Source organism: Colius striatus, chromosome 1, assembly GCF_028858725.1.
Source record: "Colius striatus isolate bColStr4 chromosome 1, bColStr4.1.hap1, whole genome shotgun sequence".
In the NCBI taxonomy this organism is placed as follows: domain Eukaryota; kingdom Metazoa; phylum Chordata; class Aves; order Coliiformes; family Coliidae; genus Colius; species Colius striatus.
The window spans coordinates 118258879-118330967 of record NC_084759.1 but is presented as its reverse complement, the minus strand read 5'-3'; the positions used below and the strand labels follow the sequence as shown (position 1 = coordinate 118330967).

At 39.7% G+C, this 72089-nt stretch overlaps 1 protein-coding gene across 2 annotated transcripts; it reads left to right on the top strand.

The window, feature by feature from the left end:
- Nucleotides 1-21588: 21588 nt before the first annotated feature.
- LOC104558573 (cell surface glycoprotein CD200 receptor 1-A-like) lies at nucleotides 21589-51340 on the top strand. 2 transcript variants are annotated; one of them, XR_009819456.1, is made up of 9 exons: nucleotides 21589-21874; nucleotides 32880-33188; nucleotides 33754-34005; nucleotides 34279-34375; nucleotides 35241-35292; nucleotides 36557-37397; nucleotides 43805-44000; nucleotides 44636-44758; nucleotides 51278-51340. XR_009819456.1 is itself a non-coding variant. In XM_062004910.1 (6 exons), the coding sequence occupies exons 1-6, from the start codon at nucleotides 21787-21789 to the stop codon at nucleotides 36677-36679; spliced, it is 921 nt and encodes a 306-aa protein (XP_061860894.1). In that variant the 5' UTR covers nucleotides 21589-21786; the 3' UTR covers nucleotides 36680-38369. The 2 variants fall into 2 exon arrangements, 1 of the variants encoding a protein (XP_061860894.1); XM_062004910.1 differs by lacking the exons at nucleotides 43805-44000; nucleotides 44636-44758; nucleotides 51278-51340 and having other exon boundaries at nucleotides 36557-38369.
- The last annotated feature ends 20749 nt before the right edge of the window (nucleotides 51341-72089 follow it).

Below are 72089 nucleotides of genomic sequence, written 5' to 3'. Positions count from 1 at the left end.
TTTCAACAGATCTAAAGAAATAATCTAGCATGTGGCTATGATGAAAGTTAGTGGAAGACAACTTCTTGTTCCCTAGGAGACTGGAGAAGACAGGCACCTTTTTATTCATAAATAGACCTTCAAGATTTCTGGACCAAAGCTTTTCTAACAAATCACCGTTCCACTGAGGTGAACACCTTCTCTTGTTCATAGCAGCAGAAAGTTTGTCTAAAGTGTCTGAGTTTCTGAGATGGATTGAGCTGAAAAAAGTTGTATATCCCATAAATCTACAGCTTGCTGTATATACCACCAGAAAACACCTTGTTACACTCATGCAACTAAAGACTGACTACAGAAATAATTGCTGTGCAAGGGTGTTTATACAGTTAGTTGTATTTCCTTATCATTTCAGTCCTACAAAGCAGAGTTGACATGCATGTAAATCATAGGTATGAGAAAGGACTTAATTTCAAATACTATTATTGCTTTATATGTGTGGTGCCCACCAAAGCCGCTCTATCACTCCCCCTACTAAAGCTGGACAGGGGAGAGAGAATAAAACGAAAGGCCCATGGGGTGAGATAATGACAGGGAGAGGTTGTTCACCAATTACCATCTCAGACAAAACAGACTTGACTTGGGGAAAATTAATTTAATTTATTACTAACCAAATCGTAGCAGGATAATGAGAAACAAAAAATAAATCTTAAAACATCTTCCCCCCAACTCTCCCTTCTTCCTGGCTTAACCTTACTCCTGATTTCTCTACCCTGAGCAGCACACAGGGATGGGAAATGGGGTTTGTGGTCAGTCATATTTTTGTTGCTTCTCTTTTCTCCTTAGGGGAAGGACTCTTCACACTCTTCCCCTGTTTCAGTATGAGGCCTCTCCTACAGGAGAGTATCTTCCATGAACTTCTCCAACATGAGTCCTTCCCATGGGCTACAGTTCTTCAGGAATTGCTCCAGTGTGGGTCTCTTCCATGGGGTACAATCCTTCAGGAACAGACTGATCCAGTGTGGGTCCTCCACAGGGTCACAAGTCCTGACAGCAAACCTACTTGAACATCAGCTCCTCTCTCCATGGGTCCATGGGTCATGCCAGGAGCCTGCTCTAGCATGGGCTTCCCATGGGGTCACAGCCTCCTTTGAGCATCCATCTGCTCCAGCGTTCTGCAGTCCTCCATAGTCTACAGGTGGATTTCTGCTCCCCTGTGGCTTCCATGCTGCAGAGGCAAGGCCTGCCTCACTGTGAGCGGCACCATGGGCTGCAGGGGAACCTCTGCTTCAGCACCTGGAGCACCTCCTCCCTCTCCTTCTTCTCTGACCTTGGTATCTGCAAAGTTGTTTCTCAGATATTCTGTCTCCTCTCTCTGGCTGCAAGTGTGCAGTAACTCCCTCCCCTTCTCAAATACATTATCATAGAGGTGTTATCACTGTAGCTGATGGTCTCGGCCTTGTCCAGCAGTGGGTCCATCTTGGATTCAGCTGGCACTGGCTCTATCAACATATATTATCAAATATGTTATTCACAGAGGCATTATGCCTCAATCACTAATTGGCCAGGGCTTGGTTAGCTGCAGGTCCATCTTAGAATAGATTGGCATTAGCCCTATCAGCTACAGGGAAGCTTCTAGCAGCTCCTCTGTAGCTCCCCCTGCTACCAAAACCTGTCCCAGGCAAAACCACTACAACATAGAGGAAGCTTCTAGCAGCTTCTCACAGAACTCATCCTGCCACACAAATCCAATACCATAAGCAATTGGTATTATTGAAAGCTGTAAGACACCTAGGCAGAGGAAACTACACCGACCCAGCTCACATCCATACTTACACTGTGAATGTTTTGACAGTAAAGCAATGGAAGGTACTCAACTGATTTCTGTCAGTTGAGCTTAGCACACACTGTGACACACCTCACCAACAAGCGTACTCATATTTCCCTCAACTTTGAGTCCAAGCAACATGCTACAGCCAGGTGCCACTGCTGGCTTGGGTCAAAATTTCACAAGTGCCACAGGAAAGTTGCAGTGGTCAGTCATTCCCTCCTAGTGCCTGTCTGGCTTAGATTGAAGCAATTACCTTATTGCACAGTTGCAGGCATCCAGATAGAGCACGAGATAAAAGAAAGAGACAGCAGAGGTTTACCTAGACAGAGGTTTTGTTTCTCCCAGGAACGTCAAGGCTTAGCATCACACGCTGGACACCACAATCCACCAGGCAAACTGGAGTTTTTCCACATTTGCAGATAACCCATTCTTGAACTCCGTTAAAGGACGAAAGAGTACAGAAGCCAGATCAGGAGAAAAGAATGAGTTCCAGCACAGCATCTGTGCCAAGCAAGTGAAAACCAGCCCTATAGAGTTATCACCAGTACCTCTAATAAAACTATTTCCTCTGCAGTTTCTTTTCTCCTACAGACCCAGTTTGTCTCAGCTGCAGACTATTTCAGCAGATGCCCAGCCATGCCTGCACAAAATAATGAAGCTCCCTGTTAATCCTTTCTGGATAGTCTTTCCCTGTGGTCCATGTACACTGTCACAATGTGACTAATTACAGAGGGTGAAATAATGCATATATACTATGCAATTTTTAGGCCTTTCCTTACTTCTTCTGACTGCTTCATTTTTAAGACTTTTAGTAATGTACATTTAACCTATGATTTTCTTTGCCTTTTTTTCCCTATCATCTTCTTGATATAATGCATTTACACAAATGGTACGAAGTGAGCAAGTAGTAGGTGGAGCTTCTTGTGAGAAAATCAGACATTAGTTCTAACTTTCCATTACCAACACAAAGTGAGATCAGTAAGTTTCAAGTCTTCCTCTGCCACATATGCTTTCTTGCAAGACAGCAAATCTGTGACCACAGGTTCTTTATTTTTTACTCAGTGTGTCTGTCCATTACAGGACTATGAATAATCTGCCCACATTTTCTCAGCATATGAGCTGCCCAGCGACTTCTGTTCTACCTATCTCAAGCTAGCAATACCTTGCTGGGTAAGCACCTCCTAATCTCCAGTATGTTTAATCACACAATAGCACTTCTAGTATGCATGTGATTGTAGTTAAAAAACTACATGCAATTACTTACTCAACACCAAACAGGAAGTCTGAAAACTGGAACAAGATTGATCTTAGGTTATGCAACTGTGAGGCACCTTAATCCATAGACTCTTTTCTTTCATGCAGTATGACTAATGGAAGTCGTAGTGACTTCAGGACCTTCTACCAAGTGGAACTTGTCACTTGGGAAAGGCATTAGATAAAAAGGAGAGAAAAAAGCACTTTAATCTAGAAAGAAACCCCTGAACGATGAGTAGGACAAAAAGCCTTTTACTCTAACCAAACTATACTGTGTTTTTTTTCATAAGTAGGCTTTATGCAAATACTGTGCAGAAGCAGGGGTGAGTGCTTGTAGGTGAGACTGTTACAGCCAGCTCTTAAGAGTGTGTGATAGTTCCTGTTGAAAAAGTGTTTTCTACAGTTTATAGTATTGCCAAATGTTATGAGTTTGGGATGGAATCACAGAATCACAGAATCTTAAGGGTTGGAATTATCTGCAAAAGATCATAGAATTATACGGTCTGCCTCAACCTGATGTTTGACTTTTCTTTCCTTTATATTTTAGCTTAGATCAATAATTCAATAATGTTTTACTTACACCAGAAGGCATATACAATCTCTCATCTGAAAACCTGTAGCAGTGACATATCTTCGATCAGGCGGTTAACGTTGGCAGTGTTTGCCTTTCTTTTAGTGATATGCTGTGCTGAGTCTCATAAAGACCTGGCCAAAATTAATCAAGACCTGGACAAAACTTTGTGAAAGTACAATTCATATACACACTGCACTATTCACCAAATCTTTCTTCCCAAAGGAACATGCATGAGCTCCAGTGAATGAAAACACAGGTATAGTCCAGCATTGCTCTAAGACTTTATACACAGAAATGTGAGTGTAGACCCAGATCCTGAGAGTCTTTACAAGAGCAGTTATGGGATTTTGAAACAGAAGAATTTCTAAAGACAGGAAGATATCTGTTAAATTCAAGTGCAAACCAATTTAAAGCCTGTAAGTAGGAACAAAATAAAACCAAAGGGCTAGGCCTGCTGTTTCAGGAAAGGGAAATGGAATGCAACTGTCACAGCTCTTTGTTTATCAGGACAGAGAAGAACACTTGTTGCATTTCCTAAGACAGAGGGATTTGGGATTGATAGATTTGCCATGCAGAAAAACACAATGAGCCTGTAGGATTCAGAGGGAAAGTCCAGCAGAAGAGATACTGGGCTCTTCTCTTATGAGCAGGAGAATGACCACATAGATAATCAGAAACAGCACGGGGCAGAGGCTGAGACAAACCTGTTACGGTCTGATTCTGAAGTTTTTGATCTTCCCTGTCCCCTCAACATTCCTCATGCTCTTTACCTCACAACCACTCTCTTGTCAGCAGTATAGTTGGAGAACAGGGGCGTGAGCCAGATTTCCACCTGATACAGTCAGTATTTTAACTGCTAGTTAAAAGAGGTTTATGCACAGCCATATCCATGTTTTATGAAGTATTTTGAAGAAAAGTTAAACATACTAAAAAGTACCACCTTGGCATACAGGCTTATGTATGTGCCTGTGTGGGCATTACAGTTTCTAAGCACTCTAAATCATACATAGAGTGGTATGCAAGTCAGCCATCAAAGCAAAGAAAATGTTTTCCTTTTACACTGAGAAGCAGCACAATAAGCACTTCACAGGACTAAATTGGGGTTGCTATTAGTTCTTTGTGGTAAGACATCTATTCGACTGAAACCCACAAAGAATTCAGTAAAGCTACACTGGCCTGAATATACATTTTAAGTTAATATGAAGATGAAGTTCATATAGTGAAAGTGGTCCTGCTGCAGCTGAAAGTTGCTTGGTTATTATAAATCCTTTTTTAGAGCAGCGGCACAACCACTCATGAGTTTGCATGCAGTCACACAGAGAATGCACGCCTGGCATTGCCCAGGTACAAGAGAAGCCATTCCCTGGTCAAAAGAGAAGTTTATACTTCAAGACCTTCTTAGGCCTCTCCAAGAAGTTACTGGCCAAAAGTACTCTGGGCAAAGGATATATTATAGCTTTCGTGGACATTCTTCAGTGGTGTGACTCATTAGACTGTGGGATTTGTCAGGATTTCTGATACTAACAGAGAAATACTTTATTAGCAACATCCTCTAAGTACCTGCTGTACTCTGTTTCTGCCAGTCACCCTGTTTTATCTTTTATACTTGTTTTATTCACAAGTTACAGTTTTCTCAAATTGGTTAGATGCCATCTAGACAAACTATAGGAGAAATAAATAGCCAACTTTTCCCCAAAGATCCAGAAATTGCTTTCAGTTTCCACTACCAAAAATGTCTCATCAACATGCTTCAGAACTGAACACAAGCAGTTTTAACTAGGAATTAGCAAAGATCTGACTATAGACTCCAATCCATTATTACTACTCTAATTCATTATAACATGCCAGTTTGCCCCAGAGGATTACACATCATCTTAATGTGCAGGATGTCCAGAGAGACAAACTTTCTGCTGATCAGCGCCTTTCTAGGTCAGAAGTTGTTTAATCTGGTATGTAGGCAAGCCACCCTCTACCACTGAGCCAAGCAGATGATTTCATTACTATTTCAGAGGCAGAGAGCAAAGGACAGAAGCATAAGATATCCTGTGGGGCCTGGGAATAATTGCCAGGTCGCAGAAGGGCCAGTAGCAACTTGAAAAAAAAAAAATACAGGCTTCTATATAGCACAACTTGTCACTTAGGCAAGGATCCAATGGACAAATAGGCCTGATACATGCTTGAAGCTCCCCCAGATTATACATTTTTCTTCTGATTATGCTAATTTTTCCAGAGATAGACAGTGTGCAGTAGAACAGATATATGAAACAGGATTGGTACCTCAAGTTCTAAAGAATATGCCATCTCTGAGAAGAAGAACATGCCATTCTTCTGAGAAGAATATGCCATCTCTGTCTCATTCCTCATTTTCTCTCCAACTACACGGGAGGCCTCTTTGTACATAAGCTCAGAACTCTACTCCTGCTAACACCTGAGAACCTCTTCACTGGAAAAAGTGACAAACATAAAAAGACATACATTGTCATCACTTTGCATAAAGGTTGGGGAAGGACTGTATAATTTTTGCATTTTCAGTGCTAAAGGAAGAATATGATTTTTCCACTAGCTCAAAATAAGAAAACTCTCTCTGATAAGAAATACAGACAAGAAGAGACTCTCGTCTGTTCTGTGGGGTTTATCAGTCACAAATCAGCCCTGTGAGGAAAGGCAAGGCAAAGGCGGCACAGGAAGCCCATCTCTGCAAAAAGGCAGAGAGTGGAAGCTTTCCAGATTCAAGGACACAATCTGCCATAATAATTGGGAGTCACAGCACAGAAGTGAAGAGAAATGGGTTTCAGTTGCTGGTCACTAGGGCCTTTGCTGCTGCATCTAGAGTTACAGAGAGCACAGTCACTCTTGAGGACTGTCATGTACATACAGCAACAGGGGAGAGACTAGTTGCTGTGAGTCCTGCAGCTGTGTAGTAGCCACAAAATGGGTTGCTTCTTGTAGGATTGTAAAATAGGCTGTGTGTTACTGATAGCTACCACTGAGCAGGAGAGCCCGGGTCCAGAGGGCTATGCTTAAACTGAATATAGTGATAGGGCTTCATATAGGCTTTGTCAGCATCCAGACTTTTATTCACAACCAAAATTGTTCCTTGCTTTGGTTTGTTCTTTCCTTGGGTCAATCTAGAGAGCCCTACTTATCTCTGTGCAAAAGGAATTAAAATCTTCAAGTTCTGGTCTGATCAACAGGGCAAAAGGATTATATCAGTGATGGAGGACTGTTCCATGCAAATCTTCAGGATATGATTGCAAGTGTTCAAAATGCAGCTAGTTTAACTATGCAAAAATATGTTGTGTTTGCCTAATCTTCCCTTATTGCTATCTGTCTTTTCATCAGTAGACTGGTTGGCCCTTGTTTATTTTTACTGTATGTGGTATTTCCACTCATGCATATGAACTCTTTCCTATTAAGTAATTTGCTTAATATCTATACATCAGGAGATTATCTTACATTGCATCAGATAGAGTTTATTCATGTTGTGTGTTGCGTGACAGTGTCATCAAAACATGAGACAGAGCAAGCACAAACAACCCTCTAAAGCAGCGAGGCTCAGCATTTGCAGGGAGCTAGCCCGTTCCACCAGGAATAATAATTAATTATGGAACTCCTTCCTATATGCACCATGTCACAGTAAAAACAGTGCCTGTGTTCTGTAGAACTAGACCATTCATATACCCTGCATTGGAGAGGCAAGAACAAACTCAATCTTGTAGTTGAAAACACCGAGTTAAACCACAGATATCCAGTACATCAGAGGCAATGTTCCTCACAGCACATTCAATTGTTCTTGTTTCAGGTTTATTCCATGGGGTTCAGGAAGCAATTTTTATGTTGCTTAAATTCTTTAATCTTTAGATTTAATGAGAAAATCTGATTAAATTGGTTTTTTCTCACTTTTTTTATTCTCAAATGTACAGAAGAATGAACTTATCTCTCTTAGGTAAAGACAAATCTTCACTGTCGTCAAAATGCAGGTGAATGTTATGATGGATAAAAAAAATTGAAACCAACTTTTTGAAATAAATATTTAAAAGAAATCTGCATATAATGATGACCAATCATTACGCCGTACCTATTCAAACAAATACAGTAGGTAAAAATCATCCAGTAGTACATGCTTTCTCCTAAAACTTTGCAGATAGTAGACCTTCAAAAATACTTCAATTCCACACACAAATCCCTCTCCTTTGAACAAATAACATCTTTCAGTTTGGGTTGAATAAACTATTTCATCCCACCCTAAGATGTGTTTCTGAAAGAGCGACATCATCTAGTTTGACCACAAGGTGGAGATGAAAGGGCAACTAGAGTGATTTTTTTAAAAACCAACTGAAATCACCCACAAGGCAGATGCACATTTCCTTCAGCTGCCTAGTCTTATGTATTGGACAATGAGAAAAAGAATCACTATCAGACACCATATTTTGAAACAGCTGGGGAAGAGATTAAGAAACATTTTGGTTCACTGTGAATGCTAGCAAAATCCATGGGACAGAAGGGAGAAAAAGGGGCAGTTTTCTCCTCTAAAAGAAATATAACATCTATCTTTTAGATCCTAGAAGAGCTGAAAAGTAGGGTGGAGGGTAAGTAGGTACAATGGGAGAGCCATGCAATGTAGGTGTGTTTCTTCTAAAGAAATATTTGATCTTTCAGTATTTCTGGTGTAACAGGACCTTATGACAGATTTACCAGCAGAGAAACCCTACCAGGGAGAAACGGCAGATGGTAACTTTGCATAGTTCTTTTCGCAGACGGTATGAATGGCTGACTCTTATACGGTAGAAAGTCCATGCTGAACATGGATAGTAATGCAAGAAAGCCCAGTTACTTCACTTGTGTGAAGGATAGTATTTTTAGGGCAGTCACATGACTTGAGATCACTATTTTTACTCGTCAAGCTAGTACCTGTGAAAAGATTTGGCATATCTGAGGGCTGCAGAGCCTGGGCTGAACTCCACATTGCAAAGTGTTCTCCGTTGCCTTTTCTGTTTGTTCTTATCCTTCTGGACTTAGATTTAGATCTTTGATTCTTGCAGAAATCAGATATTAACACATGCCAAAAAAACTCTGTTATTTCAAGGCATTGACTGTATATGCCATTTCATATACAGTCATGCTATCTTCTAGATGGTGTTCCTGAAACAAGAGTTGGCAGAGAAAAGTTGGAAACTTCATCTAATGTTAATGACATAAACATTACAGGTATCCCAACCTATCTTGAAAGCAAGCAGAATATTTAATCAGAGAAGATTTAATCTGTAGTTGTACCTGATTTAGGCAGTTATTTGGATTGTAATGAACTATTAGCAAAGTGATTCTGGGAGAAGAAAAGCTGCTGTACTCCTACTGCACACTCGCTGACAACAGTGCCAAACTCATTAGGAAGTAGCTGTTGTTATTTATAGCTTATCAGGGTAAACAGTTGCTCTTTACAGAGCTCAAGTTGTAAGTTGTCATCATAATCAAAGCATATAAGGTTCAGAAGTCACCCTGAAAATGGGAAACTTAGAATGCTCTGCTCAATAGCATCCTTTTGTCTCATCAAAACTCAAGCTGCAGTATTTCCTGGATTTTAGTGCTGGTTCATTCTACTTTCAGCATTTTTATCCCAAGGAATGGCTACAGCAGTTTCTAAAGAAAGAATAGTGCAGTGCGAGGCAACACATTGTTGCTAGTCCCTAATTTATGTTTTTTGAGCTACTGGCACACTGTCTCTTTCTTATTCTTGTTAAGTCAAGTTTGCTAAGCACTGGAGAGAGTCCAATTTTAAATGTCATGACTTGTATTCAACAATATCTAGTTTAGAAATTCTGACCTAATTAAAATCTAAAAAGCCAAATGTATTGTAACTACCTTAATTTTAGCATCATGTTCTTTTCTTCACCTGAAATGTTTTCAGTATTGCCAAATTCACAAATCATGTGATATTTAGAGTCCTTCTGCCTCAGCTGGAGTCACAAAGCTTTGAGATCTCATAGTTTAGCCATTGTTGTTACAGAGCAAAAACATCCAAGCAAATACGTTTCTTTTGATTTCTGGCCAGCAGGTTGGGCAATGCTTTTTTTCAGTCTTCAGAGCTGGTAAGGTTCTGTTTTCCATATACATTGCTAATAACCGTAGGCTAGGATTTCCCTGTGCCAAACAGACCTTCTTTGTTCTGGTGTAGCACGCAAGGCTGTTTCAAGTCATACACTAACATGAGAAAAAAGGAACTGTTTCAGTTGGCAAGTCTGCTTACATGGAAGAAACCCAGTTTCCAATATGTACATAGCCATCATAACATAAGCACTGTATGTGTATAACATATGTAGCCTTAGGAGTTGAGCTTCTCTGTGAAAAAAGCAGTTTTTACAAGTCACGTAAAAAGTAAGGGTGACAGAATGAGCCAGTAGCAGAACTGGAAGAGAGATCTTTATCTTTGGCCTATCCTGAACTTCCTAGATCAAGTCTCCTGCCTTCCTCAGAAAGTGGCAAAAACAACACCATGAAATCAGAAAATTCTATCATTAAAAACATTGAGACTATCAGGGAAAAAAAATCAAGGCTTAATGAATAAACTGACCTTTCTGGAGTTATACTAGTGATCCTTTTGGATTCTTCACGTTAATAAAACCGATTATAACTAAAGTCTTTTATGCCTAACACAACTCTAATGGACTAGACTCAGCTAACAACCAAATTCCCACTCAGCTGCTCACTTACTAACCACACCCTCAGCAGCAGAGAAGGAGAACATTGGAAGAACAGGAATGAGAAACCTGATGGGTCAAGATGAAAACAATTATCAATTACCCTTATGGGCAAAACAGCCTTGACTTGGGGAAAATTAATTTACTGCAGATTAAGACAAGCATTTAGTGATTTGAGTAATAGGAAATAATGAGAAATACATTAAAACAATTTCCCCTTTCCTTTCCAATCTCAACTTCATTCCCAGCTCCACTACCATTCCCAGAGGCACAGGTCGGTTGCAGGGTTACAGTCAGTACAAAGCATCCCTCTGCTGCTTCTTCCGCCTCACACCTTACCTCTTCCTCCATACACCTCCTCTGCAGGTTCCTTGTGGGCTGCAGTGAAGTATTTGCTCTGCCACCATGCAACACTTTTCCTCCTCCTCCTTTTCTGATCTTGGTGTTCTGTCTGCTGTTTCTCAGTCTTTTTGTTTCCTGTGTGGTGTTTTCTGCCTTCACTTAAATGTATTTTTACAGAGGCAACATCAGCTTTGTTGATGGACTCAGTTGTGTCTACCGTGGGTCCACTATCCAACTCCTGAATCTTGCCATATGCACTCAGTACATAAATCTAGGGGAAAATACCATTGTGGACAACTCCTCAAATGCTAAATATTTTCAGTGCAGAAATTATCTGGATAATATAGAATATTTTCAAATCTCCCAAGTTAATGGCTAACAGCTTATAATAATTTCAGTCTGATCTGAGTCACAACATAGATCTTTTGCTAGAAAATCCCTTTTTCATGGAAAAACATTTTCTTTGGAACATAAGATACATGCTACTGGAATGGAGACAGTGAATCCTGTCCCCCATTTCAGGTTCTTGGCACTGCTGAAGCTTTTATCAGCACCCTTTGGAATGAGACACACAGAAATGAGATAAGGCAAGGCATGGTACAAGATCCAGTGATCATATCCTCAACCAGATTTTTCATGGCCTTGAGGAAATTTTTAGTTTTGCATTATTTTTCAATTTAGTCACCTTTCCCCAGTATAGTTACCTTTGTTTTGCTGGAAAAATCAAGAGTAGGTCAGGGTAAATGCCTAAAGGTGATAACTTGCAACTTCCCTTAATCATCTACAGATTAGGTTCATCACTGCTACACAATTCACTAAGATGTCTAAGATTGATCCTGGGAGAAGTGAATAGACATAAACAAAGAGTACTTCAAATGGCATGTATATCCTGTTCTTCATGGAAGTAGAGCTACAACTAGTACTCAGTTTCTTTGGTGAGATAATCCAGGCTCCAGTGGAGCACTGTTTTCTAAGCAAGCAATTAGTCTTTACCTGAAAGAAATGAGGCATGGGAATCATAATTTCCTACAGTAGTTTGTTCCAACACTTAGTCATGCTCACTTAAAAATATGTGACTGATTTATAGTTTGAATTTGACTGGATGTAGTTTAGTGGGTGTTGCACATTTTTAAACGTGTGAAAAAGTCCTTTACCACCTGTACCTTTCCCCTGTGAACACATTTGCATGTGGTGATCAGATCATTTTTAATTTTCCATATTTCCATTTACTTGTTTATTTATGTGCTATTATAGCTATCTAACTAAAGGGTTAGAGCTTCCCAAAAGAGATTCCTTGATATGGTTGAGGAAACTAATGTGTGCAAATCAAGATAACCTGTTCATTCATTTCACAGGCAGTGCTTCAAACCTCGAGGCAAAATTTCACTGAAACTAATGAATTTGTCTCCAGTTAGCACAAAAAGTTTGACCTTTTCAAGACAAGATATATCAGTGAACGCTCTTGGTAATTTTGATGGTGGTGAACCTAAAAAGAAAAGCTTTCCCATTTCTAGTCCTGTTGCTCAACCAGATTCAACTGTGGTAAGCTGAACTTCACAGAGAAGACAGGCTATGCTGATGAACCAGAGGAACAGACAAAAGTTTCGTCTCTAATGTCCAAAAGTAAGATGCTGAAAATAATGATTTTAAATTGTCAACTTGAGGTTGTGCAAGATGCAGGTGCAGGAAAAAACCATGAACCTAGCATGGGTTTTTAATCAATACTGTGACTTTCCTGCACATAAATGGCCCATGGCTAACTGAAATAATCTGTAGACAGTAACAAGAGCAAAGCATACATCCACACACTCACACAAGGCTCATTGCCTCATGCCTCGACCACACTTTGGAAAGACTGTCGCTTTTTTAAGTAACAGGAAGAATTCAGGCCTGGCAACACTTTCAGTTCTGTATCTTTCTCCAAGTGTTGTGGAGAATATGTTCTGCACAGAAATCCCTCCTAAACTGCAGTCTATCGTTTCAGAGGGACCTTAAAAAGCTGGTCCTATATTAGCAAATCTCACCATAATTTCAGACTTGAATCATATGCTTCTCTTGTGTAGGTGCTGAGGGAGCTGGTGGAAGTCATTGCTAAATCACTCTCCATCATCTTCAGTAAGTCATGGAGAAGAGGAGAGGTGCCTGAGGACTGAAGGAGAGCAAATGTCACTCCAGTCTTCAAAAAGGGCAAGAAGGAGGAGCCAGGTAACTACAGATGGGGCAGCCTCACCTCGATCCCTGGAAAGATGATGGAATAGCTTATCCTAGGTGCTGTCTCCAGGCATTTAAAAGACAAGAGGGTTGTTAGGGAGCAGTCAACATGGCTTTACCAAGGGGAAGTCATGTTTGACCAACCTGATAGCCTTTTATGAAGATGTGACCAGATGGATAGATGGTGGCAGGGCAGTGGATGTGGTTTATCTTGATTTCAGTAAAGCATTTAACACCATCTCCCACAGCATCCTGGCAGAAAAACTGAGAAAGTGTAGGCTGGATGATCAGGTAGTGAGGTGGATTGTTAACTGGTTGAAGGAAAGAAGGCAGAGAGTGGTGATCAATGGGGCAGGGGCTAGTTGGAGGCCTGTATCTAGTGGAGTCCCTCAAGGGTCAGTTCTGGGACCAGTACTGATCTAATATATTCATTAAGGACCTTGATGAGGGAATAGAGGGCATTGTCAGCAGGTTTGCTGATGATACTAAACTAGGAGGAGTGGCTGACACACGAGACCTGGACATGCTGGAGAGTTGAGGCGGGGAGAAATCTAATGAAGTTCAACAAGGGCAAGTGTAGAGTCTTGCATCTGGGAAAGAACAACCCCATGTATCAGTACAGGCTGGGGAATGAACTGTTAGAGAGCAGTGTAGGGGAAAGGGACCTGGGGTCTTGGTGGACAGCAGGATGATCATAAGACAGAAATGTACCCTCATGGCCAAGAAGGCCAGTGGCATCCTGGTGTGTATTAGAAGGACTGTGGGCAGTAGGTTGAGAGAGGTTCTCCTCCCCCTCTACTCTGCCCTTGTGAGACCACATCTGGAGTATTGTGCCCAGTTCTGGGACCCTCAGTTCAAGAAGGACAGGGAGCTGCTGGAGAGAGTTCAGCACAGGGCCACAAAGATGATGGAGTGGAGCATCTCCCTTATGATGAAAGGCTGAGGAAGCTGGGGGTGCTCAGCTTGGAGAAGAGGAAACTGAGGAGTAATCTCATTAATGTTTACAAATACGTAAAGGGTGGGTGTCAGGAGGATGGAGCCAGGCTGTTTTCAGTGATGTCCAATGATAGGACAAGGAGCAATGGGTACAAGCTGGAACATAAGAGGTTCCAAAGAAACACAAAGAAAAATTTCTTCACTGTGAGGGTGATGGAGCACTGGAACAGGCTGCCCAGATGGGTTGTAGAGTCTCTTTCTCTGGAGACATTCAAAAGCCACTTGGATGAGTTCCTGTGTGACCTACTCTAGGAGGTCCTGCTCTGGCAGCGGGGTTGGACTAGATGATCTTTCTAGGTCCCTTCCAACCTTTAAGATTCTGTGATTCTGTGATTCTTCCATTTTTATTCGGGTAATGCTAAATGTAGTCTGAATAGAAAGGGAGAGAAACCAGAGTTTTTAGAAGAAAGGCAGACAGATTAGGATTCAATCTTGGATATATTATTAGTAGTACTAGTATTATTACTAGAAAGTTGTTTCTTTTTCCCTTCATCGCCACAATGCAAGAACAGCAAGATTCCTCACCTCATACCAGCTTCAAGGCGAAGAAAGAAAATAATTGTTCATTTTCTGCATAAATGGGCTGTGTACACCCTTAGCACTAGACATTCCTGAAATGAGAAACCAAGCAAGACCTCATAAAACATTAGATAATCATGAATTGGGGAAACACTAGAAATTAGAACAATGCAGGCACAGGACTGAAACAGCTATTAAGCTTTATGTACTGTCATTTAAACCATTACCTATGTCCTGAAGATTAGAAACTGTTTTGCACCTTTCTGTGGATGATCTGATGTTGGACTTGAATTTCTTCACTAGAAACACCCATTCTATAACAATTCTCTTATCTCAGCCTTATTGCTGTTTACTACACCAAATAAGACAGAAATAACTGTCCAAATCCCAAGTCAGGCAGAAGAACCTCCTTCTGCTTCCATGTGTAACACCTGTTGCAAAAAAATGAAATAAATGCCTCTACTCATTGTAAATGTCTCCATACATATGCGTCTTTCCACTAATCTCCATTGATTTATGTCAGGGAAGGACTTCCCACAGATTTCTCATGTTTCCTTACTCCAGCTACTTGAAATAATAGATCTATCACATACAGCCTTAGTATTCTCTGCAGCCAGAGTGGGGATAATAGACACAGTACATAGTGCAAGGTAGTATAGAAATTAGTCCTAACCTATCTGAGCTAGTGAATTTCCAGGCCACATCATTAGAAACAGTGCAAATGGTGTTCAGATGCAGAAACTTCTCCTTCATACCCTTAACTCACCCACTCTCAACTGGGAGATTGCTAGGAAACATCTCCATTGGGAAAAACAACATCCTCAGGCTTTGTTGCCAAGTGAAGATATCCTGTTCATTCCTCAAGGCAAGGATTTCAGTGTTTTAAGGAACCGGAGAAGTGAAACATTTTCATCCTATTGCTCAAGCAGAGCCATAACATTTACTTATTGCTGTGCAACCTTCTGACCAAAGAAAAGAAGAGTTGACTTCAATGCTTTGGACCTCCAGCACAGAGAAGAGCTAGGATTCATCTGGAGGCTCCTGCTCCTTTCTTCTCACCAAACATTCGTTATAGTTCATCCGGTCCTCTGAGTCACTTCCTCCCCACTTTTCAGTCATCTGCTCTCAGGGCACTTCTCCAAGTAAGCCCAGTCTTTGCCCAATCTGGAGCAGGGTTCAAGGGAAGCCTTCCTGGGAGGTAGGCTAGGACATTACCATAGTATAACCACAAGGTGAAGCTCCTAGGCATACAGGCTTGTGCATGAGTTTGGGACAGGTGAACATCATGCATTTTAGTGATCTTAATGCTGATTTCAGGAGAGACACAACGCTTCATAACATCAGGAACAGTGTGCCTTCTGCTATATCAGTGGTGCTGGAACTAGCTCCAAGTACACTGATCACAGAATCACAGAATCTTAAGGACTGGAAGGGATCTCGCTGATAATGACATTGCATTGCAGTCAGCGGAATCATTCATGACTGTTGGGTAGCAGTTACTTGCATAAACAAGTTTCTGTGCCCTGGATAGATGCAATGCTGTCCTGACATGACTGTACTGCTTCTGTTTTTGAAGCTAGTTCAAAGCCATCTCAAGGAGCTCTGCGCTCTTGGCAACTGCACAGCATGGACATGGCCCACAGAAGCTATCAAGTCAGGAATCCAAGGAGTGATGGAAAGCTGAATTTCAGACTAGGCTGCAGGAAGGTGTTTGGTACATTTAGCCCCTGCACCCAGGATCGCTAGAAATAGTTTGAAACATGAGTGATGTTTTGTTTACCTACACGTGTATATGAAGGATGCACAACAGCTCTGAATGCAAAGTCAAGTCCTCCAATTTCAGTCTTGCTATTAAATGCAAGCTTCTCTGAAGGGAGAAGGACTCTTGGAATGTGAGCTTCTCCTTAGCCTTACCTACCCTTCAGTAGGAGTTTTGTAAAAGAAACCATATTCTCATCAGGACTTTCAGGTGTGTGGGTGTTTCCAGGAATAAACAACACCCAACCACAGAACAACCAGGAAGCGGCTTTATAAGCATACTGTGTCACTTTACTGCCTCAAAGTTTATCAATTTTAGCTACCACATTACCACATGATTACTTGCCATGCAGTGGGGTCAATGTTCTAGAAATGACCACTGCATGTTTCCCTTCATGGCATGCTAGAGTAAGAGCTGAAATTACAGATTCAGCAATCGCAACCATTCAGACAATCATATTTTGGGCAGAGCTGTCAATCATATTGCAGGTAGACTGCATGAACTCTCTTTGAGTTAAAAACTGGAATAGTCAGAGGAACAGCCAGCCAGAATAAAGTGTGTCAGAAAGGTAGATGTAGGAGAAGTTTTGCATCCACCCACACCAGAAGTTATGATGTCACAAGCAGTGATGCTATCCAATACTTCTGCTTTCTCTTTCACATACCCCTATAAGAAAAATGAATGTGTTTGGTTACAGAATATACAGATAAATAACACAAAATTACTTTTTCACTGTAAATGTAACAAGTTCCAGGCTTTAAGATAGGTCAACAAAAGACAGGAAATTCACACTGCTATCTCTGAAAAAATTAAAGTGGTTTTAATGCCTTACACATCAGACAAGGCTGTTGCATAATGTCATCCTGCCTTAATTTCAGTTTCTTGCTAAATTGCCAGACAAAACTATTGTATTTCAGTGGTGGGATGACCTCTTAGTGAGTAAAAAAGAATTGTCAGTACATAGAGAATCATAATGCTTTTCCAGAACTATTCATATCTTCAGAGATAATTGGATTCACTCATTTATGTGCAACCCGTTGAGCTAACTGTATGGTCCCAAGATTTGGGAACCTCAGCTGATGAAGGAAGAGACAGCAGGGAAAATTCTCACACAGAGAAAGTCATGGTAGCCCTATGAAAAGTCAACGGAACAAGGCCAGCTGAAAAATTTATACCAGCTTAGGTTCCATCACTCTGATATTCATGTCACCATTGGAAATAAGGTTCCTGGAAGGAATTTGATTTCTCTCTGCACATTGATAATGAAAATCCACCTTTACAGCTCATACACTTCTTGTTGAATGACTTATTGGCATGGAATCTGCTGTTAGTAAGGACTTTAAGGCTAAGTAAAACCACTTCAAACGGAGCACATCACAGACTCTGTCAAATAATGTCTGCTGACATTATGATAATTAACATAAAATGGGTCTGCAATAACCCACACTAAAAACCACAGGCAGAGACCAGATGTGTGCTGCCAGAACACAGAAAGTTCAGTCTCAAGGAAGGCTGTGATGGCTCGGCACAACACCTTAAACAAACAATGCCTAAGTTTTCTCTGCTGCTGTGTGGAAACATGTACTTACTGAAAATTCATTTTTAATTGCACTTTGTTGGCAATGTCTTCATCCTCAGCTGTCTCAGACTTTGGCTTCAGCTCTCATAACCAGTTTACCCCTCTCCTTCTCCTCCTTTCCATCAAATGCACACTACATTTCTGACTGATGCAGCCACAAACCCTGATAACTTTCCCTCCTCTATGTGCATTATTTCTCAGTCTAGATAATCCTCTGTCCCACTCTGTCCTTTCTCGGACTCAGTTCCTCTGTCATGGGATCCTGTCTTTCAATGTGTAACTGAGAGGAATGGCTCCACTGAATAAGAAATAAAGTATTTGTCACTTCTTGTGGTAAATTTGTGTTTTCAGTCATGTCCTGACACAGAATTTTCATATCTCACTTCCCAAGTTCTGTTGTCTGTAGCAGAATTTTCACGAGGTAGAAGAAGGACTGTTGCAGCACTTCCTAGATTCAGTCCTCTTCAGATTTCTAGCTCACATTTCTCATTCATATCTCTACGGATATGAGCAAGATGGCAATTATGTCTCCACCAGCTAACAAGAAACAAACGTGACCTTTCCTAGGCCTTGTGGGATTCTGGAGAACACAGATTCCAGGTTATAGTCATCTTGTGAGTCCTCTCTACAGACTAACCTAAAAGAAGTGTTTTGAGTCAGGCCTTGAGCAACAACATGCCTTTGAGCAGATCAAACAGGAGAAAACTCATTTGTTAGCTCTTGGGCCTGTTCTGACAGGAGCCCAGAATTTTCTCTACACTGTAGATGGGGAGCATGGTCTCACCTGGAGCATCTGGAAGAAAACTTCAGGAGGTTGATGACTAACCCAAGGTTGACCACTAGTGTTTTGGAGACAGGGTATTGAGGACCAGAAACTCCCAATATGCCAACTGAAAAAGAGATGCTAGCAGCACAGGAGGAACTTCAAGCTGCTTCAGAATCTATTGGTACAGAAACATTTCTTTTGGCACTGTGATTGCTTGTACTACACTGGATGTTCGAAGGAAACATCTCTTCACATCTCACAACATGGAGTGAGTGGGTAGCGTTGACATTGCATTGAGCTTGCAAGTGGAAAGAGGAAACCCAGCCTGAGGAAATCCTCAGAAGAAGGATTCCTCAGAAGAATCCTGGAAGAGATCATGGACTGGCCAGATGGAAGAAATTTTTGAGTGTCACCTGAGCAGGTGGCTCATGCTCAAGAGGCACAACCATATACTGAGTTATCAGAAGATGAAAGGCATTTTGCTCTGTTTACTGATGGATTCTATTGTGTTGTAGGAAACCTTCAGAAGTGGAAAGCTTCTGTGTGAAGTCCCACATGGCAAGTCATTGAAACCACTGAAGGAGAAGGTGAGTCAAGTGCAGAAGTGAAAGCCATCCATCTAGTCTTAAACATTGCTGAAGAAGAAAAACAGTCAGCACTCTATACCAATTTAGGGATTGTGGCTAATGTCTTATAAGGGCGGCTACAGCAATAGAAGATCAAAGGTCATCACAGAGGTAAACCCACTTAAACTCATCTGGGCTGCTGCATTGTGGCAAGACATCACTGTCTGAGTGGAAAACATCACCCTAATGTCATGTAGATGCTCAGTTGCCTAAAAGCTGTGCCACTGAAAAACAGGTAGACAAGGCTGTTGAAGTATTTCAGGTGGACCTGGAATGTCAGCATAAGGGTGAGCTGTTTGTAGCTCAACAGGCCAATGACATCTAGGGAGAGACGCAATGTACAGGTGGACTTGTGATTGAGAGGCAGACCTGACCATGGAGGCCATCACGCAGGTCATTTGTGAATGTGAAACATGTGCTACAATCAAGCAAATCACTTGAGTAGAGTCTCCCTGGAATAGAGGGAGATAGGTGGGGCTTCAATATGGTGAGGCCTGGCAAATTAACTATATTGGATAACTGCCATCAACACGCCAAGGCAAGCACTACGTACTCACTGCGGTGGAGGCAACAATCGGTTTGCCAGAAACATACCCTGCCAACCATGCTATCACCCAGAAGACTATCTGGTTTTTTTTGCCTTTGATGGTAATTGTTTAGTGATTTTCCTGTCCTTATCTTGATCCAAAAACCTTTCATTGTATTTTTCTCTCCCTGTCCATTTGAAAAGTGGGAGTGATAGAGCAGCCTGGGGGGCACATGGTGGCCAGAAAAGGTCAATCCACCACACTTTCTCGTATGAGCCCCTCAACTGTTCCTAGAAACCTAGGCTTCAAACAGAAAGTTGTTCCCAAAACATCTTAATAACTTCTTAAATACTACTTGCCTTGCAGATATAATATCTGGATGGCAGAGACCTTTCATTATGACAGCTTAAAGTATGACTTTTCTTATTTAGACAGTGGTTCGCTACGTTTCAAAAGCTCCTCTATCTCACTGCATCTTTTCAGTTTTTCATACATTCATATAGCAATCATCTATCCAATATGACACAACTGCATATTTACACCACCTTAATTTCCTTTTTTTATCAAATTCGAGCACTATTTCTTTTACATTTGAGGCCTCATTCTGCTTACATGTTGCCTCTTTCTCCCTCGAGCCTTGTGTCTTAATCTCTACTTAGACAAACGCTTCTTTTTCCTCTACCACATGCCATTGTCTAAAATATAGCCACATCTATTCACAAACATTACAAATTCCTAGATCAGCAGTAACTACTCAGAAAATAAACCAGAGTTTATTGTGAATAGCACATCAAAAACCTCAGAAGGGTGTGGAGAAATGTCAAAATGTTAAATGAATTTTAAAAAATCAAGTGAGGAAAAATATACAGAATGCCCTCTCTCTTACACAAAACTGTAGCTAGTAAGATGATCCTGGGACAAAAATAATCCAGTTTATCTGTCTTACCTGATTTTCTCTGTATGATCATTATCAGTCTTTTTAAACTTATCTACATAGGACTTTGATTCACACTCCTCTGTTCTAGTGAACATCAAAACAGACCATTTTTGAACACCATTCTCATAAAATAAAACTACCATAACATCACACTACAGTTATCAGGTACAGCTTGCCAATGTTCAAACATGGTGTGCAGCCTTAGCTCCTCAGCAGTTCAGTTTCTGTCAGCTTTGATCTGTTTTCTGTCTCTACCCCTTATGTCTGTGTGCTCAGGGGTAGGTATTCTCACTTGTAGCTTTCAATAGCTGAGGCCTTTTCTCTTCTGCTGGCCTACCAAATTGTGCTGGAGAAGTGCCGTGGCTTTAAAAAGGAAAAGAAACCTTGAATCTGAAATTATTAGATCAGTGAGGAAGTGGGGAAACAGGTACAGTATTATTTTTAAAAGCCACACACAACAGTATTCTGGAAAAAAACAATCAGTGAAAGATGTGGGCCACCTTCAATTTCTGTATTATTTTTGTTGACAAGTACGTAAACTAAACTTTTTTTCCTCACCAAAATGCAGTTTTTCCTCATGTCTTCTGGAAAGTCTTGTTGTTCATGGTGAGAACTATACTGCCAGTAGCTAAGTAGATACTGATCAGGGGAAATCGGTAAAAATGCCACTTACAGAGAAGACTTGAGATTGCTTATTTTTTTTGAGGGACACATGAGGATAAATTTTCTAGGAGGTGGTAACAATGAAGTGACAACGAAATAACAGTAGTAGTAATAGTAACAAATATGAAAAATAAGTCTAGCTTCCTGAGACTAAGATTTCCTTTTTGGTATTAAACTCAGCTTTGAATAATCTCCTCTGCTTTTACCCTCTCTGAGCTCTGCAGGGTTTATCTTCACTCATCTGCCTTCTGAGGAGAGCCAATGAACGGAAGGCAAAGTTGTTCAATCTGTTTCCTCAGCATTCGCCTAGACTCTCAGCACAGGAAGCCTAGTGCTCTGAAAAGTCAGAAGGAGGAACCTCTCCAGCTTTGAGGAGCTAGTCGATCAGGAACACGCAGAGCTAGAGGAAAGGAGTGGGAGAGAAAACACTGACATTGGCTGCTGAGGACGAACTGGCAGGCAATAAATACTCCCCAATGATCACAGCTGACTTGGTGGCAGGATGGATGAAGTGACGGAGCCGACTGAGCTATGAAAGCAGGAGCCGACATGAGGATTGCTGGGAAGACTCTGTGTGTTTTTGTGATGCTCATGATCACCAAGCTCATAAGAACAGCAGGTGAGTTTAGCTGGGACAAACCAGCCATCGGGAAGGAAGAAAGGGAAATGTGCACGTTTTCTGTCCATAAAAGCTATTCATCTTGCTGTGCCTTTCCTTAATTGCTAAAAATTAGGGAGCACAACTAAACTATGATTCCCCAATATCCACCCCTGTTCTTCTTCTCTTAGTGGTCACAAGCCTGCCAGGCATTATCCCTGTGACTTTCATGTAGGCAGTTATTTAGTGATCCTTAACTGGGAATATATCATTTGTTACCATTAGCTTTTTTATTCAGAACTCTAAATCTACATCATCTGAGAAACAGATCCATTTGACATGGTAAAAATATGTGAAGTATTTGCAAACTTGAAGCTTTTGGACATGTGGTTAGTGCTAAAGAGAGGCTGCAAATACTCTGAAATGGGGCAGGGATTTTTTTTGTGTCTTTCTGATAAGTGTTGGAAGGTCACTGATGCACTGACAGTAGCACGTAGTTTCTGGCATTTTGTCCTGAGACTAATGGGCATTGCTGGTATCAAGAGTGGGAAAGGCTTTTGTGCCAAATACAGTGCAGTCCTAAGCCTTTCTAACCCAGTCTTTTAGTGCCGTTAACTTAGTTTTAATGTAGTTTAGCTACAGCAGCTAATGTCTCCCACATACTGTTCATTCATATTTCTAGAGTTTCTTCCCTTCCAGATACCATGCAGCAGTCCAGGGACTTTGTAATGGAACAAGGGATTTGAGCAGTCATTCCAGAAACCTAAACTATGTATAGAGGGAGAAAACATATGTAACATATATGTGTCCATTCCTATTATGGACAGGTAGAACTGAACTGCATGGACATGAATTATTCCATTCCACTTGGCCAGAAAATAAAATTGATTCCTTGGTGATATACATTTTGTATGTATGTTTTTGTATGCAAATTATCAAAATGGATGCAGTTGTTGGCAGCAAGGGAACATCTGTCTGTAATGTGTTTGGGTGATTAAATGAGGGATCCAAAATGATTACATCATTGCCACTTGTTGGAAAAAAATGAAATACCTCACAAACGTTATTAAACTTTGCATTATCAACCTGGCAACAGGCACATCAGAGGTTTAAAACCTGTCTCTATTCTGTAGGGAAAGAGCTATCTCATAAGAATACTAAGGAACCTGCTCAGGGTTGTAAAGACAGATCATGGTAGCACCAGAGGCACTCTGTATCTTTTTAATACAGCTGCTCAAAAAATAAAGGAATATGAACATGTCACAAAATGTTGAGGAAGATGGAGGAGACAAAGGAGAACCAAAGAATCGTAGAATCTTAAGGGTTGTAAGAGACCTCGAGAGATAATCTAGTCCATCTCCCCTGCCAGAGCAGGAGCACCTGGAGTAGCTCACACAGGAACTCATCCAGCAAAAGTGATTTTTAAAAATTTACTTTGCTGGAAATATTTTTTAAAAAAATCCAATGCCAAAGAGAGATTTTTTTCCACCCAAAAGGTAATTGGATTTCGACTTCTTAGTATCTTGGTGAATCAATGATATTCTCCTTCAAATAACATATAAAAGATGTTCAGTGAAAATATAATTTCATGCTTGAACCTCTCCCCTCAAGTAAAAAGCAGCCCACATTTCATGGGAAGTTTTTATCTAACACTGCTCTTAAACTTGTTTCCCTTAATATTAGGATGGCTGATCCAAGCAAAATGATGTAGTGACAAGGTTTGTTGCTTCAGAGACCACAGGCTAAATGTGTTGAGCAATCCAATGTGTGTATTCTATCCAGGGGATTTTAGTGTTGTATGAAGCTCAGAAAAAAATTATTTTCCCTCTTCTGATGACTGCTAGAGCAAGCTACTCTGAATGAAAAAAGGTCATGCAAAAACTGCTGTGTGTAACCAGGCTTTATCTGCTTTAGCATTTTCCTTAACATTTCCTTAGCATGCTGTTTTATGTGGTTTGGTTAGTTTTTACAACAGCAGAAGGGACAGCTCAGAAATGAGGCTGAGATCACTTAATGACTCTCATATCTAGATCTGCACCCAAGTAATAGGATAATAGGCTACGGAAGCTGCTGGTGTACTCTTAGTTCATGATCCGTACTAACAATCCTTCTGCAACAATCCTCCTAGTAGCAGCAGTGGGAAAGACACTAAACAAAAATTTTTCCAGTAACACTTTGAGGACTTCTCTAGTTTAACTGACAGGCCACCTCCTGTGGTTGTGTACATACTGCAAAGGAAAGGTGAGAAAGAACAGCAAGGTCTTCCATGAGAGGTTCATGCAACAAAGCTCTTTTTATTGGATTAGCTTTTGCAACGTTGGACTGTGTAAATCCTGCAAATGCAGTTGTAACCTGTGAGAACAGATATGACCAAGCACTTCAGAGGAAGCTGCAAGGAATCCATTGTCAGTAATGAGATGTGATTCTCTTAGGTTGTTCAGTTTTATCGATAGTAAAAAAATTCAACTCAGTGGCATTGCATCAGTGCTGGAATTAGAGCATTAGTATGAGAGGAGCAAAAGTAAAGTAGATTTAAAGAGCAGCTTAGCTAGAATTCAATCTTACCTGCATACATAAGTTTCTTGAATGCTACTGCTTTATTTTAGTTTCCTTCCTTAATCTAATTTGAAACTTCTCTTTCATTAATGTACTGCCTTCTTACTTTCTCTGTCCTACTGTGTTTCAGTGCTTCTGTCTCTGTTGACTTCTGTTCTAGTTTATCATGGAATCTTGCTCCAGATACAACAAATACTAAAAAACTGTTCTCGTAAACTTGAGGAGAAGCTTCCAAACCATAAACTGGTAAACTTGCGTTTCACTGCTTCTTTGCCACTTCCTTAGGATTATGTGCTGGAATAATTCAGACTTCTTTTAGCCTAAAAACATCCAAATCCAAACAGTCTGTTTTTCTTACCCCAATGTTTAAAACAGAATTCTATACTATTAAATGAAGGAAAAATTTTCTCAGAAGACATCACATATCCTCGTGACATTAACTTTTACTTTGCTGTGGTGGTCCAAAGGCAGTGTGTCTGAATGTGTCTAGTTTCAAAACCATGGAAATGAGGAAGTTCACTTTAGCAAGTTGACCACATACATCCTAATTACACAGCTGGTTTTTTTGAGTTTGGAATACACTTGTAAAAGTATATGCTACTTAAAACTCACAGTTAATACATTTCATACTTAGAGGCACAATCATTCATAAGAAAAAAGTATTAGGCAATCTTCTTATGCTGCCTTATCTTTGCACTGAGTAAGAATATGCTAGGAAGAACAGTACTATCTTGAGGCTAAGCACTAAACAAGGTATGAGTGAGGCTTTAACTACATAAAAATGTGCTCATAAGAATATTTTCACAGCAGTCCCTTATCTGGTCTCTGCAAAGGAGGAAAAGGGGGCATACAAACTACTGCTTGTGGTCAGTGATCTATTTTTGTTTAGAATAGCAGGAAAATGTCTCTTAGGCAGAAATAAATAGTGTAACTTATTTTATTCTCCTTCTCATGAGGAAGAGAGTAAAAGGCCAAGTTCAGCATGAAGAACAGAATAGAAATCATTCTCTATCTGTTTCTATATTGAAAAGTGTGGGCCTTTGCACTTTGTTACATATGGTGTAATAGTGCTATTCTGGAAGAAATATTACCCAAGGCACTTTTGTATCCAGTGTAAAACTCTTTTCCTGTCATCTATTTCAGCTCATATTCTGCAAGGATGAAGATCTACTTACTTTGCAGTCAGGAGCTGCTATACCAAGTTGAAAATTTAGTCAGGCTAATATAATGCATGGCAGCTTGTTACTTTCAGTGATGACTTATTACCAGTGGAGGATTTGGCAAACAGTGTCTGTTCTGCAAGCTGGATGATTAACACATATCTAAACATCAACTAATTCCTTCATTAAAGAACTACACCCTACATGGTCATTTTTGTATTGAGATATGTGAAGGTTGAAACAGACCCTTAAATGGCTCCATCAAACAGCCTTTATTTGCAGACATTGGATCATGAAATACTTTTCATAAACAACCTGAGCACCAAAAAAACCCACCCATCTTATTGGCTTTAATCCTGATTAAGGCAACATTCGCTATTCTAATTTGTTATTAATTTGTTATGTTACCTATTTTTACTGTTATTACAGTTTGAGTTGCCGAATTTCAACACAAATCTACCATAATAGTCATCAAAATCATCTGGTTCTTTTTGTGTGATAGTTCCATTTTTTTATATTAATAAGGTTATATTCTTCCTGCTTTCAACAAATTTCTTTGCAAGCTCCTAATACACTAGTAAATAGTGACATTAGTAAAACCATTAAACAGAATTAGTGTAAGAATCATCTGCTAAGAAAAATTATCTTCAACCTGACACCTCCTTTTAACATTGCCTTTTGCTTTCTCTTCCTAATGCAGTTCATTATCCATCATGTTTCCTTTCAGCTATCCCTCTATTCTTAATTACTGATTTTCAAGAGGACACTGTATCAAACTGCATCTCTAACTAGGTGAGCTTTAACATCTTTCCTTTGCCTTCAAATCAATTGTCTTGATTGTCTGCTTGTAAGGATGCTGGAGAAAGATAAAAAGAACTGAAAGGTCAGAGAAAAAACAAACAAACAAACCAAACCTAGGAACTGGCAGCTGCAAAGTTATACTCCACCTTGAATGGGAAGACTCAAACTTTGTGTTCAATATTAAGTCCAGTCAATGTGCTCACCTCTCTGCAATGTATAAAGTCATATTGAAGTTTGCAATCTAAAAAGAAATCCAGCCACCGTGCTACAGGTGCCTCATACTCAAAAATCAGAGTTTACAATGTATTTTTCTGGCTGGTTTTTAAGGTTTCTATTTCAGCTTGTATGAAAGAGCAGGAACGAGATTTATACTGCAAGTGACACTGTAATGGTGGCAGAAAAGAGATGTGTTAAAAGGAGAACAAAACGATAATTTAAGTATGAGGAAGAAAGGGATTTTGGAAGATCTGAAAAAAGCCTAAATAGAATGAAATGAGAATAGGAGATATTTTCAATGAATAATGATGGTTATGAATAAAGAATCTGAGTGAGAAACTAACAATAAAGGTACAGATGTCTTATTGTATCTTTTTAAAGATATGCCCATGTTGAAAAAGCTGTGATTGAAGCTTCCAGAAACAGTCACATGAGCTAAAGCCAACTAGTTCATGTATTTCTATCATGAAAATTAAGAGCGGTCTAACTACTTATTTCTTACCCAATATGCAGGGCTGACTTTCAGCCTATACTCTGTCCTGGCTCTTGTGGCTACACTTTCAGAGTAAAGAAGCTATCATATATAAAACTCTGTCAGTACTTTATCAATCTCTACTCTAGTACAAAGCACATGTATTTCTTTATCTTTCACTTCGTTCCAGACAATCCTTGCTAAGTGTCACAAGCATTCTGTGGCAGTAGAAGATGAAAATGGATGCAGAACTCAGACTGTTGTATCTGGCTTCTTCCAAGTGTCCAGTACTGCGTTTTTGATTATGACTTGCTATGACTCATCTATCATATTCATTCCAAGACATAGTTAGTCATTTACTTGTGGTATGATCATTGTTTCAGTCCATTATATCTCTAAGTTTAATACATCTGGAGGGGGGTGGATGGGCGTGGGATGCACTAAAACTTTGTGGTAGATCCTTACTGTAAGAAAGACATAATAGAATTATGTCTGAGAAAGTAAAACAGTCTCTTTGCAGTGAAAAATGTTCCTTCACAATTAAATTTCTGAAGAGGCTCCCATGGACTTTGAGTCATATTGGAGGCAAGAAAGAGTTCTACTGTGGGTTAAAACCTATAAAGAATATCAGAGACTGGAAATCTTTCCTATTTGAAAGCAATCAAAAGCACTTTCAAGCTGCATAGCTGTGTCTTGATTTTGCAGCGATTACCTTGAAATTTTCAGTGGTTTCACAATCAAATTTTCCTGTTTTTAAAATCTTTCTTTCTCATTTTACTGTAAGAAAGATTCTGAGAAACAGGAGAAATGACTAAATAAGTGACACTGCAAAGGAACTAGTGTAACTAGTTATCCACGAGAGCTGTCAAGCACACTACATAAACCACATTAAAAAAACAACAGAGTGAAGTCTTTCCCCCAATCTTTTTTAATTACAGTAACTTTAGCATGACAACAGTAATCAGCATATTTTGAAACACAAATGTCAACTCCCCAACTGAGTTTGTTTTTTCCTGAGAGAGTGTATGTCCGTTTTCAAATATGAAAGTGGAATTTGTCAAGGCATAAGGATGTGCATTCAGTGCACTGGGATAGAGCTTAAGAACCTCCTCAGAGGTGGCTTAAAATCTTCGACAGTCAAGGAAAAACAATGAAGTATGGCATAATGTAATTGATACTATAATTAGATGAATTTCAGAGGCTGGAGTCAAATTGGAAGACCTCAGTCTAACTGCCTCCTCCCCTACCCACTCTGCAGATGAATCTCCAAGCTGAAACCTGCTCACAATGCAATAGATCCACAGTCAAAATAGGATGGATCAGCTCAGAAGCTGTACAGAACTCCCTGAACAAGGCTCTCCTATTTTCTACACCACTGTAACAAACAGCCTGTACTTCTGGGCTCTGGAGTTCTGCTTGCTCTGGTTAACAGAAAAAAAATATTGCCATTTTCCAGAGCCCACTCATTTGTGAAGGATAAGAATGAAAATGAGAAGCTATTTGTAATAAATGTGTAGATACATCATCCTTTATTTCATCTCTTTTGTGTGCAAAGAAATAGTTAACAGTACTGACATTTAATTATTATCCTATGGTTAGCACTGCACTGAAATGAGCTACATAACTCACACCTCTTCAAATTTCTTGTTCTCTGCAGGCCAACAGAGAGTGAGGCCTCTGTGGCACTGGTTATCGCCTTTCTCAGCTACAGCAAGCTGTTAGTTCAGCTCAACTATATATAGCCTGGGATTTCACCTTGAGAGAAGTAGCTGTGCAATGTGCCAGCTTGTTTCCAACCCCTTGTTTGAATAGATAAATGCTGACGTGTATGGTACATAGGCCCTAAAGTATTGGTCATAAACCAGGCAGCTATCACAGAGGAAACTTGAGCAATTGACTTTTAGCCATTTTACACTATGAAAGCATCATTTCAGAGAACAGTGGTGTAGTGACAGGTCTGAATTAAAACACTTGCAGCACTGAACTTTTCCCCTTTAACAGAGTGGAATACTTTGTTTAGTTTTCTGCAGAGCAAGCACACACTCTTCAGCTTTAGTGATTTTCCTGGAAGGAAGGGGAGATCGTGCCTTCTCTTAGAGCTGCTGAGTACATATCCAAGAGTACAGACTCTAGCCTAACAAGGGCAAAGGAAGCAGATGGGAGAGACCCTTGGCCAAAGGGCTTGGTTGGAGTAAATCCACAAGAAGTCATGGAAGCGATGAGAAAAGGATCTCAGAAGAGATCATGTGGGATCCATGTAGCCTGTCAAGTTACAGAAAGCTGACTGAGTAGAAGGCATGACTAAGGGAAAGGACCTATTCTTTAGGGATACAGAAAGCAGAGCAGATTTATTTTTAGGCCTTTGCTTTTCATGAGTATAGTTAGCATTTCTGTGTTCCTTAAAATGCTGTCGCTTTCTAGCACATTGGTTTATGTTCTAACAAAACATACTTTCAGAGACTAGATGGGTTTTGGTATGCTCAATAGAAAGAGAAATCAGATTATCAGATTATTTCGAGAATATACATTTTGGACGTGTTCCTATGCGGCCTGATCTAGGTTGACCTACTTCTGCAGGGAGGTTGAACTAGATGATCTCTGAAGGTCCCTTCCAACCCTACCATTCTGTGGTTCTATGATTTTGTACTGCTTTTCAATGAAGCTAACTCTGATAAAATACAGCAAGCCTTGTAATTTCATTATATTTTAGCTTGAAATAGAAAGAAAGGCAAATGCTCTTTTCATCAGAAATTGTTATGAAACTGACATTATACTTTATGGTTTGGAAGCTTCTCATCAAGTATTAGCTGGGCCTGGTAATATTTTGCTAGTAAGTGATAAGATTTTAACGCACACAATTCAAAACCTTAAATTAACTTGGTAGTATGCTTAGTGATAAAAAGAAGCAGAGCACTCTCTTTAATCGCTTTCTTGGGAGAGCTCCCTTTTTGTGTTTTATTGGGAGAATAGCAAGCATGCTGGGAGATTTCTGTAGCACATGATAACATGAGTAAACACCTATAGAAATGGAAGCACTATAACATGGCTGACAACAGTGTTAATGAGCAAATGCCCAGCAGAACTATCAGCCTGCCTATAGTGCTTTTGACTCTCAGTTTATTAGGTATCTAGAGCACTCTGCCATCACAACATGCTTCCATGCCCCATTGAACTGGAAGAAGATCAAAACATGTGCAGGCTCTGCAGTCACACCTTGCTCCCTTACCCGTTTTTTTTTTTTCTTTCTCTGCCTTCAATACCAAGACAGACAGTTTTAAACAGTTCCTGGGAGAATGCTAACAGGCTAATGGGGTCATTATATAGGATAGAACCTCATCCTAATATTATATCCCTGTTCCACCTTAAAAATGAAGTCTTCAAAGTCATTTCAGAAATGTAAAATAATCAAACCCTTCAGGATTTTTAGCATATGCATTCTTCTTCTGTAAAAGAAGTCTGGAGACTATGTTTCTAGCATGAATGAGAAAAGAAGAAAAGCAAGGAAGAAGGTGCAGAATTCATATTTACACTAGTGCCACTTACCTGCGCTCTAGCAATGAAAGAAGGGCAATAAAGGGAAATCAGTTTAATTTTGTTATGTTTTAAGGCCTCTTTACAATAGTAGGAAGGTTTATGTAAGGATAGAGTAAACAAGAAGGTTTTTTACTAATTAATTTACTGTCTGGGGAAAAGCTCCTCCCTTGCAAAAGCCTTCAGAATTAATAAGAAGATACAGGGGAATTCAGAATCCTACAAATTTATCATAAACCTGTACTTGCACATAAACATGATTCAGTAGATTTTAAGCTGACTAATTTGGTTTACCACTGGAAGTGAATCGTACCTGACTCATTCAGGGTAGAATATGACAGAAGGGCATAGCAGAAAGCATGACTCTCACTCCCTCTTTCTTTACAGTGTTAAAGTACACAAGCCACTATGTTGGGGGACTTTTATGCTGCAATAGGCTAGTTAGGAGATGCAGAGTTGAAAGACAAGTAAAAGGATACTGCTTTAGTATGTAGATGAAAGTGTACGCAGTCAAATATGCATATTGTCATTCCTGCACGTTTGCAAACCTTGTCCAAGAAACTGCCCTGGCCCCAACACATAGATTGTTCTACTGTTTAGGTTTGCTTAGTCATGTTCAGATGAGGTCAGCAATACTGATAACATGACTCAGACCTCCAAGACTCTAGGCAGTGTTAAACCAGCAGAGGAAACGCTTGGTTCTCCAATTTAGGTAGACATTTATAGAACTCACATCCAGCAGCCATCATGAGACAAAGGGCTTCTTTCAGTTCCTCTCCTGGTAAAAGCCTCTGAGTTTAAAACACATCTTTTGAATTTTCTTGAAATGTCGCTAAGCAGAACCATCCCCTCTCCTAAAAAAAAAAGTCACTAAAACACATTAAGACACTTCTAGTGCAATAACATATCACAGAACACTGTTGAAAATTAAAACAAGGAAGTAAGTATTTGTGGGACTGGTGGGTAATTTGTGTATCAGAAAATGGTGTGAATAGATAGCACTTTCCATCTTCAGCAGTGCTTGGAAACATTATGAATCCTGGCAGTATTGAGCAGCAGGAAGCTAAGTATTATTTCCTTTCTTTAATAAAAATGGGAAGTGGATGGCTTCAGTGAAATACTATCCCCATCTAATTTTCTTGTTCCATCAGTTAAAATGCAGTGAACTGCATTCATTTTGCAAGTTAGAAATAATTTCCCAAGAGCATAGTTAAACAGAAGGAAAAGTAATTTATTTGGAATGGTTAATTCACCTAGATTCCAGAAGAAATATTGTTAAGAAAAAACCAAGCGGAGTTTTCTCAAAGAAAATAAAAGGTCCCAAATCTGGTCAACATAAAGAGGACAAGCATGACTCATGTTAAATATGTGCAAAAAGTACTTAGTCCTGAAAGCTTGTGGAAGAAGAAAGCTTGGGCAAATTAGTTTCCTGGCTAAGAAGAAATCCACGGACTCATAAGCAAACAAATAAACAAACAAACAATTAAAAAAAAAATTAAAGGCAATTCTGAGGGTGTAACTTGTCTTGAACAAATACAGCACACAGAGGAGCCATAATGGTGGTCTGTCTTTTTACCCTTCAGTGGCCAACATGATAGCTTCAAAAAAGGTCAAGAAGACTAGTTCCAAGCTTTTCCATACAGTTATCTAGCTTCAAGTATATCGTTTATGGATCATGAAAAGATAAAGAGAGGAGTTATCGTTCCTAACTCCAAGCAAGAGTCATCTTTAAAACCCAAATGAGGAGTCATTGTCATAGAAAGAAAAAAAAAAATAACACCTTTCCAGGTAAATGCAAAACAAGATTCAAGAATGAAACTCACTATTAGAGAATCAACACAGCTGACATATCAACTGAATAGCATCTCTGCAATCTTAGCCTCACAAATAAGAAGCACAAGAATATGGGCATATTTTACACTTTTGTAGCTGCATGCCTGGCACAAAGATGGGCAGGACTTACTTTCATGTCCTACAGAGAACACTGCAGTAAAAGAAAGGACAGTTGCACACACAATGGGCAGGAGTAGGGTCTCAGTCCAATACCAGTCTTCTCTACTATGATGACTCCAATGGGGAATGTGTTGTGAGTATTGAGGAGGTAGGCGATATTAGTCTCCCTAATCCACAGCTGTAATACAAGATGACAGACAATTTGCAGATGAGCACAGACAGGGCCTTACCCTGTTACATAACAGTACAGACATTTCTCTGTCAAGCACAGACTCCAAAGCTATGAGTGACATCCATGGGAACCTTCTCACACATCTTTCTCCTTTCTCTCTTCCAGGGAACAATGAAGTGCTTGTGACTGTAGGCAACAGCTCTGTGCTCACTTGCTCTCCCAAAACAAATATAACTATGGTAACGTGGAAAATAAACCCCAAGGCTGGAGGCTCCTGCACCTTGGGATACAGGGCTGATCTGAACAAGACAGACAGAACAAACTGCAGTGACAACATGAACTGGAAATTCAGACCAGACCGAGATCCTGCCCTTGAGATACGGCAAGTGGGAAGAGCCCATGAGGGAATTTACACCTGTGAAGTAGTAGCAACAGAAGGGAATTTTCACAAGACCCACCACCTGACTGTGCAGGGTAAGGGACTCCTTCCTTGTTTTACAGGTCTCCCAAGGATCATGTCTGGGCCTGCATGTACAAAGCTCCTCACTGCAAGCACCAGGAAAAGTGTGCAGTAAGAAGCTTTCTTGCTGGGATAAGGTGTCCTGCATTTCGTTGATAGGAGCTCTGTTTCTGCCTTCTCCTTATCTCCCAAAAATCTCCCTTCTTCTCCCTTCTGCTGCTCCCTTTTCTGCTGCCTAGTTGGAAATGATGTGTGAAGCAGTTTCTAATATACTGAGAGGATTCCGCATGTGCTTGTGGTTATCCTGTAGAACCCATCATTAACACATAATTTAAGAGTACTAAAGCGTGTGAGAGCATGCTGAGATGTTCTATCAAGCATGGGATGTTCTTATTCAGATAGTAAGCATAAACCCATTTCCTGTTAAGCTGGCATTCAAATACCTTTTAAATCATGTGTGAGATGGTTGCTTAGGACAGAGTCTAATTCAACCTTTCATTTTGGATAGATGACAATAACATCCCATCTCAACTGCAACAAACTTAACTCAATTAATTGCCCATTCCTGATGCTTTGCAGTTCCCCCGAGGCTGACCCTGTACTGTGCCGGCCATGGGAGCCCCGTGTGCGAGGCAGTAGCAGGGAAGCCACCTGCTCAGATCTCCTGGGTCCCACAGAACAACTCCACCTCCAGGGAAGAAGGCCATGTTGATGGGACAGTGACTGTTGTCAGCATGTTCACAGCATCCAGCACCAACATGACTTACACAACCTGCATTGTATCCCACCCAGCTGGGAACCAGAGCAAGTCCATAGCCTGTGGGCCCTCAAGTAAGCTTCCTTTTGTGCTCTTGGCATTCGAAATTCTAGTTAGCCTCCTGTTCACACTGTTCATCCTTCTAGGAAGGAAAATCTATAAAAGCATGAGTCCTGTTTCTCAGACAAGTTTCACTACTGACTTTCTGTTCTGCTGAAGGGGTTTATAATTATTTTACCAGTATACTGAAATGTATGAATGTGCTAAAGCAGCTTTAATTTTATGAGGAATTAATGAAGAAACCGAGCTGTAAGAAGATATAACTGAGATTAACTCTTTGTGTTTAGACAACAATGGCTTCATCGTGCTCATCTCCATCATTCTTTGTTTCCTGATCCTTATCACCATGGCTGTCGTTTACTATCTCAGATTCCAAAGTGACAGGTATGTATGATAGAATGCTAAGGAAAGACTGTCTAGTGCTAGAAGAAATCTTTAAGAACTATTTATGCAGACACTGTGTATTGTACACACTTTCATTGAATAATGCACCTTAGTAAAACATAAATAGGCAGAAGTTATCAGAGGATTCTCATTGCATTGGCTACTACACTAAAGGGGAGTTCTTCATTTTGATAGGAAATGGAGGGTAAAGCCTTTTTTCACATACTGTGAAAATCTATCTGTGCCTCTCTCACTTAGATCAGGGGGTTGGTTCTGCTGCCTAGTAAGTTCTAACAACTGCTAGAGGACTGATCAGTGCTATCCTGTCATATCAACAGAGATGAGAGCAGGCTGTACCTGTATTTATGAAAAAGCTCTCTGGATGAAGCTGGGTTCTAGTTCCTTTAGGATTTGCTGTGGAGAAAAGACTGCAGTTCCAAGGAAAAACTGCAGAAATCACTTGTGAGGAGAAAGACTGAATTAGTACCTGTATCAAAAATCTCAGCTACATCCCCTCCTTCTCCCCTCCCAAACCTTCTCGCTCAGAGCTGAAGATTAGTTCAATACAATTTTATTAACTGAAAATTACATCCTTCCAAAGAACTTTTATTTTCATCTTCTGCTTCCATTTTGTGCTTAAGCTCCCACGAATAATGAGAAAACACCTCTAAAAAAAAGCCACAGTACCATAATTTCAGGATTAAAAGTCAAGGAGAGAGAGATATGACAAGGATTTTTAGCTTTACTCTCCATTACAAGAAGAAGAGAGAAATGTTTTATATTCTTGTGATCAAAGACACCAGACCGTGATCCAGTCAAACCTAGGACTGAGGAATGAATTTAACATCTATACTCTTTTTCACAGACTATGCCACAAAACCAAGTCTCCTGAAACTGCTTCTCCTTCTTCACCACAGGTAAGTAGAATTATGCAAGTTAGACTATCATCAAATCAGGGATCTTCTGATAGCCCTGAAAACATGGTGAGTAGAGGGAATCCATAAGATTTTTACTCTGAGCTTCCAGCAGGTGCTACTCTGTCATATATGTTTGCTCTTAGTTGTATCTCAAGACAAAACAAAGCCTATCATCACTGTAATTTTGGCTTGGAGCAAACATTATAGGCATGTTGCAACAGCAAAGGCGCAGCAACCGCCATCCTTTATCTTAGCAAGGACTGCGATTCATGTCAGATATTCTTAACTGCTGAATAAACAATGCTCAGGAAGGGAGGCAATATCATGTGTTGGGGAATATTAAGAAAGAAATATTAGTAAACAAGAGGGTTAAACAACAACATTAACGGATGTAGGAAAAAGGAAGACATCCCTCTTGGTGTCCAGAATGACAACGTGCAGGTTTAGAAGGCCACTCTTTATCGTGTATCATCAATCCACAATCAAAGAAATGGCCATACTCAAGACAGAACATTATATAAACAATAGGAGTGCTGAGCTGCAAGGTGGGAAGCGTTCTCTGTGCTGTTACAAGCTTTCTGTGTAGCTGAACAATTCACTTATCAGCTCTGCATCTCTGTTCACTTCTATGAAATACAAATAACAGCATTTCTATGCAGACAAGATGTGTTATATCTATATTGAGAGTATCTGTGAGCATACGGTAAACAATAGGCTCAAATTCTATCATCAGCTGACAAAGATGCTTCATTTTTTATTTCTGAAAAGACTTAGTCAATTCTAGTTATTATTTATCCTGTTCTGCTGCCTTACTTTCCAATTATTGCTGACAGACACAATTGCATTAATGTAAAATAATGGGTTAAGTACCTGTGTTCTTGTTGTCACATCAGACAACTTTCATTAGTGTATCTGTAGACTGAAACTGTAGACTGATGGAAGAATCAATCATGGTCAAGAGTCTAGCATGTTATTTGTCCTTTCTAGAGAATTAGACCCTAACACATTTTTTTTCAGGGCAAAATAAGTGGGTAGAAGGCAGGTGAACCCATGCCTCAGCTTTACTCTCCAAATCTTTGAGAGAGACAGCAAAACATGTTCTTTAGTAGAAAAAGAAAACTAGGGTTTTTTTCTTAAGTTCAGGAGGAATAAACTTGGAATCACTATTTCCCAGTTAGATTCTTTAACCCAGATGGAACGGCTTGCAGAGTCTTGCCAAACTGAACCACTCCTTTACTTACATTTTTTGGTTTTGTTTTGCCAGGATGACACAATGGAAGTGGAACCTTATACTACTTATGTGCAGAAGGAAAATGTAATTTACAACTCGGTGTCTGATCTGACAGTGGGACAGAATCTTCCACAAGGACTGTTGCCAGCAACATGAATGATTCAACAACACTGGAAAGGGAGAGAGGCACTCTGTAACACTTTATAAGAGACTGGTTATAGAAAAAAAAACTTCTCTGAGGATATCTTCAGATTTTAGGGCAACATAACTCACTAGGTCTGTTCTAACACCTGTGTTCGCTGATGAGTCTTGTATGGTTCTTTTTTTCCCCCCTGTTGTGCCTTCTTCCTTGGAAAATGAAACAGGTTTCCTATTATTCCTTGGGAAGACGTGACTGACTCCATGCCATAGGTTTTCCTGTAAAAGCTCTTGTGACCAGTCTTCCTTGTCTTGCCAGACACTTCTAGGCACTACTTTGATGCACTTGACACTATGTTGCACACGTTTGGGAGGTGGGAGGAACGCTGAGTCTGAACTAAAATTAAACCCTATTCAATCAACACCTACTTTTTTCTAATTCACAAATTACTGGCCTAGTGGTCCTAGTACATCACAGAATGGCACAAATGGGGGAAGCCATTGGTAGGGAAGATTTTTAATCCTCTAATTCTGAAAATGGAAACGAGTGATGAATTTAGAAGGTCATCCATTAACAGAGAGACTTTGCTAGCACAGTTAATGTACTTCTTAGGTTCATACTCAGCATTTACACTGAATGTGTTCATTCTGTATTTCAGATTATTGTTATGACTGCTTTTCCATATGACTCTGAAGATACAGTATTCCTCTCTTTCTTAAGAATATTAGCATTAAGGTACTGTAAAAGAATTGTGTTACTCAAATCCAGTAAACTACTTTTAACAGAAACATTTCACAAAACAAACCAAGTTCAAATATATCTTCTCTAACTGTGCAATAGTGTAGAAAAAGGATAAAATTCTTGCTAATTCTAGTCATATTTATTTTAACTACTACAACTGGACATTTTTTTTTTCATTGATATGTCTACATGTTTTATCGATATTCTTTTAAATACACTTGCAAGTTCAAATTTTGTATGTAAATTAGCTTCTGTATCTTAATACGTCTCATGTCGAGGTGACTTCTCACCTTCCCGAAATATCCTTTGGGAATAAGTCAACTAACTTGTCCTCTATATACTAGTAGTTCTCAAACCTTTTGGATTGATACTGTACTTTCTAAAGTATGAACTGGCTTTACAGTAAGAGTAAAGAAATACACTTGTGAGCCTCTGTTTATAACCTCCTATTTCAGTGTTTTAAAAGACTGACTGAGCACTTGGTCTGAAGGTAGGATCAGAAAAAAATAGATATTTTATTTAGACGATGGAAATGCCTTTGACACACATTGTTAGAGCTTTCTTTTGAGATAGCCTCCCAAGGCCAATGACACAGACTGGAAAACAGACTTCTAAATTGATTTCAGTTCCTAAATGTATTACTCCTGCAAATTAATACAATTCATTATTAATAGTGGTTGCAGTGGTATAATTGGTTATAGTCTTATTCTATCAGCTATGGAACAGTCACTTCTGTTCAAGTGCTTCCTGCATGCAAGTACTGCTTTTTTCCGTTTCTGTATGTCATTTTAGAATGGAAGTTGAATATCAATCAGCTACAGACAAGTTTCAAAGGAACCTCAGTTTCCAGTGGCTTACGAAGGAAGAGCACCTGTCAACTTAATCATAACCCTCTGAAATTCCCCACCTAAAAACAGGTGTAATACTGTTCAATGGTCTTCTTCCCAGATAAAAACAGTGACATGACTTCTTTGGCTATTTTTTTTTGCTGTGGACTGTGTCTGTATGAGGTTAAGAATCTATAAAGTGGGGTTGATCCTATGAGACAGCAGCTCTCAAAGGCAGACTCTTGCCAGCTTGTATGTAGTATATTTGCAGAGATATAATAACTGCTAACCTACTATATAGCTGTAGAGATTTATGATCTTTTACAGGCCTATTACATTGGAGTAAATCATGTATGTTCCAGACCTGGAAGTTGCTAAGTTGCTAACTGGTTATTTCCTTCATCCTCCACGTTGTTCCACATTCAGGCTTGCTATGGGCAGAGAACAGGATTTTAATTCGTGACTGTGATAAATAATAAGAGTCTTCTCTATGCACACAAACCCAAATATACTCTTTGTCCCTAGCAGCACAGAAGGTCTGGAGGTGAATGTTCCCTCCTGCACTCCTCTTTCTCCATCAGGGTACCAGCTGCTTCTTTTTGTGCTGCTATTGTGCTGCGGTTGTTCTCCATGCAAAAGTGCTGTGTTGGCTGTCTATTAGTGGTCACACAAGTCCGCCTGCTAAGCTCCCTAGCTTGTTGCAAAGTCACAGGAAGAAAGTCAGCAGCTTTTCAGCTCCTCCCATAAAGAAAGGCTTTGTCTTTAACCACATTTACCAATGCTGTCTCTTGCTGCAACATTTAATTTTGCCAAATTTATATCTCTCACCTTTACTTCTGAATTTTCTCTTCACACACACATTCCAGTCTCTCGACAGTTTACAACTACCATTCCTGCTCAAATCAGGCAGTTAATAATCATGGTTATCTTATGACTATACACAGTCCCGAGCACCAAGCTCACATGCACAGCAAGTCAATGGTTTCTACGCTGTTGTGCATTCACGAAGCAGCTACTCGCTGAAGTGCAGCAGGCTTCCTTCAGACCACAGGTGTATTCTTTAAGATGGCACTGGTATTACTAAACATTCTTGAGACTGAACATAGCTTTTGAACATACACCAGGTGTTGAGCTTCTCAAAACAGAAATTATTTCATGGGAAAAAAGTTAATCATCCATTGCAGCAACAGGTAAGATTTTGTTAAATCACAAATTTTAGCAGAAAGATCCTTATGTTATCACTTGCCTGCTTCAAACAGCTTTCCTAACAACAGAATGCATTAATAGTGGTGTTTCAGATATTACCCCATCTCTGCATCCCAACAGGTGTCAGGACATGCAACTACATTCTCCTGCCAGTAACACCTACTCGTATTTGTGGTTTACTACTTACAGTCTAGTTTGTAATCTGGTTGTCCATCATAGACCTTCTAGTTCAGTGTGTGACTGCTCTAGTTCTGCCCAACTTCCAGTTACAAAGTAAAATGACTTCAATATCTACTGTTTTGATCCTATGTGCAACAGGAAAGTTTTCACCTTAGAACTGGACAACTTTCAAAGGAGCATTGACATAGTCACCTACATCTAGATGTAGAAAGGACTTCCTCACATAAATCTAGAGAAATAGTGTATTTCTTTCACACAAATCTAGAGAATGAGTGTATTGGCAAAAGAATGTTATAAAAAGGTTTTTCAAAACCCATTTATTAAAAGAAATGAAAAAAAAATCTAAAATCTTTATAAGCAGAATAAAAACTTTCATGTTTAACTGGTAGGGAAAGAAATTTGTGTGCAATGCATTTAGTCATAACTAAAAAGAAAACTTAAAAAAAAGACATTTGCACAGAAAGAAGATATGCAGTCAAACCAAGATCACAAAAAGTACTAAACTAAGAATTTTCGCTCCTGAATATATTTCACTAGTAGATATGTAAGAAAAGCTTCCATAGCCTAATCATTTCTCTCTTGTGTTCACTACTGAGAAATCATTTCCCTCTGATGGACTAGATCCCAGCTGCCTTTAGCCACATGTTGAGTTTAAAAAGAATTCATCCTGTGCTTTTTTGGCCCTGAGATGGGACACTCTTTGATTAGGAAACTGCGTAAACCTACAGAAAGGTACCTCATTATTTTTCTTCACTGTCTTTGTTTATTCTTCTGCAATGACACACGTTCAATAAAAATAACATTTTTTAGGGTGTGGGCACACTGTAATTACTCTTAATTACACAAATCAGAATCACCTGCCTCTGTCAGCATTGCCCCTCAATATATACTTAAAAATGTAGGCATTACGTAAAACTGTAGGCAGATGCCATCTTGAGGTTCTGAGTTTGCAAGCACCTTGACTAAAGAGATCCTAATCCAAAATAAGGGCTCCAACACCTTGTGAAAATATATATATAACACACAGAATCTGCAAACTGAGCTATATAGGAAGTTAGTTTGCCAAGTATTAGAATTCATACTAGTCAATTTGCTCCAAGAAATGTTGCTTTCATAAAAGCTTCCTCACTGATCAGTACACATGAATCTCTCCATACAAAAACCTGAGAATCTTACCTGCTTCTGTCCACAGTATCACAGATGCTAGATGCTCGTGCTAACGTTGTGCACCAATATTCTAGCCTGAGTCATCAAATTCACAACACTGCACTTTGCTCTACCAGTTTTCCTCCCTATAAAAGCATATTCTTATTACAATGTGTAACAGTCTTGCTAGTTTTCACATTTATTTGCTAAGGTGTTTATATCAGCTTTACCAATCATTCAGCTGCAGACTCCTTAATACATTACCAAGGCCATAGTGAGGAGATGCACCTGATGAGCTCCCTTCTGACAGCATCAATATACTTGATGCAGAGGAGTTTTTATGTAGAGAGATCTGTACTCAAATATTTAGAAGCCTATTGTTTCTTAATATATCCCTGCAGGTTTACTACAACCTGTTGAAGTACAACGAGCATAACAAAAAACCTACATCTTTAGGCTGAAGGCTGTTCTCCCTTACATCCTGTGCTTATCCAACTGAAAACTCTGGCATTGCACTGATGCTGTAACAAAACTTTTAGGATGAGTTAGGGTGAAGTGTTGCTAGCATTTTTAAGTGGAAAATTGTAATTGAGGCTGACCTGTGAAATGACTGTAGTAGGATACATAACAAGAGAAATTCTTTTGATTTTTTGTTTTAGCTTCAGTTATCTTGATCTTCAGCCTCCCACAGCTGTTCAGTAAGGCAGAAGGCGACACGTCACTGTGGTAAATTGTGGGAGAGAGAGGAAAAAGGGAGCTAACAGCCCTGCTTTATGAAGTCATAACTTTGTTTATCCTTTATCAAAGATTCTAGGGCTTTTCCCTTCACCTCAAAGCCTCTCAGAAGATTTTTTTTTTTAGCTCAGTATTTTCAGGTCATCCTGGAAATAAGAAACATTTTGGCTATATCCAAAAGAAAATGGTAGTTCAGGAACACCTATTATGACCACTAGATGACAGTTTCACCTCACCCAATGAGAAACATGGCTGTAGGAGAAGCATTAGCTCTCCATATAGTCCCTTATTAGATTTCTGATTCTCATTTTCTTATAAGTGGAGCTTCATTTGTGACAGGATATTCTCATAAAAAAAACCGAAAGAGGCATTTTCCTGTGCATGACATCATTGAGCAAAAAGACAATTCTAAGGAAAATCATCAAAAACAACAAGCCATGCACCAAGAAGCTAATTCAGAAATCTTTGGAGATGTCTCTATGGTATACATAATACTCAAATGTGCAATTCTAAGTAGGCTCTGAGGGTATGGAGAATAGGGAAAAGCCACTGGGATGTCTAGGCCTGGGTTAGTAAAAGGCAAATTGGGAAGAAAATGAGTGACTTATGAGAATTCAAAGCACTACAGTTAGGGACAGGAGTTCCTTTCTGTTTTCAACACTCTACCTTATCAGTGGGAAGGTTCATTCTTCTTTATTTATAGGAATCAAAACCTACCTACTAACTGGGGTCCACAGAGCGGCTAATTCTCTCCTGCAGCCCCCACTGTTCACAAACCTCCTGGGCTGCTGTTTCAAGACAGAAAGTAGGTGCACCTGAGGTCCCAACAGACATCCAGCAAAGGACAGGAACATGTAGGCTAGTTAGTCCTGCTGCTGCTGGTAGGAGAAAAACCACAGAGTTGCAGTAGAAACCTTAGAAATGGTCCCATGCCTCTAGTATGAGACTCCTTCTCCACTTCTGTGCAAGCATTCAGATCTCTCAATACTGAAATGCTGATGAAAGTGTTGAACACTGCCAAAATAAGGGTCTTGGATCAAGTTACATTACAGACACATTGCATGATGTGAAAAGCTGTTTATCCAAACACAAAACAAACAGATGTCTTGGCATGGACTTGTGTGATCCACCACATTCCTTGGCGAGTTGTTTCAGGAAAAGGAAGTGGGTGGATGTGAGGTCCCAGCAAAGAAAAGGGATATCAGGGCTAGCTAGACCTGTTGCTGGTATGACCAGCATAGATCTCCAGTGTGAACCTTAGGAGAGGTTATATGATGATGGCTTATAGGCGAACAACTGTAGGAACATGCTTTTTAGGAGTATTTACTACTAGCTGCAGTGCAGTGCAGCTGCCTCTTTCCAGCTCCAAGACACCCATTGCAGGAGAGTGACTCAGTACATTGGAAATCTGCTATCAAGGTGAATCTGATGTAAGGAATATTCAAACCAAGATGATGCTGAAAATGCTGGAGCTGCCAGTGCTGCAGCAGAGCAGCACTGGAGGTGATAAAAAAGTGAGTTTTAAAATAGCTCTCTTTTCCTTCTTGATCCAATTTTTCAAGAGCAACCCAGTAGCAGAATAATAATATTACTTTGCCTGACAGTAAACACTTCCTAGCCAAAGATCCTACAGCACTTCACCATTACTTGTGCATTTAAACTTACTAATCCTCCCTTTGAATTATCATCAATGTTTAGAAATCAAAATATCACCAATATATACGACAATAATACGAAGGTAAAGAAGGATTCAATGATTTGCATGCAGTCATGAGGAACTACATTTTGCTTACTCAAAAATCAAGACAGATCAACTGCAAGTGTAAGGAAAAGTCATTTTAAAAATCAGCACCTTCTCATCTTCCTTAAAAATACCCTAGCAATACTTTAATAAAATAAGCCCCTTTTTTCACCTCTAGGAGCTTCATTTTTTCCTTAGGTGAAAAAGGGTAATGACATTAACCTACTCTGTGAAGTACATGGTCTTCTACTTCCGACAGATACTGTAGAAAAGCTAAGTACTACTTCTAGCATGAAAGTGCAGCCACTTCTGGGCAGTGAAAACTGCAAATTTATTTACAAGTTACAAAATGGAAAGTGAAAATTGTAACATCAAAGTGAAACTGTCGAATTTACATGGGCAAGCTGTACTTCACTCATATTTGCACTGCATCATAGATGTGTGATTAACATCCTTACAGAGAATAGTATTGAGCTTTTAAGTGATGAAATTTTAATGTCATTTGGTATTTGATTTAAGATGTCATCCAGCAGAAAATGAATCACTATCTTTTGTTTGTTTTTTAGGTAATCCTTTCCACAAGATGTTGGGTTTTGTTTGCTTGTTTATTTTTACATGGTCTCCTCACTTCACACTGACCAAAGAGTGCTCAAGAGTGGTTTAGCTGTGCAAGCTGATGAGCTCATGTCCTGAAGCAGAAAGGTTACACAAGACTCAGCTGCTAACACTCCCAAGGCTGAAAATCTACAAACACTGCAACATGTATGCAGGGGTGGGAGTGTAAAGGTTTTAAAGAAATAGCAAAAAACCTGCAAAAACTGTGTATAGTATTGAGAGTTTGTTTGTCTCTAGTTTGCTTTCTTTACCATTTCAAGCTCTGTTGCACCAGCTGAAAGTATTTTTTTCTCTTTTTAAAAATTTCTATCTGTAGCCATGAAACAGGACATATAAAATCACTGATATGACCATGTGACAGTGAAAGAGAGCTCTAAGATACTAAAACATAGTAGGATAACTTGGAAATATCCTTGGATATTATTCCAGGTAGATATATGCCCTCCTTACTTTACTTCTCACGTCATCAAAAGAAGAAAAACATTTCCAAAAAGGAAAAAGTTACTTTGGGGGAGGATGAGGGGAGGTAAAAAGGAGAGAAAGTTCATAAAAATTTCCATGGTAACTTTTCAGCTTATAACCAGATTACATGAACTTTATTCATCCCATAAAAGGGACAAATCTCAAGTCATATACGGTCCAACATACGACTGCTTGATTGCTTTTAATGTAGGAGGATTGTGTTTCCCATGCCCTGGCTAAAGATTAAAAGAAAACTATTAGGGCTGGAGGTAGACACTAAAACTTTTTTTAATGCCAGGTCTTTTTCTCTCCTTTTTCAGACTTTCATCCAAAACATGCTTACTTTGGCATCCTACATAGAGGGCTGTGAAATCATAAAGAGCCACTGTCTGATTCTTACCTCTGTAGGAGAGTACTCCACAACTGATTCTTGCAAACTGCAGGTATTTTGATCAGAATTGTTTTGCCAAACTAGAAACTCTTTTATTTTTTTCTCCCCCTCTTCCCTACTTTTCTGATTTTGTGTTGTCACGACTTGGAGGGGCTCAGGAGATAATCTTTTTCCCCAAGAGCTTTTGAGGTTCTTCTCTTACCTGCTTTTTACCCACATAGAAAAAAAAAAAAAGAGGATGGGGATTGCTGTGAGGGAGAAGCAGGGGAAATGTCTGTGCTGTCATGACACTCCAGTCATGACAGAACAAGATGTTATCAGTAATGTTGAAAAATGAATGCAACTTTGAAGATCAGTTACACCTTCCTGGATCAGCATTAAGACTTTAAAAAATGGAGTGAGATACACCAATGCATTGAGAAAGCTCACCTTAAATTACTAATTCTGTGAGCTTGTATGTTCCTCACTGATAGTTTCCATTTTCATTGCAACATCCTGTAGAAAAAAATGCTAAATTTTATGGCATTGAAGTTAATAGTGTGTTTTCCATTTAAAAGCTCAAAGCAAAACCAACAACCTAAGCTGTTACGAGGACTTCTCTTGGGCAGGGTCGAGGCAGTTGAGTCAAGGATATGTAAGCCTCATTGTATTCCTACTGTGAAGAGTGGAAAGTAGGCAGTAGATGGAATTTAAAGCATGAAAGACAGGACAGGAGCTAACTACAGATACACAATAACTCAGGATTAGATCTGTAGGACAGAACTCAGGGCCTGTCCCACCAGTTTGAGTAATCAGTGGACTGCATGTTGTCAGAAGTCAAATAATTGCAGGTACATTAAGACAGAATGGGAAGCTTAAAGTGAATTTGTGTAGAATAATCACAGAATTATATTGGTCGGAAAAGACCTTTAAGATCATCGAGTTCAGCCACTATCCTCACACTGCCAAGCCCACCACTAAACCATGGCCCTCAGCACCTCATACACATGTCTTTTGAATATATCTAGTGATGATAACTCCACCACCTCCCTGGGCAGCCTGTGCCAGTTTTTAAAAACCTCTCAGTGAAAAAGTTCTTACTGATTTCCAAACTAAACCTCTCCTTGTTCAATTTGAGCCCATTTTCTCTTATCCTATCACTAGTTACTTATGAGAAAAGACTGACTCTCACTTTGCTACAATCTTCTTTCAAGTAGTTGCAGAGAGTGATCTTGTTTCCCCACAGCCTCCTTTTCTCCAGGCTAAACAACCACAGTTGCCTCAGCTTCTCATCATAAGACTTATTCTCCAGACCCTTCACTAGCTTTGTTGCCCATCTCTGGACACGCTCCAGCACCTCAATGTCCCTCTTGCAGTGAGGGGCCTAGAACTGGACACAGTATTTGAGGTGCGGCCTCACCAGCGCTGAGTACAGGGAGACAATAACTTCCCTGGTCCTGTTGATCACACTATTTTTGACATAAGTCAGAATGCCATTGGTCTTCTTGGCCACTTGGGCATGCTGCTGGCTCATATTCAGCTGTCCATCAACCAACACTCCCAGGTCCTTTTCCATCCGACTACTTTCCAGCCACTCTGCCCCAAGCCTGTATCTTTGCATGAGTTTGTTGTGGCCTAAGTGCAGGAACCAGCATTTGACCTTATTAAACCTCATACAATTGGCCTCGGCTCATCACTCCAGCCTGTCCAGGTCTCCCTGAAAAGTATTCCTGCCCTCAAACTTATCTACACTCACACACAGCTTTGTGTCATCTGCAAATTTACCGAGAGTGCAGTCGATCCCCTCATCCACATCATTCCTCCACTAATAATCTCCCAAATCTTTGGGTGTATGAAGTTTTCCTTTTGAAGCTGCTCTGAGGTAAAGTCAGCAATTTAGCTTAAGGAAGACGGTACAGAACTTACTCATGTGAGGATAAGTAGTAGATTTCAGTTCCATGTTTATGGCACTTTTTTTCTGGCATCATGTTTAGATTTTAATACTCCATGAAGTCAAATTTGAATCACTATAGTCTGCTAGCTATTAATAGGTGATGCTGTAATGAGTGTACTGATTGTATTCCTCCTTGATCTGCAATATAAAAATCCCATGCCTCAATAATGTGAGAATTTGATCTCACAGGAGAATTGAAGGGCAGATTAGCTAAAACCTAAAACAAGTAAATAATATTCTTTGGGGAATCGTATCTGGCAGTTTACTAAGGAAATTCAAAAGTATAAATATTTACAATAGGAGGCACACAGATTTCTCACAATATTATAGCTGATTCCAATTTGGAATGCATGCTGTTTTGCTTAAGTTTATTCTATTTGCTTTTGAAATATGACCCACACTCCACATATAAACTTCATTATTTGCTCATCTTTTCTGTCTCTTTCCCATCTCCATTATTTTTCTAGGGTTTATATTTTATTGGAAATTTAAAGTGCTTTTAAATTTTACAAAAAGACTGCCTTGATGAAAAGCTTTGAATAAAAAAGCAGGATCATAAGTTGATACTTACAGAAGTTTTGTGCTGTATATATACTGTATGTATTTATAAATATATGCATGTAGCATGATTATTATTATTTAACTGCATTACTGACAAATTTAGAGATCCTAGTGAAAACTAAGGATTAAAGCCTGTAGAGTTTACAATCTGAATAGTCTTCCACAGCACGGTGTGGAAGAAAATAACTGTCTTCATGACAGATGTATACTTTCTATCCTTTTTACCTCATTCATTTTGTGTACGTCAAATGGAACTTGCAAATTAAATAACACAGTGAATTTTAGATAGATCAGTAAAAAAAAAATCTAACAAAACAAGCTGTCTTGTAACAGGTAGGGCCCAAAAGTGAAACCATTGTCAGCACAGCACGACACATCTGCACTAGGAGCTTGCAATAGCATTAGTGCATTAGGGCCCTTGCATCCATGCAAGGAAGATCATACAAACAAACTGCAAGGCTCTAGCTAAAGCTAAGCAGACCTTGGACTATGCAGAGATTGTCAACAGCTCTTAGATGTGTAGATGCTGCCTGGCCCTTCTCTGAATAAACCTCATTCAGTAGCATCTACTCAGTGTCTTCAGCTCTCATACAGTAGGGATCCTATCACAGTCTACTGCTTGCCATTTCCAAGGCAGAAGTAGACTTCAGTGATTTGAAATAGCCCAAAGGGAGTGAATCTCAAGCTTGTAGCATAGATATATAAGGATGCAGAAGAAAATAAGTTCTGATTTAGTAAAAAATATTTTGCCTCCATTTACAAGGCAGCATTACAAATTACTAGTTCATACATTGGGAACCTGATTCTTTCATGGGAGGATTTTCCTGAATCCAGTGGAGATATTAGTGCCTGGCCCTAGGAGAGAAGTGGAATTGCCATAGAAGGTAGATGAAAAGTCACAAAAATAGGAAGCTATGGGCATTTTGTAGTCTAATGAGGGACATACCATGACATTCATCCTTGGTTCACTGGAAGCTGGAAACTGATGGTATAGGATCAGGCCCTCAAACCACCATCACTATTGGTAATAACTGGAGTGATCATGTGGTATACTAACCTTACACTGGAGGCAATAGATTAAACAGATACACAGCAGGTACTACACTCACAGTAGAGTACAGTTACTTCTAGAGCTTGCCCCTTTTCTAAAGAGACAACAACACTGCAGAATGTTTATTCCTACTCTGCAATAAAAATGACAAACCCCAGTGCCACTAAAACTGTTGAAAAAACACTTTTTATCAGCTTGCCAGAGAAACATCCAAAGTTAGATGCAGGTGTAAGTACATTCCAAGATCAAAGTTGTGTCAGCCTCACCCAGTTTAATGTACATACGTTTGATACATCTACCCAAGAGATTTATAGCCAACTATGCCTTGAAAGCTCAGTCCTCAGAGATTTGAATCAAGCCTGAATCTGAAGTCCAAACATATCATTGAAGTAACAACAGTTAACCTAGGTATTAAGAAATCAGAAAAGTACCCTTGTTCTGGCCTCATCTTATTTGGAAGTAATATAAGTTTTTTTATTGGACAAATCCCCAGATTGTTGCCAAGGGATGTAAATAAGATCTTGTTTGAGTCTTGGCAGTGCAGGAATAGAATCTTGTGATTCTCTTTCAGATAGGGGGCTACTTTGCTTTCAACAACTTATCATCCTTCAGGTCAGGCAGCTTCTGCTCCTCAGAGACTATTTTTAACCCTGGGTTGCAGAGGAAAGCACAGACTACAAAATCCCAAGGATTTACTCTTTTGGGGCTCCATTACGATCAGCAGTTAAGTAGCTCTAAGGTGTGAATTTTAGGTTTAGAGTGAAGATCAGATAGTCTGTCTACAGCTTTGCTGAGACAGGGTATGTACTTTCTGGTGCTTAATATGAGCAAAGCAGCTCCCACTGTAGTTTCTTCATCTGTGACTGTAGCCAGAAGGCTCTATGACAATAGAGATAACAGCTTGTGTAACAGTCTTATTCAGTAAAGGACATTCTCAGCCACTATCTCTAGTGAGCCGTATTCCATTGGTTTAATAGCATCCAATTTGAGAGCATTCACAGGACTTCAGAGTGTGTGTGGGCATATGACATAGCACATTGCTCTTATCCCATTGCCATTATTTTTGCTCCTGCAAAAATAATTCATGGGCTGTTTATTCCCTGCCTTAGAGCGGCAAGATTAGGAATGACCTCTCCTGTGGCAAGAGACAGCTATTGCATAGTCATACCACTGATCTGCAGATGAAAGCATACATAAACCTGCACCTAGCAGGAAAATGGAAACAAATGGAGAGTCAGGAACATATAACACATGAACAACAGTTTTAAGAGGAAGAGAGACATATCTAGATTTTGAAACTCCCCTTGGGAGGCACATTGGAACATTGTGTTCTGGGTCATGTCTTTTGCGTATTCAATATCCAGAATACAAAAGAGGGGGAAAAAATGTTTTTTCCACAGGAATCCCCAGCTATTGGAGACGTTTTCCTTTGGATAGTTTTATCCCATTCCAATGGATGGCACAAGATTAGAGGAACCCAAGAACAGGGGAGTTGTATGGGTGGTTTAAAACTAACTACAGCCGTGTCTGTGAGACCCCTTTGGAATTCTGCCAGGTACAGTTCAGGCAATCTGGAGACTGTGGGCCAAACTGTACAATGCAGGCCTTTGGTGGTTTAAGACCTGAGGCACATGAACATTGTGAGGTTCAAAGGGATGCAGGGTGAAAAAAGTATACAAAGAACAAAACAGTATATTTCTGTAGCCGTGAGTCCTGATGCAAGAGTTACTGCCTTGTCTCAAGGAGTAACCTGGAGGCATAATCAGTTCTGATCTGTTTGTTTTCATCTCCTCCTGGGAGCCATTATACAATATTAACAAAATAAATCAATTTTAAATAACTTGGTATGTAAGCTTACAACAGAGTGGTTGTTTCTGGCATACCTCAGGGACGTTGCACAGTCCTCCACCATTATGAATGAATGAATGGGTCTTAGCTGTACTGCAATAGAGTAATTTGTTTTAATAATGTCTGAATATACACTGAGGTAATATTTGTGCAATCCCTAATAGTGTTCTTAGGGCAGAAATTCACGTATTAAGAGAACGGTGTTTATTTACATTTAAAGAGCAGTTATGGACAGAAAAAAAGGCTCTAAAAATGACACCAGAAGGATCATATTTACTGACTCCCTGTGCTTTCAGTTCAAACTTGCCTGGTGCAAAAGTCAAAGGTGTTTTCTTTAAATGACAGTTACAGAAACTTCACATGGGATTTGAAAGACACTTTTTTTTTAATCCCCCTACGCACACCAGAGAACCTGCAACTGTATTTAACTGAAGAGTTGGCAGCAAAGAGAGACTCCAGATGCCCAGAATCTTCTTAGTCCATTACAAAAGTTAGTTCTCCTCCTCTTAAAAAGTAATATTTTGGTTAGTGGTAAGTGAAATCCATATATGTACTGGAAGCACCACAGGAAAAGCACTGTTTTCCGTGTAGGAGTGGGGTTTTTGGGGTCTGTTTTCTAACATTAATTCCTTCTCCAATTAAAATGGCAGGATGGTATGGTGTTCTGGAAAGCCTTCCTGAAGAAGGTTGGATAGAGACATGTTGGTGTCTTTAAGTAATTTTAGAACCAAATACTGCATGTCTGTAATTTTTTTATTCTCTGCAAGTATCCTGGAGTCAGTACCTCCTCTCAATCCAATGTTAAACTTTTCTGAAGGCATTTCCTATGCTGACTTGTTTCTGCAGAGATTCTACCTATTTCTGTTTAACTTACAACAGCTCCTTGGAACTTTTAGTCCTGACTCCAAGCGCAAGTGTTTTATAAAGAACAGTAGAAATCTCATTAACAACGTAGCAAACAAAAATAAATTGCTGTAAGCCAAGATTTGAAAGCCCAAATTCTCTGTTAATAGCCAACTATTCATAGTCATTTGATAAAGGCTAACCTGTATTTAATCCTGGCAGAACATCTTGTTTTGCCACACAGTGCTTTGAATCAAAAAAGACTAGTTACTAAGTTTTATACAGTATAAGTATGTTTTTGGAAGGAACATTGATGACCACTTTCTGTTTTCCAGGCTACCTGCTTAGACTATGTTTTTCCTGATGTAAGGATTCAACACATTTTTTCTTGGGGTAGTTTATTGCATCATAAAGGTAGGACTGCTGCTCCTGGATGCTGCTTCAACAGTGGTGGAGTTTGTGAGAGCGTTGCAAGAGCACGATGCCAAAGATAAGGTTCAGATGGCTCACCATTGCAATTAGTTATAGCTGTCTCTCTCTTTCCAAACAACAATATCCCTTCTGGGCAACAGTTACTGATGTTTGGCTTTGACTCAGAAGTAAATCTTTGAAAGATTTGGAAAGTTTGAATGTGATCATTTGGCTTCTTTGCAGTTATCTCAAGTGAACAAAAATGTTTTTCATCTGTTAGGAACTTCGTTTCAGCTCAAGGCAGCTGAAACATCATTCCAACACTTCACAAACCTTTATGCTTCTCCCTTTAGTATTTTGTTTTGTCAGATCCAGGATGTAGACTCTCAGCAGAAACTGCTTAACAAGGTGGACAAACCCAAAATGCCTAATACTGCTGTAGAACTCAATTTCATTGGGAGTGACAGCCCTATATTTCATCTGTAGTTGACTCCTTCAGTTAAAGCCACCAACTACCAAGAAAAGTTCTTCTTGAGGAAGGAATAAAAGACAAATAAAACCCTTTGCTGGACATCACTTAGAGACAGAGGTAAATTTTTTAATTATATGTGTAACAGAAGCTCTGTGGCACTACCCATGCATTTCATTATTCCACATGGACAGAAAGATGAAGGTCAAAGGAGTGATTTTAAAAGATATATTCACCAGATAAAAGATACAAAAGAACACAAGCCAAGGTTGCTCCTTATTAAAAGAACTTTGGCAATTGTTGCTCAGTTTTTATAATACTCTGCAGTAAACATTCTTTACTTCATAAAAGTAATGAAGTCATAATAGGAAATCTTATCACAAAACTATGAGCCTGATTTACACAAAAAAACTTGTTTTTACATCCTGATTTAGGAATATTTTAATGTACTTAAATTTGATCACAAGCATCAAGCACATTTCTGAATTGGAATTAGGTCTCTCTAAGAAATTATTTCCTCATGGTTTAGGGAAGACTATTGTAGGAGTCACATTATAAAGAAAAAGCTTTTGAATATTTTTGAACTGTTTTCCATTTAATTACATCTGTGCATGGACAAAACTGCAGTATTTTCACTAAATAGATTAGTATACAGTCCTGTTTTTAAGTTAGGATGGAAAAGAGATGATTCCTACATCACTGCTCAAACCTGTTGCTAAATTTGCTCCTGTAGAAACAGTGAAACAGAACTATTTTCATGAGAGGTACCATCACCAAAATTGTTCCAGGGAGCTCCTGAAGACCAACTCTGACCCAGTTATTTTATACCAAAGAGTCAGCTCAACGCCCATGACAGCAATATGCACATTGTCACTCATCCATTATGTCTTAGACTAAATATTCCTTAAAACTGCTCTCTTCTCTAAGTTGCCCTCATTAAAGGTCCTTTAAGAATTATGGGTGGCTGCATCTTAAGGCAGCTGTCTGGAAGTATCTGAGGAAGTACCTGAAAACATATTTAGAAATACAACTATAGGACAAATATATTTCTTCTAATGAAGAAGAGGGTTGGACTAGATTATCTCTAAAGAGTGCCGGTTTGGGGATAGTGCTAATTGATGGAGATTTTTACCATACTTTAGGCAAAATCGTATACACAAGTTCTATTAAAATAACAGGTCTGGCTTTGAGAAGACTGTGATAGCTATAAAATTCGTCCCTTTAATATAGCTGCTTTTAATACAAAATTATTGTTGTCAAGTTTTCTTTGACAGCGGTGAATTTGGGATAAGCATGACTTAAAGATAGGGGGTATTAAGTAAAAAGTAAGTTAAGGAGCATAAATATATAGCCTTCAGTTGTTTTTCACAAAATTCAAGAGATGTTTGTTAGTGTGACATTAGTTTCAGAGTCAGCCAAAGACCACTAAAGTAAATTGGAGCCTTTTTAGCTGACTTCAAGGGGCAAATAAACTATCATGTACCAAGGGTGTTTTGTTATTATTACAGGAATAAGAGACAAGGAGCTGACTGTGATCTTCATAAGCACTTTCTGGATGCTCTTACGGGAAGAACAGTGAATTCTAGAATATAAAGAGCAACTGGAAACCAGAAAAAGAGAAAATAACACCCTTTAGCAGTTCTTACTTTTGTATGAAGAAAAAATGCTGTTTCATGCACCAGTGACAGGAAGTACAGCTACATCAAAAATACTGTTTCCTTCAGTGACGATAGAAAGTATTGCTACATCGGATTCTGCTCTGAATCAAACAGGTTTGAGAAAGAAATTGCCTTTTTGCCCCTTCTAAAACTACATATAAATCTATCCTGCTTCATTGGAAGAAGAGAGAAGTGAAAGAATTCATGGTTCACTGCAAACAGCTAGAATATGCCTTTTTTGTTGTCGTTTTCTTGAACTCAATCTAATGTATTTTGCACTTTGTGTGCTAAATTATAATACTTTTTTTTTTTCCCAATAAAACTAGCTTTGTGGTTTATTTGTTGTTTGCTTTCACAGTCTGCTTGGATCCAGAGAGATTCAACATGGAGATTCTCCACCTTAGTTTTGACAGATACTTCTGTTCCCTCTTCTCTCCAAACATGTTTAAAGACAATACTGACAAGATATATCTACAGAAGTTTAATGAGACTTAAGCAGATGGGGATGATAATGTGCAAAAGAAAAGAAAAACTAATTGACAGCAAGCTTATAAACAGTGAAAAGTTCTGTTTTCTAATAAAAATTTTTAAAAGTCTGCTTAAAGAACTACTGAAGATTTCTGATTTGCTAGTAAATTAAAAATCTATTGAAACAGAAAACTAGATGTGTTCTAGAGACAGTGCATTTGTGTATAAAACACCTGTTGCTGTAGGGCTCTATTTCTGTCTAGGGGCTCTGTATTTCTGAGAGAAATAACAATATGAAGAAGAATAGAATAGTAATAGCTCAAAGAACATGCTGTTAACTAAACTGGAGGCATCTATGTGCAATACTACAGTACAGCTAGGAAACCATGGAACCAAAATATTAATGTTGGAATGCTGGAGGTGAAAGGACAAAGAACACAGGATGAGCAGAGAACCTGTGTTAGGAAACACTACTCTGAATATGCAAAGTTTGGGAGAGGAAATAAAGTCTCCCTCAAAACCTGGTTATTTGTAGAAAAGCAGCAAAATAAACTGACATGGTTTGTCCTTTCTGGGGAGGTGTCTCATCAGCTTTTTCTTGCACTTCTTGCAAGAAGAGTTTTCACTCCACGTGTGACTGAATTGTTGAGTGCTTTGTCTCCTGTTAAGCAAGTTTAAGCATTTAACAATCCTAACATATAAGATGGGATATAGTCTGCAACAGCCACTGCTGAAATAACTACTGTCTCACTTTCACAGAACATTTCTTAGTGGTAGTGTATGGAAGGAATAAAAAAAATATTAGCTGGGTTTTTAGACAGATCAACTTCAGACAGATCAATTGCCTCACTAAGTTGTGTAGCTGGACTTGGGAAAGAGTAAAATTAATGGACCTCTTAAAATCTGGCTTAAAGCTCAACTGAGTCCTTTGGACAAAGTCACTAAACACAAAGTAATTAAAGAATAGATTATAAAAGTCTGATAAAAATACCAGCTAATAGTAACCTCAGACCACAGGTATTTTAACAAGCCAAAGCATGAGCAAATGAAAAGCAATTTGGAAACCTCAAACACATCAGAAAAACGGTTGTGTTCAGTACTCATTTATATCACAAGGGTACATATCCTTTTATATGGCCTAGAGTGAGGGGAATGAGATATGCAAGAGACAGTAAAGAAAAAGAAGAAACAAAATTCGATATATCAGTAGAAGCACTGGTAGCTGAGAAAAAGTCTAGAAAGGCAGCTTTCACCATGCTGTCATTGAAATGTTAAGAACTGACAACAAAGAGACAGCTTTATTCCTACTGTGTTTGGGGCAATATGTCCATGTATTTGCATACTTTGTAAATACACAAGGTGATATCACAGACAGTCCACCCAGCTTCTTTTTCAGATTTACTTTTTCCTTGAATTCAAGGCAAAGAGTGTATTTTTTGGTTTTTAAGATCACAGTTACGTAAAACAAACTTAAAGTGTAAAACAAACTTAAGGTGTAATATTGTCCTCACTTATCAGATAAACATTTCCATTTATTTTACAGATTATGTCATAGTTAAGCACTTCTAAAAATGTTAAGATATACACAAGCACAAAAAGGATTAAGGAAGCTTGCTGGGATTCTAGTGTGTATACACAGACATTGTCTTGCAAGGGAAAAATATTCATAACTTTCAGTGGTATTTTACTGCTGCTACAGTCCTGCCTGCATTGCATTGCTGAGCAAATTTACAGCAAAAATGATTCCATCATCTATTCAACAACAGACTGAAGGAAATGAGATGTTACACTGGGACGTGGTTCTTCTACCTGTGGCTTAAAAAGGTCGAGGACTTATTCAAGCCCAGGGTAAACAAACATGTCAGGAAGTCAGATGAGAAACCCTAGAGTCTTTGCTAGGGAAGAAATAACAAAAATAATCTCCTTTTGCTTAGAAGGGAAACCAGGGGCCCACACTTTACAACCAGCTCACTACAGACTTTTGGAGGGAATGTGCTTTCCAGTAAAGGAATGAACCAGTTTCCAGACAAGCTTGCCTTCCTCAGTGGCTGGGGATTGACAATACATCTATATTAACAGCGCTGGAAACTGCAAGTGTGATGTGAAATGAAATATTTATGATGTTATTACAAGCACTACATACTTATAAACTGCAGATTCCTGTAACTTTCACTGGCAAGCCTGTTCTCTGCACAGTACAGTCTCACAAAGTCAACATGCTTCATGCATGGACTGCACTTTAATCTCTAGAAGAACAGCTTTTTGGCCTGGAGACAGATACATGCATTTGTAAGATAACTTCAATATTATTTTCTTATCACTTTAATGCTTGAGAGTTCTAAAACTGAAGATCTTATCAGGAAAAATACAGTCTGTCTCTCATTATGTCCTCTTCATTAGCCCCTGCCTTATGCCAAGAGATTTTAGTAGGGGGATAAGATATTAGGAGGCGGCAACCATCTGAGTCCACAAACCTCTACTGTCAAACCGTAACTGGAGTCTATTGCTGTGGTGGTTTCTTTAGTATGATAACAACTGTTCTCTAGGTAGTTCAAAGACATCACTACCTGCCATCAACAGATCCCTGGTAACAATTCATGCAACATATTGATAAGAATAAATAAAGTTGAATGTGGCTTAAGGTCATGTAACAAGACTTTCTCTCCCAGTGATATCAGGACATGTAAAACAGAATTAGCTTCAGTAACATGAAAATAAATCACTGAAGAGAATGGTCAACTTGTCCAGTTACATGATCAGTGATAAAGCAGCACATCTCAAAAATGACAGGTGAGAGCACATGAAACCTTCCTTAGTGGGCCACAGTGATCCCCATGCCACCATGTCAAGCCTCTCTCCCACAGGCTTAACCATTAAGGCTTAAATTCTTCTTACAGTTCAGTCAGAGCCAGAGAACAACAATTGTAACTGAATTTCAACCTTTCCTCTAATCTCTGGGATGTGAAGATATGGGTCATATACGTTTCTAATCAGTAATGACAATGAGAGACCTTGGGGATCATCAGGAAGGCACCCAGAATACTGACAGAGAAGAGATTTCTGCACTTCAGCTACCAAAGGCAGTGAGAGTGAGGACAGCTGCCCCAGTCTCATTTCCTCTGCCTGTTTGTGGTGGCTCTAACTCACCACTAGTTCTTTTAGAGATGGCATTTGTGTGTAGCATTTCAATAGGAGTGCCCAGCTAACACCTATTAGGCTCGACTGGTTACAGAGAAAGTGCCAGGGGATAAACTTTCAAATTCAGTTCACAGTTCTGTACTGGTTTCAGAAACCTACAAACCTTGGAAATACTAGTTTGGAGAATCAGTTGTTTATCTCACAGCTCAAAGTGCAACAGTCTCTCAAGCCAACCCAGAGTGACAGTAATAGAAAGAGTTGGAGTTATGCAGCAAGAGTTGAGGCCCCAGCAAATCCCTGAGTTCAAAGCATGTGGAAAGCCTGCATATTACTTGCAATTCTGAAAGATGGAATTCAACATGGGCATTTGGGAGCTAATCGATGAGATCCTGGGGCACAAATCTGCCTTGGTTTTATTCTATAAAGTACAGAGCATATTTCTATATCTACAGATACATTACTGTGTCACTAAACCCTTGAGAATCTGTTTTAAAGTACTCTGTGATTATCATGGAAGATGGATGAATGAAGTTATAGTGTCTGCAGATTTCCTGCACTAAACATCCATGGCAAAATGTATACAAACATTTCACACTCATTGAAAACAATTGAATTTCCTCAGTACCTCCATTCATCACACAGTGTTCACAACATCTGCTTATCTAGTAAGATCATTTGGAGGGCCTAAATTTGCATTTTGTAGGATTGGCAGCAATGGATTTTCCATCCACATTGGTAAAGAATTCACCTCACTAGCAATGAGCTGTTTGAATTGTAGGTTTCTAATAGATTTATCTGGCTTTCAGCAGAGCCAGGTTCTGACCTTTTCTTTTCAACAGACTCAGACATGCTTATTTGCCAGAGCTGACTGCATTCACCAGCTCCTGTTTATTACAAGAGCATTCAGCAGTAGGAACATTTCAGTCCTCCTATGGACTGACTGCAACTAAAGATCGCTAAACTTTCTAAATATACCAACACTTGCAGGGCAATTAGCTTGAATCTGGTTTTATACTAGCAATTCAACACAATGAGCTTCATTGTGACAGAGAAAAGATTAAATAATTTGTGTGGACTCACCATTGCTGGGTAACAAGCAGCAACTTTGCTACAGAGACTAGCATTGGTCTCTATAGATGGAAGAGAAGTCATTTGTGCTTAGTCACATCAAGAGGCCTAAGAAGAGAGGCAGTACCAGGAGCTACTTCAGAAACCTGAGCATCCACCCAAATATGTGCTGACTGTAAGGTCTAAGGCTGTTAAAAGGATCCTAAAATCTAGCCTCTGCCAGGGAGGAAATTTATTTCCAAGTGTAACAATGGATTCATTATAGTAATTTGCTTCATCAAATGCCATACAGCAGGTGGAAATAGGTCAGGGATCGGAGGAAAAGCTCTCAGTAAATAATCAGAAGATTTTTAAGTGCAAAAGCCCATGGTGAGTTGTTTTTCTCTTCACTCTCCTGTAGTCCTGTTTGTCATGATTTGGCTTTATAGGTCAAGTCCCAAAAAAGATTTGAAAAAACCTCTCACTGTGATCTCTTCTCAAATCACAGTGAATTTTGTCAGCATAATAACTGTGTTTTTTTCATTTCACGCTAACTAAAAAGAATTTGAAAACTGGAGGGCAGCTTGCTTTATATCTACATAACTGAGAAGTGGAGATTTATTTGATGTGATCTCCAAGTGAAGTGCAGAGGGAAAACAGGATACTGTATCTGGCAGCAAATATGTGGCAATCACGCAAAGTAAACTCTTGATATGTCTGTAATCTCTTTGTTGGCTTATCCCTGATTCAATTTAAGGCTCTGGAAAAAAACATCAAACCTCTTCATGTGAAGTGTGAGATGGAACTTATTAGTCATGGTAATTTGCTTCTTATGGGATGCCAGCAGCCAGAAAGCATGGTGTGCTAAAATAAATAAACCTAGAGGTGCAACTCCTGAGTCTTAGTCATCCTTTAGAATTACCAGTGAGAAGAGAGTTCCAGGTAGTTTAACACATAAAAATCAGGCCTATTAAGAAAAAACAGAGGGAAAGTTTGACTTCCAAACTTTTGGGTTTTGGCTTTTGGCAATTTTTTTTTGCTTTTGACAATCTTTTTGTCTTTTGTTTTCTTCAGCACTTAGCACACAAGCAAATGCACTTGCCCAAACCCATTAAAGCAGATGGAGGGGAAGGTGGTTGCAGACTGTTAAAGGGATGTCATTCTACAAGGCTACAGCTGGAATACTAGAGATGTTTCCATTCTCTCCAGGCAGCATTTTTCTTTTCATATTATCTTTTAGTTCTCAGGTGATGAGATACTGTTTCTTGAGAAAAAACCATTCATCTATGCCTATTTGTATTTCCAAAAATCACGTGATGTCCACTCTGTTCTTCTTCCCTCACTCTAGAGGAGTGACAAATACCCCTTATTTCTGGCAGACAGGACATACACATGGGCAATACATATATACAGGTGCTCTAGATATGCATCCCATTAGTCACTGATGGAGGTGACATGAGGGCAGAATATTTGCCAGACACCTAAAAACACCACCAAGGCACACAGAGCTTGAAAGAAGCAGTGGGATGAATCAGGATCTTCCTCCTCACCTCAGCCTCACCTAAATCCCATATGAAGTTCCCATACAAGCCAACTGCAGGGCAGCCTGGCCACCACTCATTATTTTGGACCTGCTGTGGCTGTGTTAGATGGGAAAAGGAAACTGGACACTGGGTGTTGTAGCCTCCCCTTTCAGCTGTGATCCCAAAATGTCCAGCGTCTGACCACCAACAGCCAACCGCCAACACCCACTGCAAACCGCCAGCCCCTCACTTTCTACCAAAGCCCCTCTCTACCAGGCCCCTCTCTATTGGGGTCTTTCCAGCCTTCCAGTAATCCTTCCCCAGATCAGGCTCCAGCCCCAACAGGGTAAACAGCAGCCTCTCAGCAGCAAGGTTGCAACAGTCAGGCGCATTCTGCAACTCTCTCTACAACCCACACATCCTAAGCCACAGGCTGAAACGGCGTGCCATGGTGCCATTGCCCTGGGGTAGGGCAGAACGGCATCTTCTGTGGGACAGGAGGATTAAGGCAGGGTGTAGTGCATTGTGAAGTGGTGGTTTTGCAACAGAAACTTAAGAGCACTTGAAAACAGATCTGTGTTTTTTCTCTGCCAGCTCTAGCGTCTGGTATACTGCTAGCAACACCGCCCTACCCAGACTGTCAAAAATAACCAAGAGAGAGTCATGTTTTTCTCTTTTTATAACTGCTTTTTTCCCTTCAAATAAAGTCAGGATCAGCTTTCACTAGTGGTGTCCTTTGTAGGGCAAAGAAAGGTAAAATGGGTTATCACAAGGGTGAGTTATGTTGCCTTAGCAAGAAGCTTGCTTCCCACTCACCAGTTGGGCCTTCAACATGAGCCAGTTTCTCAGGGTGAGCTATGCTCACACCCTTGCTAGATGCCTCCTTGGGTGCATAAAAGTCACTGCCTCAGGAGGCATCCATCTTCCTGCACATCAACACATTTTAGGGTGAAAAAGAAGCCAAACCAAACTTTACAGAGCTTTAGTTTTTATCATTTTAAAGTTATTTAGTGAAAAAGCAAAAACTTGCAAGATTTCTTTTGGGCTTATTGACCACTTTTTTAGCTTCAGCCCTTTTTCTCTACTTCTCCCTTTAAAGGACACGCAAGTATTTTTTAAAACAACAGCTCCCTTAGTTGGAAAATAAAGGTAGAGGCAGTGAGAAATTCTGAGTTAAATGGAAAAGATGTTTTTTGGCAAATTTTAAGGAAAACAGTTCCAAATATTGACCACTCTTTACAGTGAATTTCTTTAGCTAATTCCCTTAATTCTTCTCTGAGTTAAGAGGCAAGCTGCAAAAACAGATGGAACAAGGATTATACTGACTGTATTTAGCATCTCTCTGTAAATTCTTAACCATCTGTTTCTACTTCTTCCTTTTCCTCAGTCAAAATGGTGCTGAAGGGGATGTCAGGCTAAATTCAGGACTATGCTGAGAAAGTGACCACGGTCTATGCAGGAACAAGTATGATGCACAACCAGCAGCCCTGTTATGCAGTTCTTAGCATAGCTAAGAGAGGTAGGGCAAGATGAAGCAGGTTATGGCTAGACGAGAGATACACTACAGATGCTACTCCTCCCAAACTCTGGAGTAGTCCATGAACAAATATGTAACCTTGTTGCTCTCTGGAGCAACTGCTTGGATATTCTTATATTGAGAGCCAGACACATAAAACTTTGAGGTACTTAGGTTAATAATCATAGTGGCACAAATCCAGTTTTTATTCCCCTCCATCAGACTGTTCCTTCTTTGTAGTTTTCTAGGAGGCACAGAAGAGAGCAAATCCCAGCATCCTTATCTTCTAAAGTGACTGTAGAAAAATTCCACTACCTCTATAAACTCTGTCCTCCTTAGCATCCCAAGAAACAACAAATAAATGCTATAATAGGCTAGTACAGGCCCTCTCCAGACATCTTTGTTTAAGAAAAAAATAGACTGGGTTCTCTGTATGACTTTCTCTGTCCCTCAGTTGTCTCACCACATTTTTGTTCTTCCTGACAGAAAAAAATCACTGACCCATCTGTTGATGCCATCTCTGCTTCAGTGAGCTGCTTTATACGTTTGTTCATGGAGGACTGAATGATGGACCAATGCCAAAGTCCTAATCAAGAGCAAAGCTACTAGTAGTTACAGCTCCTCAGCGTTATACATGTTACTGAGCGAGACTGATTAAAACTGTTGTTTGGAACAGGGGAACTGTGTCAAAGGTGCCACATCCCATGAATTAGTTTAAGCTGAGGTATTGTATGTGCCAACATACAGCAATATGCTCAACAAATCTAGTAAGAAAATGTCTGGGAGAAACAAGACCATCAACATTTTCAGGCATTCAATCCAACTAAGACAGAGTTGCACAACTCAGGTGACCCTTACAAAAGTCCCAGTTTATCCATGTAAAACACTAAAACTTTGCTTGATTTTTTTTTTTTTTTAATTGAAGGGGAAAAAAAAAAAAAAGAGAGGAAAAATTTGGTGTCCAGACTCAATTTAGCTAGACAGGAAGATGGTCTAGTTCTCAAAGTATGGCGTTTACCACTAAGTACTCCTGAATTTTAATCCACTCGCTTTGTAACTTCCATAGTACTCAATAGAAAAGCCATTTAATTCTAGTCCAGACAGTGAACTTTGTATGCTGCTGAGCAGATTAGTCATACAAGTGTGTTCCTTTCTGTGGGACTACTCATGTGAGTAAGTTATCAATGAGGAGAGAGGGGAGCAAATCTGACCCTCTGTATTGACTCACACAGTGGGAGAAAAAGCTACCAGAAATTTTAATTGGTCTGGCTTCCTTGGATGAAAAATTATCTACAGTGATGCTAGAAGAAATAGTAAGAAAATTAAGAGATCTTCCTGACACGAAAATCAGTTAATTGGAACATCAGTCTCTTATGTAACAGAAGCTTTATTGACTGTTTCAAATACAATTAAACTGGACTAAGGAATTGCAAATGCAGGGAATCAAATAGAACCATTTCATCAGGGACTGAGTAAATGAGTCAGTAAGGCTTTTGTCTTGTAGCAACCATCTTGTCTTCCAACAGGTGACTAAGACATCTGAGAGGTGAATGTGCTTGCTGTCAATGCAACCAGAGAAATGAACCCAAAAGCCACTTAGAAATGTAATTTATCTTTTGAACCAGAACTGGAGTGTTTCTTTGGAGTCTTGTGGAACTTCACCTTGAACTAGACTCTCAGCTTACTTTAGTTAATTAGCAAGGGAAGGTGGTATTTTCTGTGCCTGAAGCTCTGTTCCACTGAACCTTTTCTAGCAACTAACCATTGTGAGTCAGTTCCAACTTACCAATGTGGTTAACAAACTATTAATGGCCTGAACTGAAACTGAGAAGGAACACTTTCAGTTCCTGAATTGGAACTGAGGTAAAACAACTTACCTGACCCCCTGCTGTGACACATCCTTGCTGGTGCTGCAAATATCTAATCACATGAACTTACGTCCCAAGTCCAAGAATATATTGCTTTCTTCTTCTGTAAGAAGACTAAGATGCCACACAAAGAATCCAAACTAGGGCTGGAAGCACGATGTGGGAATCCTGGTGCCAGTGCAATTCCCTGCTTTTCTCTGTCTGTGCAGTTTAGTAAGGCACTGGTGCTCCAGGTGCTTGCAAAATATCTGCTTTGCTCTAAAAAGAGCACAACAGTCAGTTTCTGACTAATTCAGTCTCCAAGAGCATATTTTACTCAAACAGGCCATAGCTGTGTTTTGGATATGTATCATAGTTTATTCATTCTTTCCATACCAGAGAGGCCTCCCTCTGAGCAGAGCTTAGTCCATTTTCCATCTGGAAATATTCCCCTTTCAGGAGCTCGTGTTGTTCTCATTTTGGGGGAAAGAAAATAAAATCTTAATGAATTCCAAGTACTTAGTGTCACTGATCATGTTGTATTATCCAGAATCACATCACCATTTACATTAAAGCCTTTAGCACTACTGAGGCAGAAAATTATACTGTCTCCTGCTCTCATATTCCTACACTCTCACGTTGTCAGGAGCTTGAAAATCCCTCAGAGTTTATAAAGATGAAGCTTGCAGTTTTTACAAGCATGTGGAAGAAGGATGGCAGAAATCCACAGCCCAGGTTCAGGCCTTGTCCATAGAGAGTTGTATTTATACTCTCTGTATACCAAAGCTAGTTGAGAAACCATTTAGAATAGAAATCCAGTTGGACTAATTGACCTCGCTTAGATGAGACTCATTCATACACAAGACTGAGGTTACTTACAGCTGTCTCACATCTCTCTCCAACATACTACCCTTAAGGCATGCCTGTGTGTTATATGGAAGGGCTTATATTGTATTATCCAGTCCAAACTCAGATGGGGCATGAGGGAGCTAATACACTGTAAATAAAAAGTCATAGAAAGTCCACAGTCATCTGGCCTATCCAGATACACATGCACGTAATTCACAAGTTACAGGAGAATGAGAACTGTAACTGGAAGGGCAGTTTCTGGACAGCCTGAAGAACAGGACTGTGCTTAACACTCAGAAGTGTTAGGCCTGCTTGGAATTTGTAGAGGAAAAAAGGGTTAAAGGGCAACAACTGCGTGTTTTGTGCAGCGCTTGGCTGCACTGCCAGTGAAAGGAAAAACAAGCTCAAGTTCATAAGCACTTCGCTGCTCCTTCACTTTGTTTTCCCTTACCTCACCCTAACACCTTTGAAACTACCTTATTAACATAAACCATTCACATTACACAGATGTTTAGTATTTGCAGCAGTTTTAGGGAGGAGGGATAGTCACACAATGGCATCTGCAGCTGATTTACATTTATTTATCCAACATTTTTTTCAAGTCTCCAGCCCAAAATCAAAACAGCTACCCTCTCAGGGAATGCAGTGTCAAAAAAATGCACACATGCAAGACTGTCTGAAATTCTAATTGCAGAAAGGTCAGGAGGTTCAGACTGAAGGTTCCCAGAGCAACTGTAACCCCTTTCCCCTGTGTGTATCACATTGTTATAACAGGGTCTTTCATTTCATAATCATGCAGAATGGGCAATTCAGCCTGCTGTTAAACGTGTAAAATCACCTCATATGCTGTGAAGGATTTCCACTCCTTTTCTGTCAGCTCAAAAGATCTACTCTGCTACTTCTTTGGATCCTTAAGAGTGCTAATCATAGTGCAAGTTACACAGGAGCCTGTGTGTCTAAATAATTCAACAAGGTGCTAAGGACATTCATATCTTGAACAACACTGCTGGACTCACTGATCAATTCATTCATCTCAATTTAGGTGCATCTTTAAACAGTGCCCAGGTGAGTTACATTACTCCAAACATGGCAGTAAGGATTCATTCCAATTTCTCCTAATTGTTGCTGTGATATACACCAGTCAATAAAGTAGGTTGTAGTGAATCACTTTTTGTGATGACAAAGGCCCCTAAAACAACCGTTTTAAGATGGATTTCATGAATTCATGAACAGTGTTAGAAAAACTAGAGAGTAATGACAGCAAAAGACTAGAGTTTGAAAACCATACCCAACTCTGTGGTACTTTTTTCCTCTATACTGATTTGATTTATGTAACAGTGACTTAGTTCCATATCAAGAGTTCAAGTGTTACTGCCATCTCCCAGTAATTCTGGATCAGCTGCCAGCACTGATGCTCTATAGGAGATTTCAAAAATTTTCAGAAAATATGTGTCATTTTATGTGGGCAACCAACCAAAGCAAGCCCCTGCTGATGCAGACAGCTTCAGTGTGTCTGACTCCATCACCTGGCATGTGTGGAATGCACAGGATGATGATATGAAGCCCTGGATGTCAAAAAGATGCTTCCCTTTTTTTCCATATAGTTTCTATATGTACTCATTTGAGAAAGAAGAAAATTAAGCTAGTATAGAAGACAATTTCTTAAAATGTTCCTAAAAAGCCAGAACACTAAAAACAAACAAATAAAAACAACAAAAAGGGATACTCTCCATATCAGTAAATCTTTTCAGATGGTGATAATGTACAAAAGTGTGAAAAGTGTTCTTTTTTATTACAGTTATCAGTTGCAAGCTGCAACTAACCTCTTATCATGCTAAATTCTCAACAGAAAGAAAGAAGAGCTCTGATATTAGTGGCTCTAATATTATATGAATTAGACAAATGTTAGAAGTTTTATAAATGAGAAAACAAGGTGTGAGGAGGGTGAAGTAATTTCTTTCAGGTCATGCACAAAACCTATGGCTGAGCTGGAACCGACACACAGGTTTTTCCAAGAGTGTGCCTTTACTATCAAGTAACTTTCCAGCCACTCTGGAACTACCTGTCTATCCATGCTGCTTATATGTCTGATTACTCCTCATGTTCTTTAAGGAGTGAGACAAACAAATGGGTCTCTGCAAGAGCACAGAACAGTTCATTCCATGATGCACTCCAGACCACTGGTATAGACATGTTCTCCAGGTACAAACCACACTACATCCAAGTCCACCTTTACAGCACAACTGCAGCATGCTTTGCACTCTCAAGCTTTCTGATAAACCCTCATGCTACGTGCACTGTCTGTAATTTATACCACCTAATGGAAACATAATCCCTCGGAGCTGCAATACAGTACTTGTTGTCACAGGCATTTTGAATAGTAAGAAAAAAAAATGAAAGTATTGATTGTATCTAGGGCTAAATATGTGAGGTTCCAGTGGCTTTGCCCGGGCCAGGTTTTGGTAACAGGGGGACTACAGAGGGAGGTTCTTTAAATAAAGATCTGCTAGAAGCTTCTCCTGTAGCTGATAGGGCTAATGCCTGTCAATTCTAAGATGGGCCCCACAGCTGACCCATGTCTGGCCAATTAGTGACTGAGGTAATACTTCTGTGATTAACATATTTGAGAAGGGGAAGAAGTTGCTGGGGAGTTGCTAAATGGCAGCAGCAACAGAGAGTGAGAATGTGAAAACATCTCCACAGACACAAAGGTCAGTGGAGAAGGAGGATGCTTAGGCCCTGGAAGGAAGATTCTCCTGTGACCTGTGGTGGGGACCATGGTGAGGCAACTGTGCCCCTGTAGTCTGTGGAAGCCACCGGAAAACAGAGATCACACTCGCAACCTGTGGAGGACACTACACCAGAGAGGGTGGATGCCTGAAGGAGACTGTGACTCCATGGGAAGCCCATGTTGGAGTAAGTTCCTGGCAGGATCTGGGAGCTTGTGGGGAGAGAGGAGTTCACACCAGAGCAGGTTTGCTGTCAGAACTTATGACCCTGGGAGGGACTCACGCAGGAGCAGTTGCTACCTAAAGGATTGTTCTCTTGGTGGATAACCCACGTTAGGGCAGGGTGTGAGGAGCTACAGCCCATGTGAGGGACACACATTGGAGAAGTTCCTGGAGGATGGTCTCCCATGGGGAGGGACCCCACACTGTAGCAGTGAGAAGTGTGATGAGGCCTCCCCCTGAGAAGAAGCAGCAGCAAAGTCCATCTGTAATGAACTGACTGCAACCCTCATCCCCTGTGCTGCTGAGGGGGAAGGAAGGGGAGTCCTGGGAAGAGGGAGGGGTGAGGGGAGGTGTTTTAAGACTCAGTTTTATTTCTTATCTCCCTGTTCTGATGGTTCATTAATAGATTAAACCTTTTTCTCACAAATTGAATCTGTTTTGCCCATGATGCTGAATGCTGAGCAATCACTGAATCCTTAACTCACAAACCTCTTGCTATATTTCTCTCTCTCCCCTGTTCAGTTTAGGAGTGTGAGTGATAGTGACTTGGTGAGCACCTGGCACCCAGGCAGGGCTAAAACGCCCCAGAGGTCTAGGTCAAATGGTATTCATTACACACATTGCCAGCCTTTTCTAGAGCAGGTTAACCTTGAGCAGTACAGCTATAAGCCACAGTACATCACTTGGTCTGGGAAAGATGCGTTTGGCAATGTCGCTGTATTGATGTGATCAAGTAGAAGACTGAAAAAAGCAGAAGAATAATTAGTAATTTATTTTCACTAAATTGACTATTATGTTAAAACCAATTGTGAGCCATTGTCACATGAATTGAGAGATAAAGTACCTCATCCCAGTCCGGATAAACCAGGCTGATAAACTAGTTTTGATAAAAGCAGGTCTCCAGTGATGTTGAATGGAACTTAAAACAGTTTGGATCCAGACTTAGATTTTGAACCTTCTCTTTTACATACAAATGTAATATTGATTTGGTCAAGCATGTAGTGTAAATGCAACACACACACCCTCACTTCCTCTCCAAACTGTGGGGTATTCAGATACTAGCTTTATCTCCTCTTTTTTCCCCATCTCTGAATGTTAAAATGTCTTGTCCTCAAAGACATTCCTGCACAAATGGAAATAAGATATGCTGAGTTAGAAATAGAGTTAGTTTCCTAGTGAATAATGTGCTGATTCTATAATACACCGTAGCTTAAGCACTAAAGGAGGATTAACTCAGAATGTCCACTAATTAAAAAAGGGAAAAGGACCAGACTTTGCACAAAAGAGATAACTGGATACCACCCAGATGTTTGAGCAAGTGTCTACCTCCTCCAATAACACATGCTCCCTCTAATTCTCCAGGAAACCTTCCCTAATGGCACTGCTGTGGCAAAATAAATATATAGTTTATTCAGTCTTCCTGGCCTAGTGACTGACACTATACTCCCAAGAACTGTGGGGCCTATCTCTTATTGTCAGAAACCCTTGCAACATTTTCAGCCTCTAAGCCCTGTGTCATGAAGTAAGTGTTAACTGAGAGAGTTCAGGAATTGAGGAAGAGATTATTGTGAAATCCTAGGCCACATAGAATGGAAGACAAGAAATGATAATAGCTTTTTCTCTGCATAACATCGATTTACCTATATTGCAATTTATTGGCTGTGCAGAATCCTAAGAGACTCTGTCTACAAAGGTTTACAAAAATCCAGATATTCCTACAAAAAGTGCTGTATATAACAGTGAAATGGCTATTCATGGAACATTTGTGTGTAGGGAATTGAGGAAAAAATTGATCAAACATCATCCTTCTGACTATGGCGCTGTGATAAATTTTTGTTTGTTTAATGATGTTTTATTCCCTGGCTCATTTAGGCAAACAAATCATTTGGGCACTTCAGAAGAGCAGTAATATATGTTTAATACCTGTTAGGGCAGAAATTAGCTTTCTTTCCAGGATAAGAGGGAGAAAAAGAGAAATTCAGTGAGCACTGGTAGAACTTCCTCTTAGGTGAATTACTAAAGTATGTTGTAATGCACTTTGTCTCTCCCTTCTGGCTTGACAGTGGTCCACGCTGTCGTTCCTGCCTTCAGATAGAGCAGGCACCTCACAGACACACGTGAGCTCATACCCAGGTAGAGACTGTGGCTGAGGTCAGTCACGTTACAGACTCCACTGCAGTATCTCCTTGTTACGATAGGTCAGTGGTGTTGATCAGAGCTGTGGAACAAGTCCAGATTGTAATTTGGGTAATGTGCAACCCCATCTACTTCTTCCTGACTTTCCACTCCCAAGCAATTAAAAAAATATTAAATACTAAAAGTAAAAACTTTTGCTGAAATACCTCTCTAACAGTCACTTTGTATAGCAGGGGTCTGTATCACCTTAGCCAGGAGCCTTCTCTAACAGATCCCTTGTTCATTCATATGAATTGTCCAGGGGCCTATGGCTAAACCAAAAATTCGGGGAGAGTTTTTCCAGTGTTTACATGAGGACAAGAATTCACACCTGAATAAGTGATCATTAAGTGCATTCCTTTAAAGTTTTTTTTTTTTAGCAGTAGTTTGACAGCTTTTTGTGTGTTTCTTCCCCATTATGAAAGCTGTACAGGAGCAGTGTAAATCTATCACAATGGTACTTTTAAATCTAGCTTTAAGATTCAGTTGCCCATAGGTCACATAGTCTACCTTGCTGCAGAATATGCTGCAGTTGGAGCTGTCAGTGCTTGTTATTATACAACTCCTTGCTAGAAGAGGATGGAGCACAAAGAAGCTAAAGACTAACCAAATTTTGTTTATCACAAAATTGAACTTAGAGGTGAAAGGCTCCATATGTTAGCATTAACCTTTCTCATCACTTCTCTCCTTTGAGAAAATGTTTCAGTAACCTGTATTTCTTTTCTGAAATCAGCTGGATGGACCTCATGGATGTTGAGTGCAACATAGTTAAGAGATTTTGATGAAGAAAGCCATCATCACCTTGGCCTTTGGCAAAGTGAACAGTGCTGAGAAGTCTCTTCTGGACTAAGTCTCTTCAGACAATAAAGATAATATACTGTCAGAAACTAGAAGCTCTAAATGAATAAAGAAAAGAGGAGCAACACACTGAGGCTGAATAACAGACACACTGAAAGTCCCAGTGGGACCAAAGGACAAAATGGATGAACTGCAAATGAAAAAATGGGCTTCTCTTATGCCTGATCATTTCAGTGATAGATGACTAGAAATTAGTAAGTATTGTGTTACCTTCTCATTTCTTAAGACTTAAAAAAAATGTCTATTACATCAGAATGAGAAAAATACTTTGAACATTATAGAAGCATTGTAGGAATCAATGGCACACACTTGCCTGTAATACTATATTCACCTCCAAAAGAGCCACAGATGATATTCCAGAGTTAAGTAACGAACATGATTAGGGACGGAAAGTTTCTGTACAAGGGAAGAAAGAGGCTATTGAGAACAGAATGAAGATGTTTAATAAAAATCAGGAAATTATCCAAAAACATTGCACCATTACTGAATATTGGATAATTGCCACAAAAGCTGTGCAAATCTTTATCATCAGCTTTGAGTACCATGAACCTAATCCTATTGCTGTCACACGTGTGCAATAATTTTGAGGAATGTTAAAGTGGGGAAAAAAGTTGGCCCATATTAACGTGAAACCAAAAAGATAAGTAGTATTCTGAAGAGGTAAAGTCCAATTCACTTGTCAGAAAGAGGAAAAGAAGAACCCAGGCATTCACTGAGGCCAAGAATTTAGAGGCAGTTGGGAAGGAAATGGAAATTTCATAAGTAAAAAAACCCCACAGGGGCAGAGTGTGATTGACAGAAAATGTTATAATGTATATTGTGCTAGGCATAGCCAATTTCTTACCAACGGAAGGAAAAGTGGAAGGATATAATTTCAATCCATAACCAGTTATTCAGTATTGACTATTCAGTCTGTAGCAGCTTTCTTGAAGCAATTAATAGTGGTAATATGTGGATACAAACCAACAGAACAGATTTAACTAATCCCATGCGGCAATTCTTATATTTTGATAATAAAAATACTTTAGAGAGACAAAATGAAGTATAACAAATGATGGGAGAAATGCACTTCTCTAGCAGACTGTCTATGATTTCACATGTTATTTTGCAGGAAATAAGCTAAAACTTGAAATATTGTGATAATTTCTGAAATCAGATAAGTCAAATTCTGTGGTCAGTTACACCAGTTTTGGGGTTTTTTTCTCTTCTTGCTTTCTCCTGTGATATAGGCATGACTGAACAGACAATAAACCCATCCAGCAAAACTTGCATCTCATCACACTTCTCAGTAAATGTTTCACAAATTTTAGCACTAAAAGGAAAAGGAAGAGACAACTGCAAGATGCATTTTACAAGGCCAAATAAAGTCTCTTTTGGAACAATTTACTTACAGCAAGGAACCAATTCAGCTGCAGTTCAAATAGAAATCCTTATTATAAAATAAAAGGCAGCTTTCTACCACCTAAATGCAGCTGAAAGGAATTGTTATATAGTACATTGCATCATTACCAGACAGTCTGTGTAACCTTATCTATAGCAACAGCCCTGAATACTGTGTTCCAAATTCTCTCATTTACTTTGTGTGCAATGATATTTAGGGCTTTAAATTGAGGAAATTTGGCCCAAAACAAGATTAAAATGATGATTTAATCATTTTGCCTCCTCCTACAGAAAACAAATTCGCTCAGTGCAGAGTAGCTGCCTTTCAAATGCCTACACAGCTTAGGAGACCATACAGTAGTCTAATTCCTCACCAGTGAAGTCAGGCTGTAACCATAGCAGCTGTGAGTGTAAAAGGTCCAGGCTGATAAAGCAGATTGTTGTACAAGTACATATAGGCCTGTCTCCGTGTATGTATAAAGTAAGAAAGCATATGGCTTAGGGTGGGGAGTAAGGGAGAGTAGAATAGCTCACCAAAACCTTTACCAGAGCAACTCTGGGTAAGCTGCCAGCTGGATCCCAGCATTGCAGGCACCCTGAAGGACACTGCTGAGGACAGCCTGGGGCAGTGTCACAGGACGAGGATGCAGACAGGATGGGAAGGGATAATCCGGTGACGGAACTTCACCCATCTCAGGCTGGCCCTGGCATAATACAGTGACGGCCCTCAGGGGGGAAAAACCACTAATTCCAGCCTCACCTCAGTCTAGATGTTACGTTTGTTGCACAGAGTACAGAAGACAGCTTTTTTTGCTCCAGTGACTGGAGCCCAGGAGCTGGCAGCACACATATCTATA

Excerpts from the sequence above, each read along its gene's own strand:
- LOC104558573 (XM_062004910.1), top strand. The coding sequence starts at position 21,787 with ATGAAAGCAGGAGCCGACATGAGGATTGCTGGGAAGACTCTGTGTGTT. Across the intron at positions 33,189-33,753 it reads CCACCACCTGACTGTGCAGG|TTCCCCCGAGGCTGACCCTG; the intron begins GTAAGGGACTCC and ends GATGCTTTGCAG. Across the intron at positions 34,006-34,278 it reads CATAGCCTGTGGGCCCTCAA|ACAACAATGGCTTCATCGTG; the intron begins GTAAGCTTCCTT and ends CTTTGTGTTTAG.